This window comes from Melanerpes formicivorus, unplaced genomic scaffold, assembly GCF_026170545.1.
Source record: "Melanerpes formicivorus ecotype bairdi unplaced genomic scaffold, bMelFor1.0.p_v2 SCAF_464, whole genome shotgun sequence".
In the NCBI taxonomy this organism is placed as follows: Eukaryota; Metazoa; Chordata; class Aves; order Piciformes; family Picidae; genus Melanerpes; species Melanerpes formicivorus.
This window is the reverse complement of record NW_027142816.1, coordinates 1-66455: the sequence shown is the minus strand read 5'-3', so window position 1 is coordinate 66455 and position 66455 is coordinate 1. Positions and strand designations below refer to the sequence as shown.

The 66455-nt window shown below is 50.1% G+C and overlaps 1 protein-coding gene across 1 annotated transcript; it reads left to right on the top strand.

The window, feature by feature from the left end:
• The first annotated feature begins 19037 nt into the window (after window positions 1-19037).
• LOC137459940 (beta-2 adrenergic receptor-like) lies at window positions 19038-59839 on the top strand. Its single transcript, XM_068170610.1, has 2 exons — window positions 19038-20490; window positions 56331-59839. The coding sequence occupies exons 1-2, from the start codon at window positions 19314-19316 to the stop codon at window positions 56363-56365; spliced, it is 1212 nt and encodes a 403-aa protein (XP_068026711.1). The 5' UTR covers window positions 19038-19313; the 3' UTR covers window positions 56366-59839.
• The last annotated feature ends 6616 nt before the right edge of the window (window positions 59840-66455 follow it).

The window sequence follows — 66455 nt, the reverse complement described above, 5'->3', positions numbered from 1 at the left end:
AAAGGAAAGGAAAGGAAAGGAAAGGAAAGGAAAGGAAAGGAAAGGAAAGGAAAGGAAAGGAAAGGAAAGGAAAGGAAAGGAAAGGAAAGGAAAGGAAAGGAAAGGAAAGGAAAGGAAAGGAAAGGAAAGGAAAGGAAAGGAAAGGAAAGGAAAGGAAAGGAAAGGAAAGGAAAGGAAAGGAAAGGAAAGGAAAGGAAAGGAAAGGAAGGAAGGAAAGGAAAGGAAAGGAAAGGAAAGGAAAGGAAAGGAAAGGAAAGGAAAGGAAAGGAAAGGAAAGGTTTTTTTTTTTAATAAGAAACTAACAGAAAAATAAAAAAATAAAGAAGAAGAAAAAGAAAATTAGGAAACATTTCTTAGCAGAAAGAATATTCTCTGGAGTCACTTGAAGACGGATGCCAACAGACAGCATGAAAACTTGTTTCCTATGCACTGCATGCCTGAAACAGGTGGAAATAATATTGTTTCTGTGAGTTTTTCACAAAAGCCTGTTTCCATCTCCTTTAATATGGGCTTTGGACAGAAGGAGGTCAGCACTAAAAGTCTTCATCTACATAGTCAGATACAGTCTTATCATAACCAGTCATGAATATTCCTTTCTAATCTTGCCTTAACATGGAAAAGAAGCCTATGTTTGCCATATAGAACAGACCTTACCTTAGTGCTCCAGTTTTAGCCTTTCTCCAGTTTGTGTCTAAAGTAGGAAGTACCCAGTTTTCATGGGTTTTATGGGTTCAGACTATGAAATATTGCTTCTGGCACTAAGAAACTTGTTCAGGTTTGCCCTTTAAAAATGCTATTTATTTTCTGCAACAAGAAGTGACATTGTCCCTACTCTAACTCAGGGTTTGGGTTGGGGTTGTTTTTTTTTTTCTTTTAAGTACTTTGTCTTCTTAAGGAACAGTAGGGATGTAGCTGAAAGGTCCTTTCTTCCAATTTGCAGAACACAGCTGTCCTCATTACCTCTAAGAACAGTCCAGTTAGCATTTCCACAGGTTACTCCCATTTGTAATTTGGAGATGTTCTGAGATTTAAAATACAAGGATCAATTTCTCAGTACACTGCACAGCCACAAGCTCATTTCAGTGCTTGCAAAACACAAGTTACACTGGGGTGCAGAATATAGATTTCACGTTGTTTTCTTATTAAACCAGTTTTTGACTGAGGACTGTGGACCTTAATACCCTATATGGTCAGATATGAAGACAATTCACTACTAGGAGCACTGCCAGCTAATGTCCTAATCGTGTCTCTATTGCAGTGTATTCTGTCCCTTGAAGATGAAGTACAGTATTGAAGTCCAGAAGGATGAGCTGAATTTCAGTACCTCTGACTTGAGTGGTGCCAGGAATTCACATCCACTTTGAATTATAGCGACTGTAGAGCCAAGCTGAGCTCCACTGGGATGTGGGATACTATGAATACCTCTAGGACTCTGACTAGAAAGACATCTTTCCATACTGTGTGACAAGAAGCCTGTAATAGGATCCATCATGGATATTGTTTACTGAGGCAGAGAGAACACAGAGTTCACCTGTGTGAAATATAAAGACCTTGAGCTGTGGAACAGGCAAACAGAAGCTTGAATGGTTTGTAATCTTAGGTGTTGACTGGGCACCAAACAAATTAATCTAATTATTAGACTACTCTGGCTTGGCAACATTGCAAAAAATTCCTTCCAGTTGCACGTTGCTTTCTTCCTCTCATTCCACCTTTTCCTCCGGCTGCATCTGCTTTGGCTTCAAACATTAAAGAAGAATCATATCAAAGCTGAGATGGGGGCACAAGGAAAGGACCTGCTTGTTCCCATTGTGGAGGCCCTGCTGCCACTACATGTCCCACTGCAACTTGGACATGCCCTGACACGTGGGACTGCAGCCTGTCTGCATCAAGTAGCTTCTTCCAGAGAGGTCTGGCCAGCCACAGAGCATTAGGGAGCGACACAAACATAATTTGAAAAAGTCACCAAGCACAACTAGCTTTTCACACTGTGGCATCCAGAATATGCACAGGCACATGCCCCACCCCTCCAGTGAGTCCAGAGCCTGCCTGGTAAACACCGCTGTGTGATTTGTGAGCTCCTAGAGTTTTGGCATGCATCTATGCTGTGCTATATGTGTCCCACGTGGTGACGTGTTTTGGGTACATCGGGGTTCCTACTCTGTCTTGCTTGCATTTAGAGACAGAGACAAATGCTGGAACCTGTGACAGAGTGGAGGAAATTAAATGAACCTTCAATCAGAGAGGAAGAATCTGCCCCACACCTACACCTCCCACTCCCCCACCCCCAAACCCCAAAAGTGCTCCTATCTTGAAACTAGGTGGAAAGCATTTCTTCAGCAGCTATTGAGTTTCTTTCCTCTTTCTCTGTCTACCCTACTAGCATGTTTTAAAGTTAATTACAACATTCAATAGTCTGTTGACAGCATGCCAGCAAGACTCCAGGAAGGACTCAGCAGAGGGTCTCTGGTCCATGCTAAGGCCAATTTTGCAAGCACTTCCTTTCTCTCCTGAAGCACTGCAGGGGTAATACAAGATCTTTCCTCCCCTATGCTGCCACTAGAACATTAGAGTTCTGAGTCATCTCCACACACAGAGGCTTTCCTTATTGTACAGAGGAGGTTTATTAGCGTACACAGCAGCAGCTCCAGTCCAGCCACCCAGGCTGTGGTGTTTAACACCCTCAATCATTTGATTAGCCTCTTCAGATCAAATTACTGGAACTCCAGATTGATAAAACCAGTGTTCACCCTTGGCTGGATTCCTCATTTTCCTTCTTGTTGCCTTACCTTCCAGATCCTAGCTATTTTGAAATGCATTACTTCCAATCAAAGCCCTTTAGGACAACTGACAGTCCTGTCTATTTCTTCCCCTGCCATCCTGAACTATTAGAGCAAAAGAGGTTTTCATTAATATCTCCCAGCTACACTAAGCATGATGCAAAAAGAGGTTCAGGGAGCAGCAAGCAGACACGGAGGTGCTGCACATTAATTTGAGTGCAGGCAGGTGTGTGCTTGCTTACATTAAGGCACAGAGATATGAAGAAGTGGATGAGTGAACTCGGAGAGAGCCCCAGTTTTTGACCTGGCTTCTGTCCCTGCCACTCTTCCTTTTTTTTAATCAGGGTTTTTCCTTCATAATCTAACAATGAAACCTGATGAATTTGTGAGTGAGTGAGTGAGTGAGTGAGTGAGTGAGTGAGTGAGTGAGTGAGTGAGTGAGTGAGTGAGTGAGTGAGCGAGCGATTGAGTGAGTGAGTGAGTGAGCGGGTGGATAGCATCCCACCACACATTCCTACGAGGTGGCAGACAAGGAGCAGATGGAGGAGCACAGAAGACAACATTTTTTCTGAGCTAGGGGATAAGAATTCAGGAAATCCCTCCAGCAGCACTACATATTCATAGTAGTCTTCACCAAAACCATCTGGTTTTATCTCTTCCTGATCCAGACAACCCCCATGCTGAAGAGCCTTAGTAGTCTTCACCAAAACCATCTGGTTTTATCTCTTCCTGATCCAGACAAACCCCATGCTGAGGAGCCTTCAGCACAAGAACAAAACAACCATTACATCTGCATGTCTTTGCCCTTTGTCTCTGTCCTTTCTCTGCTGTACCAGATCTTAGTCCTAGCTCACGATGGCACATTTGTGAAGGACACTGACCTTCTCAATTCAACCCTTGAAAGATCTACAATGTTGTTGTGCCAAACCACAACTAAAGCAATCCTGGACAAAAACAGATTAAAAAACCCCTCCCTGATCTTTCTGTCTTGGCAAAACTTAAAAACATGATTTAATGCATGAGTAAATCCTTAGACATCTCTGTGCATTCTATTTTTCTCCTAGCCACCAGCATGATGATTAGAAACCTGTCTGTTTTGTACTATACAGCATGCTGAGACCTGAAATTCCACTTTGCCATGGTCTGCCTGGAGCCTGGGAATGATCTGTGGGTGCCACCTCTGCAAAGATGGTACCCTGCATAGTTGACATCTCCTCTCTCTGGGCTGTAAGCTGAGAAGCCCTGGTCACAGTGGTGCTAAACCAGCTTGAACTCCTGCTATGTCACCTGAAAGTGAGCTTGAGAGAGCTGTCCAAAGCTGAGGTGTCTTTGGGTGCTATCAGACTTTCTGCTGTGCAGAGATAAAGGATGATGCCAGTGTGACCTTCTCCTCATGACTGGCTCTCACTGAGTATCAGTTGAGTCTCACTGAAATTAAAGGCCATCTTGCCATGTGGAAGCAGACTTTGAGAGAGGCAAATCAGACTCCTTACTGTCAGCCAGCAGTAGCAATGCACTGCGCTATTGATGATTCAACTCTGCAGTTGCCAGTAGAACCTTGTCTTCTCTCGGTTTTCTCAGAAGAACCCTAATGGAGCAGAACAAGCAGCTACCCTTTGCTGAACAACTGCACAAACAGGAGCTGTCAGCAACATCTCAGACCGTTGGGGAGCACTAGCTGCTGATAAGCCTTTAAGAAAAACACGAGTTGTACTTTACAACAGAAGCTACGCACTCATCTTTTTCCCCATGGGTGAAGGATCCAAAGCAAACAGTGCCACGTCCTTATCAGCTGAAACATCTCTTGGGGAGTGGTCCAAAAGTGACTAAGGCAAGGCTCTCCCCTGTGAAGAGCTTTGTCCTATTTCCAGACAAAGATATTTGCATCTAGTTAAATCCTCTGGGCTTTATCAGTGGTTGTATGTGAGTAAGAAAATAGTCATGGACACAGTGCTAAAAAAAAGTACTGTAAGTCACATTCCTCATTCCAAATCAATCCATTATGTGGCATATAGCTACCCCTGTTTGTGCCCTGCTATTAACTGTACAACCATCTAAAGCATCAATTTCCCCAGCCACCACCCTGGAAGTAGGAGTGGGTTATTTACTATCAATTACCCACTAAAAACAGAGGTAGGAGGCTCCAGAGATGAACAAACCCTTTATGGATAAGAAACAGATTATTTGGTTCCACTGACAACCCAATTAGGAAATTCAGTAGCCCTTCTTCCAGCAGGATGGAGGGAACTGCATTAGATGTGTGTCATTTCTTTTCAGTCGTGGAGGGGAGTGGGTTTCTAAGCAAGATCACAGGTCCCAGTGCACTGCAGATCATGGCAGATGGTTGTTGGATTTTACAGCTGCTGAGAGCAATATGGAGTTGAGATTATTAAGCCTTGGCCTCAGTTACCAGCAGTAGCACCTTGATTGCGGAAGCCAGAGGTGGTTTTATTTTAAATGGATGCATGTGGCCTGTTGCAGGACAAACCTGTTGATTCTCAATCGAAGAGGAGGCTCAGAGGAGACCTTATTGCTCTCTACAACTACCTGAAGGGAGGTTGTAGACAGGCGGGGGCTGGTCTCTTCTCCCAGGCAACCAGCACCAGAACAAGAGGACACAGTCTCAAGCTGCGCCAGGGGAGGTTTAGGCTGGATGTTAGGAAGAAATTCTTCATAGAGAGAGTGATTGCCCATTGGAATGGGCTGCACTGGAGATGTTTAGGAGGAGACTTGATGGGGTGCTTGATGCCATGGTTTAGTTGATTAGATGGCATTGGGTGATAGGTTGGACACGATGATCTTGAAGGTCTTTTCCAACCTGGTTAATTCTGTGATCCTGTGATGATCTCGAAGGTCTTTTCCAACCTGATCTATTCTATTCTATTCTATTCTATTCTATTCTATTCTATTCTATTCTATTCTATTCTATTCTTTTTGACTGGCAGCCAGATGCTGTTATTCACATCCTCAAACCCTGCAGCTCCCCCGAATCCTGGAGCACCAGGGAATTTGGGGGCATAGGCAAATGGAACATAGGTGGGAAAGCACAAGGCCATATGCCTCCTGTTTTGCTTTCTTGGAATTCACTCAGAGACATCTGCTTCTTGACATGGGCTCCCATTTGAAAGATTTTGGCTTCAGAGAAGCAGCAACCAAACATGAAAGAGCCAAGAACTGGGTCTCATGGGGCTGGGCCAGATGCCTCCATTCCTTCCCCCACAGCAAAGCTCCTGTGAACTGGGGTCTCCCACATCTCTCACAAAAGCTGCTGGCTTCACTCATAATGATAATAATAACACAGACTGTGAGGGCTGTTTGGGTAATGAGCTTTACATTCTTGGGGGGAAAGAAAGGTTTGGTGACTTGGCTGGTGAAGTGAGTAACAGAGCCAGGACCCATGACCTCCTGGTCCCACACTCAATCTCAAGGAGAATGTTATTACTCTTGGCACCAGAGATCAGTGGAAAGCAGCTGCTCTGTGTGCTCTGGACTGTTTTACCTGCTTCAATAAAACCCTCCACATCCACCCTGGCTGGGAAACACAACTGCTGAAGTCAAGTTGCTAGCAGGTGAAGGATAGAGGTGCTGTTTATTTTAGTTTCATTTATTTAAAGCCTTATAATTACTTTTCACATGGCTATATTCATTAGTATTTATTTTGGACTTCAAGCAGGATTTTCCCTTTTAAAACTGCACCCACTCAGACTCTGCAGCTGCCTTAACTCATGCAGGAGGAATGGACTGAGATTTACAAGGAAAGGGAATGTGTATCTTCCTGTAAAGTGTTTTTGTCTTGTTAGGTCTGTCAACCACAGCCACCTAAAACTCTAAATCTGGACAGAGAGGAGGCTTTTTTTGCAGATGAAAGGTCTGGAATACACTGTGTGGGATAGTTACAGCTAGTGCAGCAGATGACAAACACAGCAAACCACCAGGTCTTCTCCATACCTGTAAAATCACCCACGGTCTTTTAGCTTTAGACAGTCTCTTTGGAAGCCATTGAAGTTGTTATGGAAACTGTGTAAAGGAGCGAGTTACTCTCACAAGGAAGGCTTCACCTCAAACACCAAAGCCATCTGTGCCCACAGTCCTAGTGGGAAATGGTGCTTGGGCTGCTGAGATGTCCTCATTCTCTTTCAGCTGTGCAAGAGTAGTTTAGGAGGTGAAACCAAGGATGCATTGCAAATATCTGGTGAGAAACAAGGGTTTTTTTAAACAGGTGACAGGCAAAAGTTCCCATTTCTGGACCAATGTGCCTCTACCTTGATGTGCACAGACCTGTGTTGTCATCTCTGGGATGTGAATGCTCCTTCTGTACCACCAGCTCCTGTGCTGGTAAAGGAACAGCCACATTCCCTGTGTGCCCTACACAGGCAGGGGAGCAGATGTTGGTCATTTAGAGGGCAGAAGGGCTCTGCAGAGGGACCTCGATCGACTGGACAGATGGGCAGAGTCCAACGGGATGGCATTCAACAAGTCCAAGTGCCAAGTGCTGCACTGTGGCCACAGCAACCCCATGCAGAGCTACAGGCTGGGGTCAGAGTGGCTGGAGAGCTCCCAAGCAGAGAGGGACCTGGGGGTGCTGATTGACAGCTGGCTAAACATGAGCCAGCAGTGTGCCCAGGTGGTCAAAAAGGCCAATGGCATCCTGGCCTGCATTAGGAATAGTGTGGCCAGCAGGAGCAAGGAGGTCATTGTGCCCCTGTACTCTGCATTGGTTAGGCCACACCTTGAGTACTGTGTCCAGTTCTGGGCCCCTCAGTTTGAGTAGGACATCGAGACGCTTGAACGTGTCCAGAGAAGGGCAACAAGCCTGGGGAGAGGCCTTGAGCACAAGGCCTATGAGGAGAGGCTGAGGGAGCTGGGATTGTTTAGCCTGGAGAAGAGGAGGCTCAGGGGTGACCTCATTGCTCTCTACAACTACCTGAAGGGTGGTTGTAGCCAGGAAGGGGTTGGTCTCTTCTCCCAGGCAACCAGCACCAGAACAAGAGGACACAGTCTCAAGCTATGCCAGGGGAAGTTTAGGCTGGAGGTGAGGAGAAAGTTCTTCATGGACAGAGTGATTCGTCATTGGAATGTGCTGCCCAGGGAGGTGGTGGAGTCCCCATCCCTGGAGGTGTTCAAGAGGAGATGGGACGTGGCACTTGGTGCCATGGTTTAGTCATGGGGTCTGTGGTGACAGGTTGGACTCGATGATCTTTGAGATCTCTTCCAACCTTAGTGATAATGTGATACTGGATGACATAGTGATAGAGCTGGGAAGTCTGTGTCGTCCTGTCCAGTCACCATTCTGACTGATAATCTGCAGAGGGAGCTACTGACAGTGCCAGGGATGACAGAGGTCCCTCCTTGTGAGTATTTACCCACCATGCACATGCGTCCAGCTGGTTGCTGGTGGTTACACTACAAATGAAAGAGGGATGACTACTGAGCTCATCAATGACAGGGACAGGGACAGGGACAATACACGGGCTCTTCCTGTGCAAAGGAGGTGGGGTGAGGACAACATGGCACACCAGCTGTCTGCTAGTGTTGGCATATGCTGAAGGAAAGTGCAGAGGCTCTTCTAGCTGGCAGACCCCCAGACTGTTTTACTTTAAGGGTGAAGTTGATTAGTTTGACTGCATCTGCATTTATAGCATCCCCCAAAGATCATAGAATCATAGAATCAATAAGGTTGGAAAAGACCCCAGAGATCACCAAGTCCAACCCATTACCTAATACCTAACACCTCATGACTAACTAAACCATGGCTTCAAGAGCCATGTCCAATCCTCGTTTGAACGCCTGCAGGTACAACCCCAGGAGCTTCAGGTATTGTGCTCCTGTTTGCACAGCAGAGCTGCCAGGCACAGGCATGACTTTCAGCAAAAGCCTTCAAACCCTGACTCAGAGGGATGTGGCAGTAGTGGGGACAAGAGCTCAGCAGAAGCGACTCGGCAGAGGAGCTAGGTGGGCTGCTAGGAAAGCCATGGATAAAACCATGGTGACCTGGAGGAGGACTTCTGCCTCATGAGAGGCCAATGTAATTTCTACCTCCTCTCCTCCCTAACCCTCAGCCCATATCTACATGTACATCTAGTTCTGTATTTTGGAAATTCAGGATCTCCATCATTGCATCACCTGCTCCTCCAGGTTTCTGGAACACCTCTCCCTGCTTTCCACTTCCATCAGAGAGTTACACAAGTGATTATGAAACCAAATGGCTTTGACCTTTGAAGTGGGAAATCAATGGCTGGGCAGGGCTCAATTTACTGCAGAAATATTTACAGGCACATCAGGTACATTGCATTAATCTCTTTCATTCTGGGGAGAAGGCAAGGAGCCAGCATGTGTTATACTTCATTCATACATTAGGATCTTCATTATCACTGTTGGTTTACCAGCCCTGGCCTTCTGCCGTGCCCAGGGGACCATCCCAGCTGTGGTGCAGAAGTCAGAGACATGGGGAAAAATCTTCCTAGAACTGAAAAAGTAAGTGCAGAAAACTCCTCCTGAGGGCATCTAAAAGCACAGAGGTCCCCAGAGACTCAAAAGCCTGGATGTGGGTGACTGCATGATGGAGCACAGGCATGGAGGTTAGGTTCCTAGAGCACTAATCTTGCTCTCTGTGCTGACTGCCAGGGCTGGCCAGCACTGCAGCATCATCCCCAGGGATGCAGTCAAATAAGTCCTCACAAGCATCACAGAATAGAATAGAATAGAATAGAATAGAATAGAATAGAATAGAATAGAATAGAATAGAATAGAATAGAATAGAATAGAATAGAATAGAATAGAATAGAATAGAATAGAGTAAAGTAGAGTAGAATAGAATAGAATAGAATAGAATAGAATAGAATAGAATAGAATAGAATAGAATAGAATAGAATAGAATAAACCAGGTTGGAAGAGACCTTTGAGATCATCGTGTCCAACCTATCATCCAACACCACCTAATCAACTAAACCATGAAACCAAGCACCCCATCAAGGCTCCACCTAAACACCTCTAGTGTTGGCGACTCCACCACCTCCCCAGGCAGCCCATTCCAATGTCCAATCACTCTCTCTGTGTAGAATTTCTTCCTAACCTCCAGCCTAAACCTCTCCTGGTGCAGCTTGAGACTGTGTCCTCTTGTTCTGGTGCTGGTTGCCTGGGAGAAGAGACCAACATCCACCTGGCTACAACCTCACTTCAGGTGGTTGTAGAGAGCAAGAAGGTCTCCCCTGAGCCTCCTCTTCTCCAGGCTAAGCAACCCCAGCTCCCTCAGCCTCTCCTCATAGGGCTGTGCTCCAGACTCCTCACCATCTTTGTTGCTCTTCTCTGGACACCTTCCAGCAAGTCAACATCTTTCCTAAACTGAGGAGCCCAGAACTGGACACAGGACTCAAGGTGTGGCCTAACCAGTGCAGTGTACAGGGGCAGAATGACCTCCCTGCTCCTGCTGGCCCCACTGTTCCTGATGCAGGCCAGGATGCCATTGGCCCTCTTGGCCACCTGGGCAAACTGCAGGCTCATGTTCAGCCTAACATCGACCATTACCCCCAGGTCCCTCTCTGCCTGGCTGCTCTCCAGCCACTCTGACCCCAGCCTGCAGCACTGCCTGGAGTTGCTGTGGCCACCTTTTCTTTTTTGAGCCTTTGGTACTTTCCTGGGGAGCTGAGGGAGAGCATGCCTGTTCTCTGGGGAATGGGCAGGAATTCTGGAGGATACATCCAAGGTTCTCAAAACATTGAGTCTGTGCCTCCACCGAAGAGGTTAACAGCCTGAGTAGCAGTAAAAACCCAGGCTTGCAGGTTCTCTATTTATCCAACTGGATGGACTTGCAGCCATTTTTTACCCCAAGCATTCTGCTGTGAGCTGGCTGAAGGGGCGAATTGGAGTTTGCCAAGGTTAATTTTAGTAAGAGACAGCCTTACACCACTTCCCTCAGGGCTAGCTACATTAAAAGGAAGAAAAAAAATCAACCACAGATTAAAATCACCCAATTATCATACTACAGCAAATAAAAACATTAGCCAAAGATGTAATCTCACGTGCTATTAAAATGCACTAGCACAAAATACCATTCCCAGATAGCATCTCCGAGGTGAATGCCACACACAATAGCCCATCTAAAAGTGATTACTTACATTGTTTAAGGAGTTAGAGTGTTTGTTCTGACATTCCAGAGTGGGCTGGGGTGGGTAAAGAGTCTGAGTGGCCGTAAGACACGGTGCCTTTCATTTTCACATGCTGCTCTGATCTTAGAGTTCATGAATGAGCTAAGAAAATGAGGACTGGATGAAGTATAAAAGGTGGGACATGGTGCCTTTCATTTTCACACACTGTTCTGAACTTAGAGTTCATGAATGAGCTAAGAAAATGAGGACTGGATGAAGTATAGAAGGTGGGATACATGATGTGAGCTGGAAGTCTGCTGCAAAGTTCTCCCATGGTTAGGCAAGAAGATGAACTGACTTCACATCAGATGCCAGGCTGAGAGTGGGCAAGCAATATTCAAGCTGCCTACTTCCTGATGTTCACATCCTCTTCATATCTTAGTGCCTACCACACTTCTTGCTACTAGACATGGTCTCCAGTTAAGTAGATTTGCTGATGGTAACCAGCAAAATGAGTATCTTTGGATGTTTCTGAGATGCTTGTGAACAAGCCTCATTTTCCCCAAAGCATTCACATCTGAAGTCTTCTCCTGTCCCTCAAATCATGCATAACACAACTATTGCCTGTCATTTAGGGGTCAGTTAACTCCCATGCTAAGAGTCAGATCTCCATAACCATTCCCACTGCAAATGTACAGTTTCTGTGTAAACCAAGAAGGCTGATGGCTACAGGCATTACAAAGAAATGAGACAAGCCTAGGCTCACTCTAAGACCCTTCTGAATTGAGATTTCCTTGTTCCAGCAAGGTGATCAGGGAAAATATTGGACCATGAATGTTGTAACCGCTGAGAAAAAAACAACAAACGTTTTTAGCACCACCTTGTAGTGTCTGCTCTAAAAGACCTGACAGACATTAGTGAATGTCCTCTTGGAGGAATAAGGATTGACTTATTCTGCTTCACTGAGGGAAAACAGGTTAAGTGCAGAGTGACTGAGAAAGTCTGTGTGCTCTAGGAACCAAGGATTATAGTCTTCTCTTTGCCATTATAGGTGTGGAGCACTTGGCCAAGGATTTAGACATTGTAGCTCCTTGGGGACTCCATGGCTTTTGAAAGATGTCCACAGGATGGTCAGGCATCTGCTGGCAGTGTGGGCATGACAGACTTGCATACCCATACTCTAACTAGCCAGAGCACCAGAATCTCCATCATGGGCTGTCCAAATCTGCCTGAGATCTTGGCATTGTGGAAGCTCTTCTTCCTGCACCCTTACTGCTGCTGTCAGTCCTCCTGGACATGCACACAGTGCAGAGCTATGGTTAGAGCTCAGCTCCATCTTAACCTGGCCATCTTCTCCTCTTGCATATCTCAGCTCCCCAGCTGTCTCTGTCCTGCCAGGTGCAGATCACCCAGGTACCAGCTGTTGGCTTGGCTCCAGTACCTGTCAGTGTAACTGCTTTCAGACCATGCCTAGAGCCTTGCCCACAGTGGAAAGGGTAATTAAATGAAATTTAAACCTCTCAGATTTGTACCAGATGAAGAACACACACAAAGCACCCACCATGGCCATGCCACTCTTCTAGTTCTTGAATCATCCCTCAGAGCTGATGGAAAGTTTGGTCTGACCAGCAGCTATATAAGCTATTTTGGGTTTGATGTGCAGCAGATTTGATAAGAAAGCTCTCAGGAAAAAACAAATTTCCTCTTGGACTCAGCAGAACTGGGCACATATTCCGGCACACACAGTTCCCTTTCCTATAAGCTCATGAAGTAGCCTTCTAAAATTAGGAATGAGAGGTGAAGCTCTGGCCTTGCTGCAAGCAAGGACTTCTATCTCCAGGACCAAGATGTCTTTAGAGGGTCCCTTCCAATCCAATGCAATCTGTGAACCTGGTGATCTGTGACCAGGATTCACTTCAGGGGTACAGTAGACTCTAAGTGATGGTAGAGAAGGGGGGAGGGCAGAGGGCCCTGTGTTTCCTGCATTTCTTCTCTGGTGTGTCTCCTATATACATGCCTATTGTCTGAGTCAGAGGTTTACACTGAGTCAGTGCAGGTACCATGTAAAGTGCTTCCTGCCTAATGGTGCTGAGCATTGTCTGAGGAGTTCAGACCACCTCACATGACCAAGGGAGGATAGAGGCTGGAAGTAAAGGACCTCAGTTTGGCCACAACTTGGTGCATGTGTGTTTGAATCAGACTTGTTTGACTCACACTATGAGTGTGTCATTCAGTGTGGCTCCAGCCCAAGCTCACATGAAATATGGGTACATGTATGTATTCTTATCATGTCTGTGGCCCCAGGTGCCTGTGGCACCCGGTTACCTGGTTAGTGTCTCCTGTGGGGGGGTACTGGAGCCAAAGCCATCTGGGTGATGACGGTGCCTGGAGGATGGGCTACAACTACCTGAAGGGAGGTTGTAGCCAGGTAGGGGTTGGTCTCTTCTCCCAGGCAGCCACCAACAGAACAAGAGGACACAGTCTCAAGCTATGCCAGGGGAGGTTCAGGCTGGATGTTAAGAAGAAGTTCTTCACAGAAAGAGTGATTGGCCATTGGAATGAGATGCCCAGGGAGGTGGTGGAGACACCATCACTGGAGGTGTTTAAGAAGAGACTGGATGAGGCACTTAGTGCCATGGTTTAGTTGATTAGATGGTGTTGGGTGATAGGTTGGGCTTGATGATCTCGAAGGTCTTTTCCAACCTATTCTATTCTATTCTATTCTATTCTATTCTATTCTATTCTATTCTATTCTATTCTGCACTCCAAAAATCTCCATTGTTTGGCAAATTCCCCTGCTGCAGCCTCATGCTTTGCACCATGCAGGGAAACAAGATACTGGGGAGTGGGCAAGAAAAGCCTGCTGGCAGCATGAGTTCAGAGGTCATTGCCAGGGACAAGTCAAAAGGGAGGCTTGGTTTAGAGACCTGCTTTTGAAAACAATGTTCAGTTATGGGAAAAAAAGATTAACAATAAGAAAAAATGCCTTGATAACCATCTTTTATCTCTAGCTGTTATTCTGATGCTTTCTTCTGTTTCCTCTGCTGCCCTCATCTTGTGTCATTTTGTAACCTGTATTCACCATCAATATTGATTTACAGGCAAGCAGTTCAGTATTTGACCCAGAGACAATGAATCTCTGATGCTCAGCTGTGCTTCAGCCAGTGTCATGTTCCATATAAAGCTTCTCAGTTTTCACTAGGGTCATTGCTCATATACAGCAGTTTCCTTTTTACCTTAGTCTAGTCTAAAACCAAAAATAAAACAAAACAAAACAAAAGACAATAACTGAGTTGCTAAAAATGCCAGAAGGTAATAGGCATCATCTCCCACACTCAGCAGAGGCACAGAGATGGGAGATGCACAGAGAGGACCAGAGGAGGATCCTGCCCACCTTGGTGCAAGGTGACTGATTTCCCCCCATTGCTCCTTTTCCCTTCACACCTCCATGGCACCCTCACATGGGAGGATGTGGGCAAATGCTCTCTTTAACATCACTGGCACCTTTCCAAGTGTTGGGGATGGTCCTGTGTCAGATAGCTGCTATCTCAGGCCCTTCATGCCACCTGCAGCCCCTGTAATGGAGAAGAGCCCCTCTGTAGCTCTACCCCCCTGCAGAGGCATGTGAAGTGGGCATGGTTCTTGGGGGTTGGGGGCCTGAGGACAGCTGTCTGAGTATGAAGATAGCAGCATCAACCCTGCTGAAAAGAAACAGGAGTGTTTCTGTCCCCTCTGCTGTCCTCCCTGTTGCAGGTGGGTGCCAAAGAGGGCCCTGAGCGTCTCCTTACTGCTGCAGGCTCCTGGAGCAAGGAGCAAGCTCCTACCAGATTGTGCAAGAAGCTCCAAAAGAGAAAACAGCAAACAAAACCTGCACTTTATCACTTGACCCCGAATTTCTAATTGCACTGCTGCTCCAAAGAAGCATGAACCAGAGGTGAACAGGGAGCTGAGTCAGGGGTGGCTCCCCCTCATGGCTTTGAAAACCAGAGAGGAAGAGAAGAGCCAAAAGGTTGCACTGCTGCTACCAAAGAGGACCTGACAAAAGCTTCCAGATTCTTGCCAAGCTGCTGTGAAGCAGGCTAATAAGGAAGGCAAAAGCGCCCGGAGGGAAGTAGAGGTGACCTAGAGAAATTGTCCCTGTCCCTCTTCCCTTGGGCTGGTGAGCTGCTCCAGCACAGTACTCTGCTACAGCACTGTCAGGTGCCTAAAGCTGACCCTGAAAGCCAGGCACAAGCAAACAAATGCAGCACAAAAGAGGTGAAAGGCAGAATGAAACCCCCCTGAGCAGGCACTGCCAGAGCATCCAAAGGGTGCCCAGCAAGGCACAGGCCCAAGCGGGCTGCTCAGCAGGGGCCAGTCTTAACCAGGAGCCACAGAAAGAGGAATCCTTCCATCTCCGCCCTCTGCATGCTGCTTCTGCTGCTCTGTGCCCTCCCTGCAGAGACGAGTCAGATACTGTTACTGATCAGTTCTCTGCAAGAAGAGAATTTTAGAGATTCCTCTCCTGCCACTGTTGAGCAGTGTCGCTTCTGAGTGCTTGCCGAGGGCCTGATCTGGCCAGCTGCTTCATATCAGAGTGCTTTGTGCTTTCCAGCTTGTGATAAGCATCTGGACAGGCAGAGTTAGGGCCAGCATCCCAGCTAGTCACAGTCCTGGGGAAGGTCTTGCACGACCAAAACCCTGGCTGTTTTTTCCAATCATGTCAGCTGAGCTAATAAAAGTGATTACCTCTTCCTACCAACCCTTTCTCATTGATCCCACAGGCTGTTCTTCAAATGTCACCCAGCAAGGAGGGAGCACACATCCAATTATAAAAAGAGAAAAGATTAGCTTGATGACAAAGCAGCGGGGTCAGTGGTGCTGATACGCTGCAAGAAACAAATTAGATGTGACTGGGTTTGACACCTGCCAAGCCACAGGAACACAGAAGGAGGCATTTTGGCCTGGGCTGAGGTATTTCCCAGCACTATAGGCAGCATACGAAGGGCAAACTCTCTTCCTAACCTCTCCTCTGGGGTTTGGTGTTATATTTGTCTAAATAAGAAGCTTTGACTAGGCTGGAAAGCTAACAACTACTCAAAACCCGATAAAGGCAGGAAAATCTCCAATGCAGCTCAGACCTTGTGTGGTGAAACTTCCTTTTATGTGGGGCAAATTCCTGCCTTTCTTTGGAGCCTGTGGTCAATAGTCCCATTTGGTGTGGGTCACTGCATAGCTAAAGGCAGAAATCAGCTCAAGGCACACATCCCACCCCAATACACCTCACACAGTTGAATGAAGATTGCCAACAAGAGCTGCAGAATCAAGGGAGAAAAATCAGCCTTTCTCTGCTTCCTCCACCACATTCTGTTAACCAAAGCGGAGGGTCAGGCTTCTTTGAATATAGTACTACAAAGACAAAATATTTAGGTGAAAGCTGGGTTAGCTGATTTTTGTACTGTGGGCCACAGAGAATTCCAGACTACTGAAGCAGGCCTTGAAGAGTGACACAGGACCATTACTCTGGACATGCAGGGTATGCTGGCTGGTGCCTCTCACAAAGCACTTGTTAGGAAGCCGAGAACTTAGCTCTTCCAGAGCTGGCATTTCCCACCAATTCCACAAGCCTGCTTCTCCTCTTTTCAAGACTCAGGGCTTCATGAAAAGATGAACATTTTTGAGATAACCTTAATGGCTTTTTGAACACTTGGAATCGGTACCAGAGTATTCCCAGATGTTAGCCTAACCCACAGGAAACAGCACAGCAAACTCACCAGGTTACCATCCGAGATTTACACTGAGCGCTTTCTTGAACTCCGTGATCAGCTCTTAAATAAGAAGGGGGAACAGATCTGAGGATGACATGCAGTTCCTACACCTTCTGCTTTTCCTTTCCTGTTCTGCTCTGCTCTTCCACTATTTCATCTCGTCTGTACCTCTGCTCTTCCAGCAGCTTCTTGCTGCGCCTCCACTGCTGGCCCCTGGGGGTGTGGGGGCCTGTGTGCATGGGAGCTGGGGAATAGAGGCTGCCAGCAAGCCCTCACTGTGCCTGTGTCTGCAGACAGGCCAGACCCTCAGCTGGTGTGAGGGCTGTGAAAGCCACTGGAGTGCCACAGCTTCACAACAGCTGGTTACAGTTGTACCTGTTGGCATGTGTGGGAAATGTATGGCCCCATTTATATCGGTGGTGGAAAAAGGGACACTCCTGACAATTAGCTGAGGTTGTTAGTACTGCACATGTGGCTTCTCCAAATGGCCCTGCTTCCCAAAGGCTGCACACCTGCAGCAGGATGGGGTGCCCTGCGGGACACCTTGTCACTTCTAAAACCTCTGAAGAGTGAGGATGAAGAAGTGGAGCATGGAAATAGAGCAGAGAAGCAGAGAAGCCACTGGTTGAGGAAGTCCTGCCTAGACAGAAACCTCATGCTGCTGAAACTCTTTCACCTCATTTCCTGATTCCAGCACCTCATCCTTCCCCCTCTCCAAACTGTGAAGCTTCCTCTCCATACACCGGGCTCCTCCATAAACAGCCAGGTGCAGCTGGGCTGTAACACACACCTAGGTGGACATGGTGCTGTGCTGGATAGGACTCTGCACCACAACCCAGCACCTGCAGCTGGCACCTGACCCTCAGCACCATGGCATGGCCTTGCCACCCAGGAAAAATGAGGCAGAATCGCAAAGTCCCACCAGATTCCAGCAGCAGATGCATTTCAAACTAGATTTCACGCTAATTCTAGCTGAGGAAGGCAGGAGTCCTCCACTGCTTCTGCCATGGGAGGGCCACAATGCAACACCCAGTCAAACACTGACCTGCAGCTTTTTCTGGTGCAGGCACTGGGGTGGATGTAAACCTGGGCAAGAGCAACGCTTTCTATTCCCCCTTTCGGTGGCACTGGGCAATTTCACAATCACAGCCTTCAGGCTTCACTGTCACACACACACCACCACCACCCCACCCCCCACCCCCCAGCACCCTGGGGTCTGCAGACAGCGTGATGTGTCTGTCGAAGCTGTCAGGGCAGAGCAATGGGCAGAAATGAAACTCCTGTGGTGTTACCTCCCCACAGGCCAAAAGGAAGTTCACAGGATTCCTTAGTCCTTACTTAGCAAAGCTGTTTGCTTTGGAGGGAGGTACTGGTGATAGTGTCTGGGGCTGACCACATGCCTGGCTGCAGCATGGCAGCATGCAAGAGTTGTGCAGCATCCTACCTGGCCAGTGCTCCTGGGTCACTTGAGGGGTCACTGCGCCTCTGATCACCTCCAGGATTTCTGACCAGCTCCAGCACATGGATCCACCCCTTGCCCTGGCTGCCTTGGGTGCCAGCTGGGTGCTGGGTTGGAGGTGAAGCTGAAGCAACAGTGCGAGGATGGGAGATGGGAGGGACCATCCTGGTACAAAATGTCTCCAGTGAGGATGGGGACTCTTGAGAAAGACAAAGTCCAGTGCCCAGCCAGGGACAAAGTCTCTGAGCACCAGTGTCTTCAGGATTTTCTGGGCACCACAAGTCCTGGTGCAGGGAGCATAGAGGGTGCATGGGTGGGATGTGAGGTATGGGGACAACCCAGGGCAGGGAGTGCCTGTGCGGTGTGGGGGTACCTGTGGGATAAAGGAGTGCAGGGACATCCCTGAGGCAAGGAATACGTGTGATGCTCTTAGGTGGAAGACATGGGGACATTGCAGAGCAGGCAGTGTGTAGGGGTGCAGAGACAGTGCAAAGTCCAGGGACATCCTGGAATGGCAAGGACGCATGGGCAGGAGGGGTGTGGGGGCAGTACAGGTGGGGAACGCTTGGAGCACAGGGACACTGCGGTGGGAAGGGAGCACGCATGTAGCGTGCGAATGCTGTGAGGAGTAGCACAGGTGGGCAGGGGGAGTGTAGAGTTACGGCAGGGGGCGAGCACGAGTGAAGCACAGGGACACCGCCTTGGGGCAGGAGGAGGCGAGTGGCGTGGGGACATCATCGGGACGGAGCCTGCATGGGCAGAGGGAGCGTGGGGACACCACGGGGACGTGGGAGCACGCGCGCAGCACAGGGACCCCCCCGTGGGGCAGGAGCGGGCGAGCGGCGCGGGGACACGGCGGGGCCTGAGCCCGCGCGGTCGGGGGTCGCAAGCGGGGCGGCGACGCGCGTGGGACAGGCGGGGGGGTGCGCGGCGCGGACTGCCATTGGCTGCGGCGGGCTGATGTCACGGAGGGTGTCGCTATAAGCTCCGCGGCGCCTAACGGGCGGCACGAGTCGCGCGGGTGCGCGGCGGAACGGGACAGGAGCGGTGCAGTGCGGTTGTTGAGTCCAGCGGATCCGGTGCGGTGCTGCCCGGTCCCGGGCAGGCACAGCGGGAGCGTCCCCGCGCCCAGCCCGCTCCGCACCTGCCGTCCCATATGCGCGGTTCGCGGAGCAGCGCTGCCGCGGAGGAGCTCTAGGCAAAGCCAAGCCCCCGCCGCCTGCCCCGGGGAGCTGCTGGAGGGGCCATGGCGGGGGTGGCGGGCACCGAGCTGCCCGCCGGCAACGTCAGCGGCAATGAAAGCGCCGCTGACTCCACAGTGTCTCGGGACGTGTGGATGGTGGGCATGGGGATCCTCATGTCGGTGATTGTCCTGGCCATCGTCTTCGGCAACGTGCTGGTGATCACTGCCATCGCCCGGTTCCAGCGCCTGCAGACTGTCACCAACTATTTCATCACCTCGCTGGCCTGTGCTGACCTGGTGATGGGGCTGACTGTGGTGCCCTTTGGTGCCAGCCACATCATCATGGAGATGTGGACGTTTGGGAACTTCTGGTGTGAGTTCTGGACGTCCTTGGATGTGCTCTGCGTCACGGCCAGCATTGAGACTCTCTGTGTCATTGCTGTGGATCGGTACTTTGCCATCACCTCTCCTTTCAAGTACCAGAGCTTGCTGACCAAGAGCAAGGCACGTGTGGTCATCCTTGTGGTGTGGGTGGTCTCAGTCCTCACCTCCTTCTTGCCTATCCAAATGCACTGGTACCGGGCAGACAGCATTGAGGCTATCCAGTGCTACGAGAAGGACACATGCTGTGACTTTTTCACCAACCAAGCCTATGCCATTGCCTCCTCCATCATCTCTTTCTACTTGCCACTTGTGGTCATGGTATTTGTGTACGCCAGGGTCTTCCAGGTGGCCAAGAAGCAGTTGCAGAAGATAGACAGGAGTGAGGGGAGGTTTCACACCCAGAACAAGGAGCAGGATCAGAAAGGGGGAGCTGGGAATCGTCGTTCCTCCAAGTTCTTCTTGAAGGAGCACAAGGCCCTCAAGACCTTGGGCATCATCATGGGCACCTTCACACTGTGCTGGCTGCCCTTCTTTATCGTCAATATTGTGCATGTCATCCAGGACGACATCATACCCAAGTATGTGTACATCCTCTTGAACTGGTTAGGATATGTCAACTCTGCCTTCAACCCTTTGATCTACTGCCGGAGCCCGGATTTTCGGTATGCCTTCCAGGAGCTCCTGTGCCTCCGCAGGTCCGCCCTGAAGATGTATGCCAATGGCTACTCAAACAGCAACGGCAAGAGTGACTACAACGAGGAGGACAACGGCTACCCCCTGGCAGCGGATAAAACCTGCGAGCTGCTCTGCGAAGAGGGTTCCTTCCCTCACCCCGAGGGCTTTTTGCACTGCAAAGGTATTGTGCCAAGCGCGTAGCGTGAGATATGGGGGGCTCTAGTGTGGCACACAGCGGTTGTAAAGAGGAGCCAGTCGTCTAAGGAGTAACAATCTTTCCCCCCCCCCCCTCCCCGCCCCGCTCCCGATAATAATAACGAGTCTCTTCTAGATCGCACCTAAAATCTAATGGCTGCGAGAAACCCCAAGCTCGTCAAACCTCCCGCAGACAGGCAAGGGGATGCCCCGGGCAGGCTTGGGTGGCTTCTCGCACACTGCCCGTTCGGGGGCATGACCGTGGGTCCCTGAGCAGGAGGGGGATGTGGGATTTAAGGCTGTGCGCGTCCCCGGAGGAACTTCCTGGCCGTGGCCGGCGTTGAACTACTTCATGACACCCCCGTTAGCGGCCGCGGCTGCTGCGGAAGAGGGGCTGGAGCTGGGTCAGCACCGCCCGTCTCGGAGGCAGCACTGAAGCCCCGCAGGACCCTTCTCGGCTCCCTCCTCGTAAGCGAGCCGGTGGCCGTTGGACCCCACTGTAGTCCGGCACGGGGAGCTATGCGGAGGTGGCTCCTTGCGGCACAACCCCGGGGGAGGGGATGCTGGAGTGGGGCTGAAGGCGGCTCGGTGGTGCTGTGTCCGACCCGCGGCTGTTGCCGTCAGTGGGTCCGTTTGAACGCCCAGAAACGGGGAAAGCTTATTTTGACAAGTGCTGTAGGACTTTCTGCTAAAATAATAATAGAAATGAATGGAACTGTTTTCTCAGAATGTCAGGCTGTGACTGGGGGTCTCGGGAATGAATGTAGTGCTGGGCAGTCGGGTGAAACGCTGCTACAACCACAGACCATCCCCTGGTTGAGGCTCCAGCCAGGGCCTTCCTACTGCCCCGTTTGCTCGGCTGGAGTCATGGATGACAGCGAGCCGGAGGAGGTGGACTGAGATGGGTTTTCCCTTTCTGTGGCGGACTGAAGGCACGACTCTGGCCGCGGGGCGGCCGTAGGTCTGTTCGTTTGGTGGGCGAGAGGTTTTCCTCTCTTTGCTCTGCCTCCCGTCCCCGGGTTGCAGGAGCTGGCGGTGGCAGCGCAGGCGGCGGTGTGGACTGTGGGACGGGGACAGGGACAGGGACACGGGGGACACTGCTGCCGAAGGCTTGCTCTCTGCAAGTCCCTAGCTGCAGGAAAGCTGCAGCCGGGGTGGGAAATGGAGCTCCCTCCACCATTGCCTTCACCCGCGGCTGCTGGGTGAAAGGCTGGACCCGAGCGCCGGGAGGATGTGTAAGTGCAGGGTCTTTCCAGAAACATTCGTTTGGGTGGAAAGGTTGCTCATGGCACCTGTCGGTGCTCGGTGGAGGCTCTCGGGTGGATGCTTAGACACCACGTGTGTGCAGGCTTTTCTCCTCCCTGCACAGTTCCATGCACCTGCTCTGCACTTCGAGGATTTTGCTTGCATTGATGCTCGAGATATGATGTAGCCAGTCTGGGGATCGGTGGGTCCCCAGCAGAGTTGGGTTTTGGACATCAGAGGGCTGACCTGGAGCTGAGTGCCCTAGGGCCAATATGTCCCACCGCAGGACAGAGGGGATTTGGGGCAGTGTGGCAAGGCAGCTGGGGAGGTTGGAGGCTGGGAGGGAGAATGGAACAGGTTTTCTGGTTGCCAGCACCCATTTGTAGTCTCTGTGTGGCTCTGGCTTTCTTGCCTGGTTTCAGTTAGACTTGCCTAAAATGTTGGTACCAAAAGGGGCAGCCCCAGGAAGCACTGGAGGGGCATTTGCCCCAGGATCCAGCAGTGTGGGTTGGGGACTGGGGATTGCTGCTGATCTCTGCTGTGGCAGCTGCGAGGTTCAGGGTAGTGACAAACTCCTCCTCGAGCCCTGACCCACCCCCCCATGGTAAAGCCCCACCTGGCTTTTGTGGGGCAGAGATCTGGAAACTCCTAGTGCTCCCTCCTTTCTTTCCCAAAGAAGTCCTGATCCTGCTTGGAAATGGTGCTGGGAAGGAGGAACAGCTGTAAGAGACTTCTCCTCCTCTAGCCCTGTGACAGGTGCTGGCTCAGCTTCACTTGCAACCTTTCCAGCTCAGCATTACAGCAGAAGCAGTCAATGTGCCGAGAGCCCTTTCTTCCCACCCCTTGCTGCCTGCTTTGGTGTCTGTGCTGGTCAGTGCCCTCACCTGCTCTCTGGGTGGTGTTGTCAGCAGTCACCAAAGGCCTCTGAGTGTAAGCCATTGGGCAGATTAGAGGTGAGAGGGCATGAAGAGGTGTGGTGGCATGGAGTGGTGTGCAAGGCCCCAGGCCATCAAAACCATTTGTTCCTCAGATAAACATTAACAGGCTGTGTGAGCAGGGGGAGACCCAGCACAGGACCAGGGCTGGCAGTCAGGTGCTGTTTGCTTCAGACTGGACATGGATGGAAAAGTGAGAAGCTGGCGTGCTGTGGAGCTGGTGTAGGTTCACACACCCAGATGCACTTCTGCTTGGTGCAAGCCATGACCATTATGTAGTGCTCAAGAGGAAGTGAAAATTACCCTCTTGATTGTAGAGATTGATACATTCAGTGTTGCTACATCTGCTGTGTTTTCAGCCTTGCCGTATTTTGCAATGCCCAGGGATCATGTAGGTAGCAGGTAGCAAGGGCACAGAGGGAGGTGTCCCACAGTGATAACCAGCTCCTGACTGGGGGCCAGGCCAGCCTCCAGCAGGCTCAGCAGCCAAATTCCCCCTGGCTTTGGGGCAGGAGCCTCTGGCACAAAGAAATACAGTGTCCACATTTCAGCTGCTGTCTGTACGTTTACTGTTATTAACCATTAGCATTTCAGTAGCACATGCTGTGGACCAGGACTTTGCTGTCCAAATAATTGCTCTATTTGTTTGGCTGGCTATGTTCATACTTCAGATGTTGTGGCTGTTATGTAGCCAAGTGGCTTATTGCAGAACCACCACAATATCCAGAGTACATGGATGTGGAGGGGACAGAGGGCGTTGGGCTGTTTGCACTGGGCAGCTGAACTTAGTGCTGCAATGCTCACCTGAGCTGTTAGGAAATGTCAGGCTTACACTGAAGTCTGGCTGGTGAAGAGCAGATTTCTTTCCTCTAAGGCAACATGAGTGAAACTGGTGAAATATGAACTGTGGAGTTCTGAGGGGGTGGGGGGCAGCTGTAGTTGAAGCAGAAACATTGGAGGAGAAAACACTGTGGCATGACCAAAGGAAGCTGACAGACTTCCCTGTCTCATGGTTGAAAAGGGAAAGCTGTGTACAGAAATCCTTTGGCCCTATATAAAGTATTTTATAATAAAGTGATGGTTTTAGAAATACATGCTGGGCATTAAAACATGGAGCACTGAAGTTGGGATGTTGGCTGCTCAAATTAGCCACTTTGGCCAAGCAGATTGCTACTGGTTTTGAGGTCTTAGTCAAAATGAACATCACAAACACAGCTTTTGTGTTGTTACAAAACACTCTCCTCTCCCTAGGTCCTGCTTGTGGGTCAGGCAGCTGTAGTTTCCACATCAGGGGCTGCCTTTGCTTTGTCCTCCAAAGCAGGCAGAGTATCAAGAACTGCTCAGTTACGTCAGTCCTCAGCCTTTTGGGAGCGTTCTTGGAGAGCCTTTACCTTCTGGGAAGCCAGGCCTTGAAATACAACCTGCTGCTTGCCCTGGCTCTGGGGAGGTGTGGAAGTGCAAGGGGTGCATGGGGTCTAGGTGCAAATCCCTACCTGGGAGTGCAACACAAGCATCTCCTGAGGGCTGGCTGTTCCCAGAGCACCTCATATCCCAGACTCTTCAGCAGTTCCTAGCACACAGCATCACCTGTCAGTGGCTGTCACACTGCTGTAGGGTGTCAGAGTGGGCACAAGTGGAGCCTGGCCGTGTATACCTATCGAGTTAGGTCCACACCTTGCAGCCTCCACCTGTGGATCAGGTGAAGGTGACACCTCTGCCTAAGGACACTGCTAGAGACTTAAGTTACCAAGTACACCCAAATGTTTGAGAGCAGGCCAGGGATTAGTAGTAGTAGGAAGGAAAGCCTGGCTTCTCCGAAGTGAGCACAGCATACTCTTCAGCTCTCCCACGTCACAGCCCCTGGGCTTTTCAAAGGGCTTATTTATGTATGTATTTACCATAAGGGGCAGGTTTTTGCCATAGAGGGGAGGGTATTGGCAGCACTGGCTACAAATAAACAGCTGGCTGCAATCTATCTCCCAGCATCTCTTGCCCTTCTGGCATTACAACGCTCCTGCTGCCAAATGCCCGCTCTGGCTGAGGGAAGGGCTTTTGTCTCCATTCCTTTGCCCACAAATGTTTGTTTTCACTGGTGTGATGAATCCATTTCCCAAGGAGATGGGTTTATGAGCATGTTCATTCCTCTGGCAGGAGGGAGGATGGCCTGTCTTGCGTGGTCCCTCCTCTGCTTTCTGTCAGCAGATAGAAAGTGCCATCCTTGTAAAAGCAGCAAGGAAGCAAAGGGTCCCTGGCCGACTGCAGCACCTCCTGGCTGTGTAGCTGGACAGTGAGGATGGAAAAGGGAGGCAGGGATGGTGTCTGCTGGTCACCAACATCATCCCAGTCCCTCCTCCCAAGCTGCCTCTGCAGAAGCATCCAGCCCTGGTGGAGCACCTTGTATCTCATCTGACCCACATATTTTGCTGACCTGCGAGAGCAGGGTCGGTGTCTGTGCTTCAGGTTTGCAGTGTGCACAGTGCCCAGTGTGGCTCTCAAAGTTCAAATGAGCAAGAGCTATTTAGAAAAGCCACTCTGGCCTTGGATGTTGTCCACAGCAGAGAGGTGATGTGACCTCAGGCTCCCTGAGACCAGTGTTTTGCAAAGATTAAGGTTTCTTTCATCACTGTTTTTACACATGTGCTTGGTTTCTCAGTTCCACAAGCGGGACTGCAGCCACTCTTTTGCATGTCCTCCCTGTGCAACAAAGTCTCTTTCAATGTGAAAGCTTGGCTCTTTCTGAGACTTGAACCCAGCAGCCCAAGAATTTCTTTCCCTTGTTATTCTTCACTGGAGCTGTTTAGAGAGCAAGCATTAGTCCTAACCTTTCTTCCTAGGGGCAAAGGGAATGTTTTGCAAGGAACACCCATCCCAGGTTGTGAGGACACTGTCATTTGACAGCAGGGGTAGCTACACCCTTTTCAAAGACATTCTTGCAGGGTGCTCTGTTGCACCATGGAAACCTGGAGGTGCTTTTTTGGTCATATTACAGAGTGAGGCAGCAGCATTCTCCCCAGCACTGCCTCTTGGGAAATGCACTGCAGCTGTTCCTCAAGGGCCCAAGCTGCAGCTTGGTGGCATGGGCAGACCCGGTGGCACAACTGCTCCCTCTTGCACCCTTGGCCAAAGGACTGAGGCTCGTGTTTGCCCACCACTGAACAAAGTACAGCCAGCTTGGTCAGGAGCACAGATATTTCCCTGGGGTCTTAGTGGCACGGCTTGGGCCTCGACAGAGCAGCACACGCTGGAAACTAGAGTTACACAGAACTTGGAAGGAGGTTATCTCTCCTGTTAAGTGTTGTAAGAGCAGAACATAGCCCTGATTCCCTGGGATTTGGCAGTGAGTATCTGCTGGAATTGCTGTGTGTAAGGGTGCTGAATCAAGCAGAGTGTATTGGGGAGGCATTAAAAAAGAGTGGATTTTCTGCTTCCCCATGGATGCAATGTCAGTTTTCCTCCTGTTTTCTCACTCTCCAACATCACTAGTGCCAGTGAATTGGGAAATATTTACTTGTTTACTGTCCTTGGTGAGGTCATTTTGGCACAAGTGCATGTATGTTTAGATGGAGGTATGTGTATCTCTTTCCATTACCTATGTACAATGCTCTAGAATGTACATAAATAAGGGAATGTAAAGGTGTTTTGTTGTGATAGATAGATGGATGGATAAATAGATGGATGGATGAAGATCTCTGTTTTAAAGCTTGAGTACTTATTGCAGGTCCTATTGATTGGCATTGTGTTTAAAAAGAGAATCTTTATGGTATGCCTGCAGTCAAGTGTCCTTGCTTAAAGCTGCTTTGCTGGCTGTATTTCCCCCCCCTACTCTGCCAGACTCTTCTAAGGAATCTCTCAGGACTCACCACCACCTGAACAGCCTGGTGCTTGCAGGGAGGCACACACAGCCTCCTTGAGTGGGCAAAAATTGATCCAGCACTTTGAGCCCTAGAAATGATGAGGAAGTGTGGGTGCTCAGCATCTTGCTGTAAAATGGCTTCTCTGCTTTTCACCTCTGATGTCAGGGTTTGCAGAGAAAGTGTTTTTAAGAAGTGCACCTGCTCTTCTGCCTGTTTGGACTTGAAACAGTGGCAGTCTTGCATGCTTCAGCACTCCCCATCAGGGCAGGGCTGCAGAAGCATGGGCTAGTACAGTGGAGGGCTTAATACTCTGTTGCTGGTCACCAGTGCCAGCATTCCTTGCTGGGAGGCAACACAGATGTCCAGTGCAGAGACTGTGAGGATGGGAAATGGGGAACAGTGCAAAATATGTGCAGGGCTTGTCTGTAAAACCTGGTGCTGTTTCTGCTCTACTCCAGCCCAGAAGCAAGCCCTTGCATTGCAGCTTCCTCTCAGCTGTCTTACCTTGCCTGGGATGCACAACACACACCTCAGCAGGGCTCCTTTATTTCCTGGCTCAGCACGGTGCAAATGCTGTGCTGCAGCTTCTCCAGCTGTACTGGTTTGGACCTTACTCTGGAATTAGGAGTCACTGGGTGAATTGCCCTGCAAGAATGGGACTGACCTGGACAGAGTGTGGTAGGTCACCACTGCCTCTCCCAGGTTGCTTTATCTCCTAATTAGGACTGGAAAAGCTTCTAGGAGGTCATCTTGGGAAACGTATCCTAGTCCCCTAGCCTGTTCTCTGTTACCTGTTGCCCAGCCCTGTTGTCCTGGTGCTCTTGCAGCTTCAGGTGGGGGTGAAGAAAGGGCATGGTTAATGTAAAGTAGGATCCCAGCCCAGCATGTTGCAATGATAAGTATTTTGCATTCTTTATGCCACTTAAGAGCCTGATGCTTTCATCACCGTTCTCTTGGCAGCAGAGGCCACTGTGTGCTCTGCACATTTTGAGGCTTCCTTCCAGAAAGCAGTGAAGAGTTGCTGTGCAGCTTGGACAGGGAGGATTACACCACCAGGCACTTCCAAAATACAGCAGATGCCCCAATTACAATAATGTATGGGTTTGTAACTGTGTGCCTTCAAGAGGTAGAGAGCCCTAGCTAGAAATGCAAGCTGTTGATAACTGCAGGGCTTGTGAAGAAGGAATCAGTCATAGTATCATAGTAGTATCAGTCAGGGTTGGAAGGGACCACAAGGATCATCTAGTTCCAACCCCCTGCCATGGGCAGGGACACCCCACACTAGATCAGGCTGGACAGAGCCTCGTCCAGCCTGCTCTTAAACACCTCCAGGGATGGCACCCCAACCACCTCCCTGGACAACCCATTCCAGGGCTTCACCACTCTCACGGTGAAGAACTTCCTCCTCACCTCCAGCCTGAATCTCCCCACCTCCAGCTTCATTCCATTCCCCCTAGTCCTATCACTACCTGAGATCCTGAGCAGTCCTTCCCCAGCCTTCTTGTAGGCCCCCTTCAGATACTGGAAGGCCACAATTAGGTCACCTCGGAGCCTTCTCTTCTCCAGACTCAACAGCCCCAACTCCTTCAGTCTGTCCTCACAGGAGAGGTGCTCCAGCCCTCTGATCATCCTTGTGGCCCTTCTCTGGACACCTTCCAGCACCCCCAGATCCCTCTTGTAATAGGGGCTCCAGAACTGGATGCAGTACTCCAGGTGGGGTCTCCCCAGAGCTGAGTAGAGGGGGAGAATCACCTCCCTTGACCTGCTGGCCACACTTCTCCTGATGCAGCCCAGGATCTGCATCAGTCAGATCTTCAGCATCTGTGGAGAGATCCTCAGCTGCTATCCAGCTACCAATAACTCCATTAAAACAGGACATTCAGACCAGAGGGACATTTCCCATCCCATCATGGAAAGGTGATTGGTCCAAAGAGACAATTAGAGCCCAGCCCCTGCTTCCCAGCACAGTCTGGGGATTGTCCTGATGCTCCCAGCATCAATGCCACAGGGAAGGCACAGCCACCCATGTCAGGGCTAGCTGCAGTCTCGCAGACATCTCTTCCTTGCAGATGTAGGCAACAGGAGGAGCTGTGAGAGGATCTCTCACCAACCCTAGAGACAGTCTGAACTCATCTCCCCACTCTAACCACCTCCTGAGCTCCCAGCCCAGTCCCAAGAAATGCATAAACAGCAAATGGCCTCTGGGAGGATCCTGCCAAGTCCTTTCTCCTTCATGTAAATATTTTTTTCCTCTTAAGTGTGTGTGTGTGTGTGTGTGTGAAAAATCCCTCCTGAATCGTTTTGCAGGGTCCTTCCTCCAAAGCCTGGAAGCCCCATCCTGCTGTACTGGGCTTCTGTCTGGAAATGTATGGCAGTTTTTCCCGAGAAAAACTGGAGCAGAAGCCCTGGATAAGTATCTTGATGTGTTGCCCTGGAAGCAAACAGCTCAGTGGGAGACACACACTTGGTAGAGAGAGGAAGAGTGTCTCATGCAGCAGAGATGGTGGAAGCCCTGATTTAGGGCAGGGAAGCAGTGTGAGGGATCTGCCTAAGTACCCATTCACTGAGGAATCTCTTCTCATTGTTCATTGTCCATTCACCTCACCGTGCTGTCCTGCTTGGTAATGGGTGGGAATAGGCATAGGCTGTTGCCCCTGCCTGCCAGCCCTCTGCCTGAGACCCCAGGTAAGGTCTGTGGCTCATGAAAATAAGAAGACATTGCTGGTGGTGGTTTCAGAGAGGAAGCGTGTCGACATCGTGATCAGCCTTGCACAAGAGAATGATGCTGAGATAAACCTGTAGGTCTTTTGTAACATCTCATTGTAACCCAGACAGTACTGTGTTGGTCTGGCTCAGCATGGGACAAGCTAGACTCAAAAGCTGGAGTACAGGGCTGCCGAGTGTGAAGGGCTGCACAAACAGCTTTGTAGCTTAAGAAGAGAAGAAAGAAGCAATTCCCTCATGCTCTAAATGAAAACCACCCCTCCAGCAGCCCAACAGTTTGAAATGGAGAGATGTTGACTTTCTAGGCTGGGTTTTAGGATGGTCTTCCAGGGAAATTTGTTGTACTGGGCCCTGTGATGCCTTTGCCTTTGCACCTTCCCAGGTGCCTTGCTAGGCTCTGTTGCTCGGTTCAGGCAGGATGTCTTTCCACTCGGCTTGCCATGTGTGAAAGCTGTCTGTCCTCTGTACAGCCCACCAGGGCACAGGTTTTCCACTGGGATGTGTGCTGCTCTCTTCCTGTCTGAGTTCTGAGCTGGCTGCAGTGCACTGGTGTGAGCTGGAGGGTAACTTGTGAACTCAGTCGTGAGGAGGAGTCAGTTAACACTGCACGCTCTTGAAAGCCTGCTTGTGGCAGGGTCGGTGTCTGCTTGCAGATCTGTGGCATGTAAGGTGAGGAGGGAAGAGGGACACTTATGGCTGGCCTGGAGGGGTAGGTGTTCCCCAGCCTAACCATTTTTTTCTAGCACAGAGGAAGGGTCTTGCCCTACACGCCATTTTGCTTTGCATTGCAATGAGTGCAGGTAGGGACCTGCCTTCCACCAGGACCAGCCCTTTGAAGTGCTGTGGCTCAAAGACACTCCTTCCTTTGCCTTCTCCTGGCAAGCACAGGTTGTCCTCCTCTTCTTTTCAGCTTCATGAAAGTGGAGTAATTATGAACCTGCCAGGGTTTCACACAGCAGAGATGTTGGCACGCTCCCTGCTGTGGAAGATGGAGCCCTGAGCAATGTCAGTGGTGGTGGCAGTGGGGAGGCAATGATGGCAAGTCCCATCCAAACCTGGAGGTCCTGCCATCTCCAGCTGAGATACAAATATGAAACTGGGGAAGGCACTAAGCTGGGGGCACAATCCACAGGTATTGTAGCACAGCAGCTGAGCAAGAGGAAGCTGCAAGGGGGAGACCCATGGGAGGAAAAAGGGAGAGAAGAGCCACAGAAAAACCTTTTGTGAGTCTGAACAAGAAGGTTGCTCCTTGTACTGCACAAAGGTGGTTTGTCCAGCTTGTTTCAAAGCTGGCAGTGTGGCTCCCTGTCCCTCTGGGGATCCCTGCTGCAGAGAAAGGCCCTTCTTAAAAGGGCATCCACAGGGTACCTATTTATAGCATGGAAATCCCTCCAGGAGAGACATGCAGCCCTGAATTGACATCTCCCTGTCCCCAGGAGCAGAGCAACGTACAGGCTGTTCCTCCTGCAACCCCCAGCCCCTCCTTCACAGGGCCCCAGCTGACATTTGCTAGCAGACTGTAAGGGACAGTTGTGGGCATCTCTGCCTGCTGCAGGAGGTGATGACACTCTGGCTGCCACCACACCAGGCTGGTGCAGCAGGAGGAGGTAAGGAGAGGGACATGACTTCAGCTGGGCTGCCCCTTGCTGGCCAGGGGGTGGGGGAGGGAGAGTCCAGCATGGGAGGTGGGGGCTGAGTGCTGTTCCCAGAAAGGAAAGGTCAGGGTGCAGAGCTGTGGTGTGACTAGCTTCTGAGCCAGAGCTGGTGGTAGCCAGGCTGGGGCCAAGTGGGCTGTTATTTCTAAGCATGACTTGTGGATGTTGTCCAGGAGAAACAGAAATGGATTGGAGATGGGGGGGGGGGGGGGGAAGGATTGTTGGTGTGAAGTGAAGCATGAGGTTCTGCAGAAGTGTGGTCTAAGAGCACAATGAGCTATCCCTGCCAGTACACAATAGCCCCCAGGACCTCAGAGGGACCCCCCCATGATGGAGTGTCAGCATTGTATCTGCTCAAGTTTGATCTCAGGCTGGGTTCAGTCCAAACCTCCACACTGGGGGCAAGCTGCTGCTGAGGAGCACAGCTGGGCTCACTTGCTGGGCTGCAGGATAGGATCTCATTTCACTAGTTAGATGGCAGAGCTTTGGGGATTTCCCCTCCTGATCTCATTAACAAGCCAAAGCCTTTTAACACAGTGATTCCAGAGATACCATCTTTCTCTGCCTAAGAATTCCCTTTAACACACAAAACTTGAAAGGGGAAAAATGATGATAAAACTGTTTGGACAGGACCAACTTTTTTAGCCTAGGTTTGGACAATGCTTGCCAAACAGCTGTGTCTGTAAGGAGGCTTCCATCAGTTCTGACAATAAAGTCATAAATCCATTATGGACTGGTGATGAAAAATGGAAAGACCAAGACTTGAAGGAGATTGGTTGAAGGGACAAACAGAGTCACTGAAATGTAGCCCCAGGAGAATGTAAAACGATGATGAACAAACAAATGGAGATGAGAAAAGGGCCCTAGGAAGGACCAATGTCTTAACTGCCAGCAGGAAGATCAAGTTGCAAAGCAAAAGGCTGGATCCTGTGTGGAAAAGGAGAGACTAGAAAGAGATTGAAAAGGGAGAAGAAACACGGCTGGAGAGTGCTGTGGCAGCAGGATCTGCATTTCAGTGCAGGCAGCTTGACTGGTGCCTCTTCTCTTTCAGCCAGTGTGAGTTTGATTTAGCAGATCTGGCGTGAGGAAGGTGGCAGGATGAAGGAGAGGGGACAGTTTCTCAATGATACAGAAATGCTGGTGAAGCACAGCTGAAAGACCATGGCCATTTCCACCCCACCCACCTCATTTTCACCCTTTGTCCCTCCCAATCCCAGAGCACCTGGACCTTGTTGGAGTCTCCTCCCACCCCAGGTGTGAACACTTTCCCTCCCCACCCACTCCCCTTTTTAATTCCCCCCAGGAGAGGCAGAAGCCCCAAGCTGAGCCCATCTGGGCTGAGGGATCCTCCTCTCATCTCTGGTGAGTCCCCATGGTGCACACTGGGTGATGGTGGTGGTGACAAAAGGCCGGGGGGCCTGGTGGCCCCCCGGTTAGGTAGGAAGAGCATTGATGGTCACTCAAATATCATCCACGGGTGCTAGCTGGGCTTTCTTACTGGGACTGACTCCTCTGTGTGGTATTTTGGCTGGTTGAGGGTCTTGCCCTGGGCTTTGGGATGGGTGCAATAATGGTATTGGTAGACAGGAGCTGTTTAGGCAGGGTGGAGGATGGAGAGGGGGGAGCGGGAGCTGCTGGGGGAAGAGGAAGGCCAGTGGTGGAGGAGAAGCAGGAGCTGCTGGGGGGAGAGGAAGGCTGGTGGTGGAGGAGAAGCAGGAGCTGCTGGGGAGAGAGGAAGGCCGGTGGTGGAGGAGAAGCAGGAGCTGCTGGGGGAAGAGGAAGGCCGGTGGTGGAGGAGAAGCAGGAGCTGCTGGGGGAAGAGGAAGGCCGGTGGTGGAGGAGAAGCAGGAGCTGCTGGGGGAAGAGGAAGGCTGGTGGTGGAGGAGAAGCAGGAGCTGCTGGGGGGAGAGGAAGGCCGGTGGTGGAGGAGAAGCAGGAGCTGCTGGGGGGAGAGGAAGGCCGGTGGTGGAGGAGAAGCAGGAGCTGCTGGGGGAAGAGGAAGGCCGGTGGTGGAGGAGAAGCAGGAGCTGCTGGGGGAAGAGGAAGGCCGGTGGTGGAGGAGAAGCAGGAGCTGCTGGGGGAAGAGGAAGGCCGGTGGTGGAGGAGAAGCAGGAGCTGCTGGGGGAAGAGGAAGGCCGGTGGTGGAGGAGAAGCAGGAGCTGCTGGGGGAAGAGGAAGGCCGGTGGTGGAGGAGAAGCAGGAGCTGCTGGGGGAAGAGGAAGGCCGGTGGTGGAGGAGAAGCAGGAGCTGCTGGGGGAAGAGGAAGGCCGGTGGTGGAGGAGAAGCAGGAGCTGCTGGGGGAAGAGGAAGGCTGGTGGTGGAGGAGAAGCAGGAGCTGCTGGGGAGAGAGGAAGGCCGGTGGTGGAGGAGAAGCAGGAGCTGCTGGGGCAAGAGGAAGGCTGGGGAGGGGGAAGCAGGAGCTGCTGTGGAGATTTGCTCATGAGGAATAAATAGCATAATTATGGCTCCACTAGATTCCTGTATTGTTGGTATATCAAAGCAATCCACACTTAAGGACAAAGGACTTCTCAGATACTTTTAATTAGATTATTTTTTTCATTTACTTGCCCTCTGGAACTTAGGAGTTGTATCAAGTCAAATGACTTTTATCCAATGCTTGTTAGAAGAATGGAAAACGCTTTGCTGGTTTTAAGAGGGGTGACAAAATAAGCTCAGCGAGGAACTTATGGTCATGAAAGCTGCCCTGGGAAGGGTAAACCTTCTGTGGATTAAGTGTTTTGTGAAGTTGATCCTCTAAGCTAAACCACTTGCTTTTAGTACCAGAAATGCATCTTGTAAGCTTAGCCTGTCTACATTCAAAAGGTAAGTCTCTGGGGAGACCTAATGGCAGCCTTCCAGTACTTGAAGGGGGTCTAGGAGAGGGATAGGGAGAAACTGCTTACAGGGGCCTGTGGGGATGGGGTGGGGGGTCATGGCTTTGAACTGTAGAGGAGAAGACTTGGATTGGAGGTTGGGAAAAGGCTCTTTGCCATAAGGGTAGGGGAGCACTGGAACAGATTGCCCAGAGAGGTGGTTGAGGCCCTGTTCCTGGAGATGCTCAAGGTGAGGCTTAACAAGGGCTCAGAGCAACCTGATCTAGTTGAGGATGCCTCTGTTGGCTGCAGAGGAGGTTGGGCTGGGTGACCTTTTGAGGTCTCTTCCAACCCAGACAATTCTATGATTAGAGGAGCAATGCACACACAGCTTGTTCCCAGCGTCAGGGGGTTGTCCAAGCCCAGCAGCCAGCCTAATTGATGCTCCCAGAGCAAGGAAGGTGAGTGTTCTTTTATTTTTAAAGATGGGCTCCTCTGCCTTGTGCCATGCCACCCCCTGCAGTGGGACCCCAGTCCAGGAAGAGCAGGGGAAAACCAATCAAGCAAATAAAAGCATTCTGCTTTTACCTGTAGATGGCATCAAATATTTTTGTCTCAAATCATTACTCTTTCCTCTTGACTGACAAAGGCAGTGCTGGGAGCCCTGGCCTTGCAAGCCAGGGCCTCAGAAAGATACCTGGGGCAGGGAGCAGGCAGGTGATGGGGCAGGTCTTGGCACAGGGCAGTGGGACTATGTTTAAACTCAAATCACCCAAGCAGTGAGCATAGTGAGAGCACACCATGCCAGGTACCTTCAGGCCTCCGTGGGCTGAGCCAAGGGGTCATGCAGGGGGACCATGATGAAGAACCACTCACAAACTGTAACTTTTCTACCTGAGATAGAACAAGCACCCAATTCACTGAGAGGGCTACTGAGAGATGAAGCAAAATGTTTGAGTGCTGCCTGAGCTGAGTGCTTCAGAGGGAGGGCAGGCAGCTCAGTGGATTCTCCTTTCCCTTATTCTCCATGCCTTGTGCAGCCTTTGGCTTCTCCCAAGGATGGGAGGTGCTGATGAAGAGCTGGCTCATTACAAGCAACTGGTGTGCAAGGAAAAGTTCTCTACAGCTGCAAACTGCAAGCAAGGACTTAAGTAGCCCAGGTCAGGTGTTCAAAGTTTGCTAGTGGGCAGAGCCCTGTCCCTACTGATGACTGAGTGAATCAGCTGAGATAAGGACTCCAGACCCCATGAAAAGGCTGTGGAGATCCACTAGAGATGACTAACAGACAACTGATCCTCCTGTCCAGTAACAACCCAACAAAATGCTAGCCCTGGGTGTTCATCCTGGGTGTTACCTTTTCACTTTGCCAGTCTTAGGGCCAGGGGTTGCAAGACAGCATTATCAAGCTGGTCCCTAATCATGCCCCATCCTAGTGTGACACTGGAGAAGGCACAGAGCATATCACACCAGTGCTGTGCTCCTCAGGTATTCTTTCCTGCCAGCCAAAAGTTTCAGCAGGCTCACCGCAGCAACTTTATGGCTCCTTCATACCACTGGAGTGGGAAGAAAAGCCAGGGATTGTGTCATGGGAGGAAACTCCTACTGCAAACCTGAGATGCTCCCTAAACAGCTGGATTGTTTGTCTTCAGTGTTTCTTTTCCCTTCACTGTGGGAAAAGTGCTGCTGCATCTTGACTGCTCCAACCTGGCTGCCAAGCAGCCCCATACCATGGAGGTCCCTTCACAGTGGGAGCAGCGCAGGAGGAGGGATATTCCTGGTGGTGTGCTCCTGGCTACAGCATTGCCCACAGGATCAGACTATCCTGTGCCTTGGGTTTAGATGATGTCCCTCCTCAGAAATACTGCTGTGAAGGCTCTCATCAGTCTCCCCTTCCAGCCAGTGCTAATACAATGACAGTCATGAGGTGACCCACAGCTGACCTTGGGTTACCTAACCCTGCTCGAGCACTGGCACAAGCTGTGTAGATTGGTGCAGGTGTGTGTGAGGGAGAGAGGAGAACTGCTCTCTAAGCCAAACAGCTGCAGAGGTGTGCAGGACCTCACTGTCATTTTAACAAAATTCTGTGGCTTTAAACAAGCAAGCAAACAAAGCAAGCTGATAGGAAATCATCCTCTGTAGGCATTGCCGTGCCTTGTGGCTCCTTGAGAGTGCTGGTGAGGTGCAAATAGAGGGGCTGTGCCTCTGCCCTGCAGCCCACAGGATTTTCCTCCATCCCCAAAGCTAAACCATGATACTGGTGCCCAGCATCATCCCTGAGACCATGGCTGCTCCCAGCTGTTTCCTACTGTTTATGCACTTTACCCTCCTAATACACAGGACTTGCACCTCTAGCATCCCTGTCTGGCCCCTCCAACAAGTCCACCAGTCCTTCTTATCCTGTCATTGCAGCTCAGAAAGGGGAAACTTTTCATCCTCTCCTCTGTCCTAAGCTGTCTTTGGCCTTCACTAAGACTTTTCCTCCATTTTCTTGGGGCAGCTCAGGACCTGAGCTGGCAGAATTGTCAAAATTCTCCTGACATGTCAGGAAGGTGTAGCTTCATTCCAAGCAGATGCTCTGATGGTAGAAATGGGACAGACCCAGTTTCAGCCATGCAGCCAGGGCAAAGAATCATTTCTATCAGCCTGCTGCAGTTCTTTACCAGAGTCTTTCAGAGTCAGGCACTCCTTTCAGGCACCCACACAGCTCTATACTCTATACACTGTATAGAAACAAAGGCAAGCTCACAGCGCTCCTTCCAACACCCAGGAGTCCAAAGCTGAGTTACTTCATGGCAAAATTAGTTTCCCAGTGGATTTCTGCTGGAGTCAAGTGAAAAATGTGGCAATCTCTCCTTGCATTTTTAAAAGAAAGAGCTCCTCTGGGTGGGATGATAACCTTGTGAGCATCCCCCAAAGCACCACCAGTCCGATGGCCAAGAAGAGTCCCTGCCAAATCCATTGCGTTTTGAATAAAAGGCATAGCTGGGGAGAGAAGCATCTTGATTCAGCAGCTGGGTCAGAATGCTTGGGTAGTGCCTGCTTGTCCTCTAGCTGGTGTTGGCTGAGGGTTTTAACTTCCAATGTCTGAGTGCTGGAAGAATTGGAAGGTGGGTTAAAAAACCCACAACGCTTTAAAATGTGTTTTCTGGTAGGAACCTCCACCTGTACGTAGAGGTGCCCAGCAAAAGCCAGTGATGGGCAACAGATGAAAACTGTCTGTTGTCCATGCAATAATAGAATAGAATAAACCAGGTTGGAAGAGACCTTCAAGATCATTGTGTCCAACCCATCAACCAATCCAAACCACCTAATTGACTAAACCATGGCACCAAGGCACCATCTTTATTTCCCCTGTTTTCCTTCCCTCCCTTCTGGAGGTGGGGTATTTGAGTCCTGCAACCACCTTCTTTCCTGAAGCATCTTTTTCTTCCTCTCCCTTGTAGAAGACACCAAGACAAGCCCATGCACTTGAAAAGTCCTCTCCCAAGCCTTGGCACAGGAAAGGATTACACAAAGCAATAACTTGTGATTTCCTCTGAGCCCCCAGGTTCCTTCCCAAGCTGTTGAAGCTTTGTGTGGAGCAGTGAGTTCCTCTAAAATGAAGCTCAAGCTTGCTTCCTTCTGCAAGGCAGCTCTGCTGCCTGCCAAGGCACGACTGGGGAGGGCGTGGAGCAGGAGTTTCTGCCATCCTGCAGGCGCCATGCCTTTGTGGTGAGCATGTCTGACAAGTATGGAGACAAATCAGCACAGCAGTCTCCTTGCCCTGGCCTTGGCGATAAGCAGGGGGTGCAGGTGCAAGTGGGAAGATGGAGCTTTCCCAGCAGCAGAGCCATGGCAAAGGGTTGGGTTCTTGGGTAGCACCAGGGATGGTGCCTGGGCTTTAATTATCAGCATCATAGAAGCAATAAGGTTGGAAAAGACCTCAGAGATCATCACTCTTAGTGTGCTTTCTATCTATTATCCTGAGGTGTCTCCACAAGGCAATATGTGCCAGCCAGCAGCTGTGGTTTGGAAGTGGCAGCCCAGTGCAGCTTGCCTCTTCTGGTATGTCTGTCCTGCACACTTGTTGGTGCAGCAAGTGAGCCTGCCTTGCTGTGGCCATGCTGCTCCCAGTGCCCTGCCATGTGGCTGCTGCCAGCACCACTTTGCTAAGATGGTTTTACCATGAGCAGTTCCAGAGGGCATCTGGAGGGACCCCAAGGGCAGTCAAATCTCTATCAGGGAGATGGGAGTCCCACAGGACTGGGACCTGGGCAGGACCCTGGACATATTGGGGGTGTAAACCTATCCCAGAGTCCAGATCCAGGCTGGAGTTGTCCCTCTCTGCAAGGCATCTTTGGAGAAACTTGGAGACACCCTCAGCCTCCAGTGTCTGTAGCCATCCCTTGAGAGCAGCCTGGGTTATATTGCTGCTGTTACTGGTAGTGCCAAAGTGTTTGTTCAGGCTTTGTACACAATTCCTCAAGACCTTAATTCTCTCTGAAGCACAAAGGCCTTTCTGTGAGGTGCTGGTTGAGTCGCAGGAAGAAACACAGCCCAAAAATATCCTCCTGCTCTGCAGTGACAAACATCTATGATACAAGAGCCAGATTAGAAACTGAGGTGGCTGAGGTCTGCGCTCTGCTGCCGTGACTCATCTCGCACCTCGGTGCCTCGGTTCACTTGCTGGCAAAATGGAGCCTGCCAGCAAGAGGTGCCGGGGAGGGCAGAGCCTCTATGAGCAGTGTCCAGGAGTTTGGAGAGAAGATGCTTTACAACTGCCAGCTATTGTCATTTCTTGGCTTCTGCAGCAGGAATCTGAGCCTTGGCCTGATCCAGCTTCATTTAACAACTGAACGGTTTTGTGCCTCTGCCAGAGTACTGTGAGGTTGTCTGTAAGGCCACTGCCGCTAGGTTGTGACGCCTCACCACGGAGGGTGGTGATCAGGGGCCAGCCAGATCATCAAAAGACAGCAGGAGCAGGGAGGTCATTGTGCCCCTGTACTCAGCACTGTTTAGGCCACACCTTGAGTACTGTGTCCAGTTCTGGGCTCCTCAGTTGAAGAAGGACATTGAGACACTTGAAGGTGTCCAGAGAAGGGCAACGAGGCTGGGGAGAGGCCTTGGGCACAGCCCTATGAGGAGAGGCTGAGGGAGCTGGGGTTGTTTAGCCTGGAGAAGAGGAGGCTCAGGGGAGACCTGATTGTTGTCTACAACCAACTGAAGGGAGGTTGTAGCCAGGAGGGGGTTGGTCTCTTCTCTCAGGCAACCAGCACCAGAACAAGAGGACACAGTCTCAAGCTGCACCAGGGGAAGTTTAGGCTGGAGGTGAGGAGAAAGTTCTTCAGAGAGAGAGTTGTTGGTCATTGGAATGTGCTGCCCAGGGAGGTGGTGGAGTCACCGTCCCTGGAGGTGTTCAAGAGAGGATTGGATGTGGCACTTGGTGCCATGATTTAGTAGTCATGGGGTGTTGGGTGCCAGGTTGGACTTGATGATCTTTGAGGTCTTTTCTGATGTTATTGATTCTATGAACTCTGCATGAAGAGGCCAGCCCTTGTCTAATAGCAGTAGACAGCCATTTTGTGTTATCAGTTAGTCTTGAGCCATTCTCCCTCATCAAAGTGTGACTGCAGCCCCTGCAAGTGCTTCCCTTTTTGTTAGCCCTAAGTACATGTTAAATTTCCTTCCTTTGGCTGATGATTTAAAAAAAGAGCTTTCTTCCTTCCTTCTGCTTCTTGTGTGATTCATTCAGGGATGCCACATTTCTCTGCTGGTGATAAAGGAAGCCAGGCTAAGGAGGCATTATGAGCATCAATGCAAATCAGGACAGAGAAGCTGGAGGATGCTGCTGAGTGATTAAAGGGCTGGCTGAACTGGTTTGTGAGGCATGAATAACAGAGCTGAGTGTATGTGCTCATCTCACCTGCTCCACCTTTTATCTTCCTTACATGGAAGTTGTTAACATTTGGCTTTCAGTAATGTATGAGAAGCTCAGCTAGGAATTCCCACAGGATGGATTTCCATGACACAGAAACTACTCTTTCATTGCACATCATGAGCTCTTTATTGGCCATTACTCCTTCAATCCTGGTTGCTGCTGTCCTCTTGCCCATCATAGGGAGTCATTGTATTGCAGGGTCAAACGTGGAGGAGTCAGACAATGTTATATTGCTGCTGCTCACTCTCCAATATGAAATCTGAAAGCCCCCAACTTCTGTGTTGTTATAATTATGCAACTGATTTAATGAACTTGAAAGCCCTTCCATGCCAGACTGTCAGAGGGCTCTAGATGAGCTGCTTGAACCTGCTGTAAATACCAGGACTGTCTTTCCTGCAGTGGGACCATCCATATTTAAATGGAGGTTCAGGTTACAGCTGGGCTTCACGGCACAGCCTGGGATCGCTTCAGGGTCATGCTGCTGTGAAGTATGGATTGGCCCTTCCTAAAGAGAAGGGGACATTACAGTAAATAAATCACTGAAGTGGGAACCCAGTGTCCCCTTAACATCTGCCCCTGACATTTCTGCATGTTCCTGGAGAGGTCTTGCTGGGATTTTTTCTCTTTGGTTAACTTCTGCAAGGGCTGCTTCACATCCAGCCACCTTTCTGGGCTCAGGAGGACAGGTCTTGCTGTTGTGTTTTGCTCAGCTGAGATTTGCACTGGAAAGGATGGCTGAACAATCTCAGACTTCCTGGCTGAGAACTTAGCTCAAAACAGAAGCAGCTGCTGATGAAGCAGGCAAGGGCAGGGTCACTGGGAGAAGAGAAGCATCCTTCAAGTGCTGCAGGTCACAGTGACTAAAACTGAGCTCCTCAGCAAACCGAGCTCCACCTTGCAGGGAAGTCTTTTTATATCTCTGTGGTAGATGCTAATCACTTGCTCACTCGCTGTAGAAGGTGTTTGCCAGAGAGTAAAGCAGAAAAACCCCTGAGGGCTGCTGTGGTGCAATCACCAGCTCAAAGTCAGGCCCTGGGAAAACAGGCCTTGTGTTTACCCAGGTGCAATGCCCACTCCACCCATGGATTCCTGGACACTGCTTTCATGCTGTTTGCAGTGCAGACCTGGGGTGCTGCATGCTGCGGGGCTGTGTTGTGTCTGCCTGTGATACCATCAGCTGCGTGCAGCACCTCAGCAAGCCAGCTGCTGCTTGGGCAGCTCTTGCTTTGCTTTGAAGGAAACCAAAGCATAGTGTGAACTCAGCTGTGGTGAGGCTGAGTGGTTTCAGCACAGGTTTAGCCCTGTAAACCCTGGGAGCATTTATGAGCCCGGGCAGAAACCTCTGTGCTCCACCCTTTGATGTGGGTGAGCAGGATAAGAGGAAAAGAATTGGACTGAAGCATCTACTGCTGAATGATCATCCAAGGCAATTTTGAAAATGACACTTAAGCTCCAGAGCTGCTTTTGAAAGTTACTGGAGATTTGGTGCACAAAAAAGAAGCAGAGGATGGCCAGGGCTCCATCTCTCTCCCTGCCCACACAGCTATGCCTTCCTAATAGGGTTGTCCCCAGTTTAATGAGCTGATAGAGTTGCAGGACATTCCAGGAGCAGTGTCCTTCCCATCATGGAACCATGACTATGGAAAATTGCCACTTAAGCTGTCCTTCAGGCTGTTTGTGCAGCTCCAGTACAGAGAGGGTGAAGTGAATGTGTTTGCTTTTGGGTTGCTCTGGTGTGAAGTGAAAGATAGGTCCATTCCTTCTTAGATTAAGTACTGTCAGGAGGGAAGAGGAAGGCGTGATGATAGATGTTCTGCACTGAGGCCATGCATGTGGACAGTTCAGAAATAGTCTACAAGGAGAATGTCTGAGGGGTATAACGTGCTGCTCAGTCTTCAAAATAAGACTTTCTGCTTGTTCTTAGGTGGGAGACAGCATCATGTGGGAAGCCACCCACCTCAGATCTGGTTTCAGTGCTGTGCTCTGCAGTTCTGCACAGCCCTGACACATTCATATCCCTTTCTAGCACCTCTTGACTCCTTGGCTGGTTGAGAGCAGGGCACTTGCATTGCTGCTCAGGAGGCTCCAGTCTTTCTTTAGTCTTCAGAAACAGAAGTGGGAAACTGCTGCTGTGATGGAAAAAGGCTTGAGAGCTCCTAGCATGAGGGAGAGCTGCTTTATGCTGTGCCCCCTGTGGGTTAGGGATACATCTAGGGAAGATGCCATCTCAGAGAGGGTTAATGTCACCTCCACTTTCCCCAGAGTATGTGTGTCCTGAGGGACAGTCACTGCACAGCGTGGCTATGGAGGATGGGCTGTGATGTACAGGACCATGCAGCTTGTACAGCTTCTGTTGTTTATGTACTCTGTTTGTCAGTCACTGCTGCCGCTGGAGGGGAAAGACTCAACATCTCCAGATGGTTTGTTTGTATTGAATCACTTACCTGCCTTTCCTAGGCATCAGCAAACCATATAGACCCCAGAGCTTGCCTTAAGAAAACCTCAAAAACCTGAGACTTTTCTTTCTTCTCCTTCTTCAGTTTGCTTTCCCCTTGCCTTTGCTCATTCCCTTCTGAGCTGTTGATACTGGTGCCAGTGTCAGGTTTTCAAGCTGCCATTGCCTATCCCAAGGATCACCATCACATCTCTTACTTCCCAGTGGCAGCAGCTATGCCTTGCCAGGTCAGGTGCTGTCAGAATTTAAGGCTCTGTAAAAGACACCCTGACCTTGTATGAGTCCTGTAACCACTCCTGAGAAGCGTGAGTGCTTCCTGCCCTGCTGCAGCATTAACATTTCACCACTTTGCTCGGTTTCCTTTCACCAGAGAAGTTTTCCCTCTTGCCTTGTGCACCTGTTGCAGTCTGGCTAAAGGGCAGCCTGAGAGCCCCTGAACAAACCTGATCTGCCCTGGGCAGCTTGGGAAATATCACAGAATCACCAAGGTTGGAAGAGACCTCAAAGATCATCAAGTCCAACCTGTCACCACAGACCTCATGACTAAACCATGGCACCAAGTGCCACGTCTCCACATCTCTGGGTGTGGTCCCTCTCTAGCAGAAGGACAGGAGAAGAACAGGAACTAGTAACTTCTTCCCCCTTTCTTCCCAAGTGGTGATGCTTAAAAATAGATCATCAAAGTCCTGTTTAGGCACAGCTGCTTTTGAGCTGTCTCATGGCCTGGGTCTTCTTGCCAGATATGAATTTGTGTAACACAACAGAGTGTTTTGGAATCACAAGAACAGAATTTCTCCCCAGATCACCTCTCATGGGCAGATGCTGCCCTGTCCTCTATTTTGTTTGTCACATCCCAATCCCAAGTAGTCAAGCAGGTGGATAACACACAGTTCTGGAGAATAAGTTGAGGGAAAGGATAGGGTTTACTGGAATGAAGAATTCTACTTTTGGGCAAAATGTCATCCACTTTGTCTTCAATTGGCCATTGGAATGTGCTGCTCAGGGAGGTAGTGGAGTCACCATCATTGGAGGTGTTTAGGAGGAGACTGGATGAGGCAGCTGGTGCCATGGCTTAGTTGATTAGATGGTGTTGGGTGATAGGTTGGACTCGATCTCAAAGGTCTTTTCCAACCTGGTTTATTCTGGTCCAGTCTAAACTGGTGCCCTCACTACCTCATCAGTCATGTTAGTCCTAAACCAGCATCAATCTTAGCTCACTCATTCATCAGGGGATGTCAGAGCTGCACAGAGTTGGTTGGAGAGTGGAGATTTGGAAACCAGCCTTATAACATTAGTGGCTCTGGCTTGCGTAGTGACCTTGGTCAGATCTTAAGTGCTTATCTGCTGGGGGGGTGTGCCTCTTTCCCACCCACTTTGGGATCAGGAGATGAAATGCACCACTCTGAAAATGAGGGAAATGTTATTGTGTGGATGTAAAGAGCCAGATGCTTTCCCTTCCTCCTGGCTGCTGCTGGAACTACAGCCAGTGGCCACACAACAAGGTGCTGGCAGGAGCATCTCCTTCATGCCTTGGGAGGGTCACAAGAGCAAATTCCTCCATCTGGCTGTGCTTTAGTTTTCTTCTCTTGGGGTCAGTGCCTGATGCATGTCACTTTCTGTGTTTGAGGAAGGAGAAGAGCAGCTTGGAGGTGGGCTGGGTGGCAGGAACATTGATCACCTTTGTCCTTCCCTGGTGAGGCTCTGCCAGACTCTGCTCCTTCCCATCAAAAAGAAAGGCCAGCAGCTGCCAGTTCCCAGTGTATGGAGTGGGCTGTGGTGGCTCAGCAGGGCACCAGCAGTTAGTGTGGTGGAAGTGTTTCCTTTGGCCTCCCTGCACTCTGCTGGGTCTCTGGAGCTAGTGTGGGGTATGTAGGCTGCCTGAGGATAAAGGACTTGGTTGTAAACCATTTCCCACATGTGAGGCCATTCCAACTCGTGCCCTTGGGATCAGAGATCTGCACTGGAGCTTTGCATGGGAACACTGCCTGCGAGAGAGGCAGCCACAGAGCTGCATGTGAGAGATGGAGTAAGGATATCCTCTGTGTCTTGTCCTCTCCTGCTGCCTTTTACCCCCAGGAACAGCCTTAAGGGAAACCCAGCAGCATCACAAACACTCCATGCATAGCACAATGAGGCATGTTACATCCCTGTGATTCCGAAGGGGGAGACGGTAATGCTCAGTTTCACCTAGCCTGAATTCCACCTGTGGAATTCCCATCCCTTGCTCAAGGCAGACAGCTGTCCTGGAAATGCTCAGTTCAAGGAGGCAGAATTTAGGTTAGAACAATCTAGGTAGCTGTGACTGTCAGTTATGGGTGTTCACATCTAGGAAATGCACCAAGTTCCTCTGAGAAGAGAGTTTCTGTTCTGAGCAGCCATGGGACAGTTGGTTTGGATGTTTGCCAGTGAATCAGAAGCAGAGATCTGGGCCTTCTTCCCCATTCCCTTACCTCCAGCCAGCTCACTGGTTGTGCATTGAGTCTCTGAATCTGGCTCAGTCCTTTATTAGCAAGAGTTGCTGAGCATAGGGAAAACTCTTAACACTTTCTTCAATAAAAAGAAAGCCTAGTACAGGGCAAAGGAGCAAATTTGCTTCTGCTTGCTACCTATTGGACACTTGCAATAGAGCCTTGTGGGTGACTGTGATGGAATCATGGTGGCTTCTGTTAAGCCATCTGGCCTTGACAGCTTTACTCCTGATTCTCTATGCTTGTCCTTGCATATCAGACCACAAAGAATATCTGGTGGCTGCTGCCAACTCGGGGAGTCCCTCAATAGTGCTGAGAAGGATCCTCCTGACTAAGTATCTCTCCAAGTGACAAGGCAGTATGGAGAGGATGTCCTGGCTTTTTGTAGTAGAAAACAACCCCCTGGCTGAACACTTGGTGCCTGCATCAGGAACAGTGTGGCCAGCAGGAGCAGGGAGGTCATTCTGCCCCTGTACACTGCACTGGTTAGGCTGCACCTTGAGTACTGTGTCCAGCTCTGGGCCTCTCAGTTTAGGAAGGATGTTGACTTGCTGAAGTGTGTCCAGAGAAGGGCAACAAAGTTGGTGAGGGGTTTGGAACACAAGCCCTATAAAGAGAGGCTGAGGGAGCTGGGGTTACTTAGCCTGGAGAAGAGGAGACTCAGAGGTGACCTTATCACTCTCTACAACTACCTGAAGGGAGGTTGTAGACAGGTGGATGTTGGTCTCTTCTCCCAGGCAGCCAGCAGCAGAACAAGAGGACACAGTCTCAGGCTGCGCCAGGGGAGGTTGAGGTTGGATGTTAGGAAGAAGTTCTACACAGAGAGAGTGATTGCCCATTGGAATGGGCTGCCTGGGGAGGTGGTGGAGTCACCATCATTGGAGGTGTTCAGGAGGAGACTTGATGGGGTGCTTGGTGCCATGGGTTGGTTAGTTTAGGTGGGTTGGATTGGTTGATGGGTTGGATACAATGATCTTGAAGGTCTCTTCCAACCTGGTTTACTCTAATCAGAAAGCTGCCCTGTGCCACTAGTGGACTTTCTAAAATAAAAGCTCTATTGCATTTTTCCCTGGCCCCAGGTTATTCTGCATGAAACAATGAAACAGGCCACCCAAAACTCATTCACAAGGTTTCCCAGACATCCTTGGAGCATTTGAAGCAGTTGAAGGAAATGAGAGCTCAGGCCTGAATTCCCCAAGCAGTGACGTTCAGTCTGGAGAAAGACATATGTTTTTTTTCATTACTTGAAGCCAAATGTCCTCAAACATTTCCTTCTTCAAACTTAGGACGTTTTTTAGTGTGAAGCCCCTCCAGGCATTCATGGGCAAGCACTGAAGGACCTTCTGTCCCATTTGTTTGTCAGATCCCTGGGCTCGCTCTTGTCCAGAGGACTGTTTGCTGTTCTCATATATGGATTCGACTTCAGAAAAGCTGGACAGGGAAGGCATCTGGGCTTCATCTCTGTCATAATGGCCCTAAATTTGATTCTCTTCATGATGGTCCCCCTCTGTCTGCTGAGGCTGGCAGCCTGTCACTTCAGATACTTCTGGGCCACAAGGAAACTTGTGAGGTCTTGAAGAACTTGACCCTACGTTGCACCTCTTCAAACCTGAGAAACAACCTTGCTGTCCTGTCTTGTCAGTGTCAGCTGCCTTCATCTTGGCACCTCCCATCAAAGGCTGGTTCTTTTGATTGTTTATTTACAGGTAGCCTTCACAGCATGGCAGGAAATTGCAGAACTTTGGAATGAACAGGGCAAACAACAGTTGCAGTCAGTGGTTGGCCTCTCCTTGAGCTGGTAGTTCTCACATTGCTGCCACCTTGCTACTCAAAAGTCAGTGACACTTAACTGAAGAGCCCTCATTGTTGGAGCTCACTGGGGAACCTCAAGAGTCCTTAGGGAAGCTGTCACTGGACTACCTTTTTGTGCCAGACTGGCAGCTAATGTATTTCCACAGCCCCCAAGCTCAGTGTGCTGCCCAGAGGGCAGAAACCTAATTTTCACAGGAAATTTAGGAAGTAGTCTTTGCTTCTTCACAGCTGGCTGGCAGGAAAGAAGAGATGGTGGTGTGCTCATGTATGTCCTTTTTCATGTTGCATGACCTTCTGAGCCTGGCACACAGCAGTGCTCCTACCTGCTGTATTTCACAGGACTGCAGAACAGCTGGGGCTGGCAGGCACCTCTGGAGATCATCCTGGCCCTTCAAGGGTCAGTGAGAGCAGCTTGCTCAGAAGTGTGTCCTTTGGTTATGGCAGTAGGAGAGCTGAAATCCCATCCCAGCAGCTTCTTTCAGCAGGGGGTAGACTATAGAGGCAAGCAGAGGAGTGAGGGTGCTGTTTGGTTTTCTCTTGTTCCTACAGGGAGAAAGATGTTCTGCTCATTGTTAACTTGTTTGGTTTGGGTTTAAGTCTGTATTAGTTGAAACAACAGCATAGGAAACTGGGTGTAAGCCCAGCTTAGGGACTATGCTGGCATCACACCAAGGAAAGGAAATTACAGCATGCCACAACCCAAGACAAAAGCACTGGCTGCTTTATCTGGCATGCAACGCTCTGGTTATAGCAGCAGGCTTATCTCTGCTGGCATTTCAGGTTGAGAGAGCATCAAAAGGGGCAGTTTTTTTCATGCAGTCAGGATGTCATGGTTTGTGCCTCGAGAGCAGAGTGAGATCCCACTTACCTCATGTGTACATGCAGTAGCTTGTGTCTCCGTTCTCCCATTGCCCTGAGAGTTGCAGATGCAACATTTGAATGGAGCCCTTCAACTGCAATGAGTTGAGCACACAGCAGCAGCACATGCTCCTGCACATGGCACTGTTGTCAGGAGAGCACTGTGTTGGGTTTTTGTGGCAAGGTTTTGGTAGCAGCAAGGTGCTACGGGGGTGGCTTCTGTGAGAAGCTGCTAGAAGCTTCCTCTACAGTTGATGGAGCCAATGCCAGATGGCTCCAAGATGGACCTACTGCTGGCCAAGGCCATCAGTGATAGTGGTAGTGCCTCTGTGCTGATGTATTTTTGAAGTGGGGGGGACCCCCAACCTGTACAATTGCAGCTGAAGAGACAAGTGGGAATATGCAAGAGAAAAAAATCAGCAGACATCAAAATCAGTGAAGGAGGAGAAGGAGGTGTCCCAGGAGCAGAGAATCCCCTGCAGCATGTGGTGAAGACCATGGTGAGGCAGTCTGCCCCTCTGCAGCCCATGGAGAGTAGTGGTGGAACAGATATTCACCTGCAGCCTGTGGAAGATCCCATGCTGGAGCAGGTGGAGTTTGGACCCCACAGGGGACCTAAGCTGGAGCAGTCTGCTCCTGAACGACTGCACCCCGTGGAAAGGACCCAGGCTGGAGCAGTTCATGAAGAACTGCAGCCCATGGGAAGAGCTCACATTGGAGGAATTAATGAAGAACTGTTGCCTGTGGGAGGCACCCCATGCTGGAAGAGGGGAAGAGTGTGAGGAGTCCTCCCTCTGAGGAGGAAGGAGCAGCAGAGAGATGTGATGAACTGACCACAACTCCCTCCTGGAAAGGAGGTAGAGAAATTGGGAGTGAAGTTAAGAGCATGAAGAAGGGAGAGGTGGGAGTAAGATGTTTTAAGATTTAGGATTTATTTCTCATTAGCTGACTCTGGTTTGATTACTAATACATTAAATTATTGTTCCCCAAACTGAGTATGTTTTGCCTGTGATGGTAGCTGCTGAGCAATCTCCCCGTCCTTATCTTGACCCTCAAGCCTTTGGCTACATTTTCCCTCCCCTGTCCAGATGAGAAGAGGAGGGATAGAGCAGTTTTTGGTGGGCACTTGGCACCCATCCAGGGTAAACCCACCACACACAGGGAGGAAAATCATCCTTTGCCAAAAACTAGAACACCTCACAAAAGCATTACACAAGGCTCCTAACTCTCCAGCAGTCCAGAGCTCCTGCTGGGAGACAGAGGGATTTTACGGGTTGATTTAACAGCTTCAAAAGGAATTGTTGCTCTTTGGGGAACCACCTTCAATCTGTTCAATAACAGAAAAGCAAAGCAAAGCAAACAATGTTCCTGCCCACTTCCCCAAAACTCAAAACAAGAAACACCCAACCCCCTCAGAAAAGCTGGGGCAAGCAAACAAAAGAGAAAGAAGATAACACAGCTTTTGAAAGCCTGTTGCTTCGCAGCTGTTCACATGCTGGCTGCTTTCCAGAGCTGCTTTGAGGATCTTCTGCTGGGAGGAGGGGGGGAACCGAAAACCAAACAAACAGAAAACCCAAATAAACAAACAAAAAAGAGAAGTCCTTTAAACCTGGAATCTGATGAGGACATTATTTCTCAGCAAAGCGAATGAAGATCCTGGTTTGAGGTTTAGTGATAGGATGGCCGTCTGCATCAATTTAAGAGCCAGGTAGATACAAGTGATTATCCTAGGGGTGGGAGATCTATCTTCAACTGGTGATAAAGAACAAAGAGGAAATGGTTATAAGCTGCAGCAGGGGAGCCTCAGGCTGGATGTTAAAAGAGGAGGCTCAGGGGAGACCTCATTGCTCTCTACAACTACCTGAAAGGTGGTTGTAGCCAGGAAGAGGTTGGTCTCTTCTCTCTAGCAACCAGCACCAGAACAAGAGGACAGAGTCTCAAGCTGCACCAGGGGAAGTTGGAATGGGCTGCCCGGGGAGGTGGTGGAGTCACCATCCCTGGAGGTGTTCAAGAGGGGATTGGACATGGCACTTAGTGCCATGGTCTAGTCATGAGGTCTGTGGTGACAGGTTGGACTTGATGATCTTTGAGGTCTCTTCTAACCTTGGTGATTCTGTGAAATACTCCTTCACAGAAAGGATTATCAAACATTGGAATGATCTGCTCAGGGCACTGGTGGAGTCCCCATGGCTGAAGGTGTTCAAGCAGCCTGTGGACCTGGTGCTTAGGGACATGGTTTAGTGTTGACCCTTCAGTACTGGGTCGAGGGTTGGACTGGATGGTCTTCTAACCAGATGTATTCTGTCTAGATCTTCAGAGAAGTTTGACAGCACAACCAATAAGTGGAGATGTGAAGCCAACTTGATGCCCACCTGGTGAGAAGCAAGCTGGGCACATGCTAAGAATTGAAGCTGTTTAGGAAGCTGTGTCAAAGTTCAGCTTTGGTTGCAGTGGCTGCAGGATCCCTGTCCCATAGGAGAGCTCACAGGGAGTATAAAATAAGCACAAAGTGGTGCAGAGGAGAATGTCAGGAAAGACACACAACCCCCTGAGCTGATGGAGGCACAGCCAGGCATTCTGGGGGCTGTGACTTGTAGCTAGGAGTCATCAATGAGCTCTGCAGAGGAAAAATGCTGTGTCAGAGCCCTGCAACAAAACAAGCAGCATCACCATGTGTCATCTGGAACATCACCTCATACAGCCAAGTACAAAGATGCCCTGAAGCACAGGTTTGGATTACAGCTCACTGGAGGGGTTGAGATGCAATTTTTTCCTTTCTTAAGTAAGTGTTGTCATAAAGTAGAGTAACTCTGGGATGGGCACACTCTGGGGTTCCTCGTGCCCTTATGTTACACCTTGTCTTTTTTAGCATGCTTTAACTGGTTCTACTTTTGCCTTGATCTGTGAAGAAAGCTCAGATGGTTCCTTTCATGTTGTTGTACCCTGGGATACTTGCACCCTGCACTTTCAACATATGCTATTTAAAGGTTACAGGAAGAAGTGTTGGCAAATGGTAGGTGACAGGTTGCAGAAACATGGGAAAATAGCAGGGGTTTCCAGTGAGAGATTGGAGAGGCAGGAAAAGAAAGAGGGGAGAATCTGCAGGCAATCTGTGCCAGCCTTTAGTAGGTTGCGAGACCCCCATTTAGATGCAGAGAGTGTGCAATGCAAAGCTGAAGACTGTCCTGTGTGCCTGGAGTGCAGGAAGGCTGCAGAGTGAAATCCAGGTTTCCTCTGCCCTCATTCCACCCTAGATCCATCTGATGCTTGGGGGAAGATCTACTCAGCTGCCTTGTGGATAGCTACGGCAGTCTGAGGGCTGGGCTCCCAAGGAGCCCATTTCTCTGGTCAGGTAGCTTAGATGGAGATTTCCACAGTGTATATAGAATCATAGAATCAATAAGGCTGGAAAAGACCTCAAGGATCATCAAGTCCAGCCTGCCACCCAAGACCTTATGACTACTAAACCATGGCACCGAGTGCCAATCCCCTCTTAAACACCTCTAGGGACTCAAAGATTTGCAAACCACTTTAGGAAATGACCAGGACAATGTCCTGTCAATCTCCAGCCTAGGGCCATGGAAGGATTTTTTTCCTTCTTCATTCTTGCCTTGACCCCTTAAGAAATGTCCCTTGGGGGCATTTCAAAGTCCCACTGTGGCTATGTGGGCATCAATTGATTCCCATTGATTGAGGGGCTCATTTTTCATTTCCCAGCAGGTCTTCACCCTACAGAATGGCTGCCCTTGAGCCTGGGATGTGTTATGGCTAATGAGCAAATGTCACTAATGGCCATTAATCACTAATTATTTTATCATTAGTCTTCCGCCTCTTCTAGAGCCGTACTGAAACAAAATAAGGGAATCTAAATCAGTGCTATCCAGCTGCCTATGTAGTTAGCAAGATGAATGCACATGGCCTGTCGCCACACAGGCCTTGCTTGGTGGGGGGTGGGTGGTCCACCCCTCCCATCATGTCTAGACAGCTGGTGAGCAGATCCAACCTTCCCACAGGTGAACAGGCACCAGTCAGAAAGAGAGGCTGCAAGGTTTCTTCTACTGGCTTCTGTTTTGAATGTTATGTTCTGGCCTGTGAACCCTGAGGAATTCAGGCCTCAGGGCGGAGGAAATGTTGGAAGAGGTCAGGCGAGCTGCGCTCCCTCTGTGCTGCTCAGAGCAGCACATAGCACACGTTCCAGGGCAACATCTGATTTTCTGCTTTTACAAGGCAGATGTTTAGGATAAGTGAGGTTCTGTTTACTTTCATTGCCATCTTCCAACCCTCCTTCCTACGTGCGTGCACACATTCGGAGACCATAAATAAGGAGCCTTCAGATTCTGTCATTTTCTGGGTAGCCAGCCCTGCCTTCCATCAGTGCCTGGCCTGGGTTGTGTACTGTAAACCCAGTTCCCCTCCTTGCACATCAGTTTTACAGGGGTGTAAATCAATTAGGTCTAATTCCTTTCTCAATGACAGCAGCATAAATCCGAGATCACTCCGCTGACGTCAGCGCTCCAATGGCAGTGTATAGGAAAGTTGGGCTCCCTGGACTTCAGAATGTCACTGTTGATTTACACGTGAACAAGAGGGAAAGTAGTTGGGCTCAGCATGCCCTAGCACTGTGTTACTGACCAGCAGGCCAGGGTTTGCTCTGGGATACTGTGGTGGTGATGGAGAGCACCTCCATGGATTTCGCTGGCATTGAGTTGATGGAAAGGAGTTGTGCCTTCAGCACAGCGTGGCTCTCAAAGAGCTCCATGTTGGAGGTCTCTAATGAATGTGCCCCTGTATAAAGTGATTAGTCCCATTGCCTCTCACTGACACTATTCCATGAGAGTCAGATAGAGATGAATTGGACCATTTGGCTTGTGTTCTGATGATGATGAGAGTGGTGAAGCCCTGGAATGGGTTGTCCAGGGAGGTGGTTGAGGCCCCATCCCTGGAAGTGTTTAAGCCCAGGCTGGATGAGGCTCTGGCCAGTCTGATCTAGTGTGTGGTGTCCCTGCCCATGGCAGGGGGGTTGGAACTAGATGATCCTTGTGGTCCCTTCCAACCCTGACTGATACTATGATGATGATGGAGAGCAAGGCAGCAGTACCCTCATGTCTTGATGGACATCAGGCACATGTCAATGGAGAGGCTGCTGGTTGTAGCTGGAGACAGGGGTATGTGGAGGAGCTGCCCTTGCAGCTGGTGTTAAGAGCTAGGCTGGAGGGGTGGGAAAGCCGGCTGCACTTTTCTCCTCTGAGAGGACACAACCAGTTGTAGGCATTCTGTGCTGGCAGCATTCAGGGTGTTAATCCTTACTCACTCATTTCTCTAGATTTTCCCACCTTGTCTCTAAAGGGCTGGAAGTGAAAGCCTGGCTGTAAAAGGAGCTCTGACCCTCTCTCTTCTTTGTTGTGGCTTCAGCCTGTGGATTTAAGCAAAAGGAAACAAGAAGTGGGTATTTCCTTTTGAAGCTGTAGGGCATCCCAAACAACCTTGCTGTTTAAAGAGACTTTGGCAAAGAGGGTCTGGATTTCTGTGGCTGCTCTACAGGAAGTTAGGGAGCTCAGTGGTCACCTAAGAGTCTGTCAGCCTTGCTCCATTACAGCCAGTGGAGATAAGCTGATTTACACCCCTGTTCTGTTGGCATCTGGCCAATCTCTTAATTGTTCCTAAGTGACTTTCTTTGTTAATAGCACACATTTGCTGAGTGGTTCCATTTGCACACAGGGAAGTTCAGTCATGTGTGGCATCACTGCTTTAAAGCCAATGAGTCCTGGAGGTGTCACAGAACAGGAAGGGGCCATGAGTGTCCCGGGGACAAAGTCCTCACCTTCTATCTTAAGAAAAGCCAGGGATGCTTTATTTGTCTCTCAGCCTTGCCAGTGCTGCCAAAGGTGAGAGGCAGCAAGAGAACCTCAAAAAACAGATGAAAAACTGCAGTCCTCCCTTTTCCATTTCTTACCCAAGGGTCCAGCCATGCCTATTTCTGACAGACATAAGAAATGAAACCATTCTTTGTTCTCCTGACCCCAAAGAACTCCATCTGGATGCACAAAATGGTTCCTACATCCACACTGTTCAACCATGGGTACAGATAGCTTCTCTGAGCTCCAGACATGGCTTTTGGCAGCCCAAGCTGCCAAACCCACGACCAGCCACAGCTCGGAGGTACCTTGCTCACACTCACCTCCTTGTCAGCACATTCAGCAGAAATGTGGCCCCATGGAGATGAAGTGAAAGCTAAGGGAGCACGGCCCCAGTTTTCCCACCGTTTTGTTCTCACTGGTGGTGAATAGCTCAGCCGAGATGTTCGCTGGCAGGGAGCAGCAGAGTTTAGCAGGCATGAAGCAAAACTGTGATGATTGCCATAGAAACTGGAGCTTGAGATGCATCCAAGGGGGCAGCAGGAAGAGGGCACTGGACTTCTATCTCCTGTCAAAACTCATGTGCATGGCTTGGAGTTGATAGCATAGCAGAAAGTCACTGCAGTGTTAACCCTGTCATAAAATACCCAGCTATCCAGAAGCATCGACTACTTTTGAGTCCCTAGGAAGAGCTAAGCCAGGATGTCAAGGGCTGGCCTGTGAGGGATGAGGGTGGTTGGTAGCACCACTGCAAAGGGAAAGCTTTTTGCAACGAGGAAAGGAGGCAATGAAATCACAGCGGTTGCGGCATGCAGAGTCAGAAAGGTAGTGCCACTCTCCCTCATGGCTCTGTCTCCTGAAAGGTGGTTGTAGCTGGGAAGGGCTTGGTCTCTTCTCCCAGGCAGCCAGCACCAGAACAAGAGGACACAGTCTCAAGCTGTGCCAGGGGAGGTTTAGACTCGAGGTGAGGAGGAAGTTCTTCACCGAGCAAGTAATTCGTCATTGGAATGTGCTGCCCAGGGAGGTGGTGGAGTCGCCGTCTCTGGAGGTGTTTAAATGGGGATTGGACGTGGCACTTGGTGCCATGGTCTAGTCATGGAGTCTGTGTTGACAGGTTGGACTCGATGATCCTCGAGGTCATTTCCAACCTTAGTTATACCGTGATACTGTGATACTGTCTCCTGGATGCAGCTGTGCCGTTTGTCCAGAGCATTCCTTCTTCCTCCCACTTTGAGCTCTCTACAGCGGCGGCTTTGCCCCGGGAGCTCGCAGCACGATTCGAGTTCCCGTGTAAGCTTACAAGCTCCATCTATAGGACAGCCGAAGAAGAGCCCTTTGACTCCAAGCTGATGAAAAAGGGCAGAGAATCTTCACTCGGAGATTCCAGTTTTGTTCTGGAAAAACTCCAGCGTGCTTAACATGCCGCACTGCAGAAAGTCACTGCTTCTGTCGCCAGGACTTCATAGCTGGGTGCAGCTTTCCTCCCTGGTTAAACTGTCAGCCCCGGGTCCCATCCTGCATGATTGTGGGGCCCTTGCCTGTGGAAGTTGCTGTAGTTGTGGAGCTGCTCTTACTCCACGCTGGAACTATCAGAGATCTTCTAAAGAGCTCCTGATCTGCAAGATTTCTGGGCTACAGTTGTGACACCTTTAGGTGCTGACAACCCACAGTGCCCCAGGTACAGAACCAAACGTGCATAAATCATCTAAATCCAGATGATTTGGCAAATCAGCTTCTCCTCAGCTTGCCAGCCCCAGCCCACACTTCTCTGCAGAGGCTGCACCAGCAGCAATAAATTGCCATCCACAGAGATTTTTATTTGGAGGAGGGAACAGCAGAGGATAGACTTTTGTTCCTTCTTTAGTTTGAAGTAGAATCCTTCTGGGCAGCAAGGTGTGGTACAGACTGAGACTGTGTGGATTAGAATAGAATAGAATAGAATAGAATAGAATAGAATAGAATAGAATAGAATAGAATAGAATAGAATAGAATTAACCAGGTTGGAAAAGACCTTTGAGATCATTGAGTCCAACCTGTCACCCAACACCATCTAATGAACTAAACCATGGAACCAAGCACCCCATTCAGTCTCTTCCTAAACACCTCCAGTGATGGTGACTTCACCACCCCCCTGGGCAGCCCATTCAGGGAAGGAAGGAAGGAAGGGAGGGAAGGGAGGAAGGGAAGGAAGGAGGGAAGAAAGGAAGGAAGGAAAGACTGACTTTGTAAGGCAGCTGGAGTGTGAGCAGTCCTTTTAAAGTGATGCTGGCAACTGCCACTATTGTAAACCATTTCCCTCATGTTGGAACTTCATCTTTGATTTGTGCAAGAAATACAACTTCAGTTTGGGTCCTCAGAATTCTCCCCAGAGCCATTGTGTTCCCAAAGAACAGATTCCTTTTTTTCCCCCTCCCTTTCTGCAGATCCACTCTGGTTTTAACTGCTGCTTTGTCCCCACGCACACAGAGACAACAATCTTGGATATGTCCTTATTAAAATACCATTATCAATAAAAATAAGAGCCCAGGCATCTGCAGTACTTGTTCCTTTCTCTATCTCAAGATTAATTTCCCATTTTTTTCCATCTAATGTGGCTGTCATTTGGGTATCTCACAAAGCAGAAAAAGCCCTGTGTCTTCCCTTTTGTAGAGTCACAGATATTAAAAGCAGAAGGAAATGTGTCCTCATCTCCTGGGCAGCTGACCTGAGGGTGTATGTAGAGATGCATCTGTTTATTCCAATTATTTCATGCAAAAAAAAGCTTTGCTTTTTTTATAGCTCCTGCAGGAAAAGCATTGTTCTGGTACTGAAGCACCCAGCTGCCCAGGGGTACAGCAACCTCTGCCAAATGCTTGATCACCCCACTCACACAGCTCCGGAGTGCAAGGGCACTGCAGGAACATGACTGCAAAATGTGGGGGCAGAAGCTCACCTACCTGAGGACATGCAGCACTGGCATGGGGTGGCATGTATGGGCAGGTCACTACTGGTCACAGAGAGAGTGGTCTGCTCCGGGTGCTCTTTCATCCACTGGATCCTTCAAGAGGGTGTTCAGCTGGGGATAGTGCCTGAAAGCTAAGATGGAGCCAGAGGACATGGTGCACACCAGGCAGGACCAGTGAGTCCCAGGGAAGTGTAATATCTTTCTGGGCTTCAGCATCAGAATCTCTTCTACTTCAGCCTCTGTTTTGCTAAACTAATGTCATCTTTCTTTTTTCCTTTCTCTGTCCCACAGAGATCCCTGGATGTCCAGGAATGGTTGAGAGCTGAATGGGCTGACTACTCTTCCTCACCATCCTGAGCTCACGAGGGCTCTGAAGAGATTGAGTGGGAGCATGGCCTTACTTCTCTGAGCCTGGGGATGCTGTGGGAAGTGATTGCCTTGGCAAACATCTTCATCCCAACCCATAGCCCATTGTGCATCACCTGAAGGAGAAGCTGATGAAGGATAACCAGAGGACCAGGAAAGGCTCTCCTAGCCTGGGAGGACGCAGATGGGGGACCGACCGGCACTGAGAGAGGCACTTTGAAGGCGTGACTGCTCATGAGATAGGCTCTGAAAGGAAGCTACAGGAGCCCTGTGAACTGAAGGAGGTGAATGGCCAAGTCACCATGAAAGGTGCAGAAGGGTTTCCCTGGCACAGCATCCTTGGAAAGCACTTTCAAAAGGGAAGAGGGTACCAGGAGGCCATCTACAGTGACTGGTTTGGAAAAAGCAAGGTCACTGCCTTACAGTCAGGTCAGGAGACCAGCAGGATGTGCTCCAGCTGCCTGTGCACGTGCTGTCTGGGGCTCCAGATGAAGCAGGAATCTGACCAAGACTGAGAGAAGGAGAGTGGAAAATTGCTTTGGCTTATTCTGTGCTTGTTTCTCCTTCTGGTGTCTCCTGTCTACCTCTTTTTCTCTCTAGGCCCATGTGTACTACGTGTGTGGCCCAGACCCTCACAAACAAGCAGAAGTATTAGTACAGGGCAAATCCTGCCCAGTGCATGGCTGTGTTGCTCAGGGCAGTGCTGTTGCCAGATGGGACTGACATGGGACAGTGCAGACTTAGCATGGCCTTGGTTTGCTCCTTATGGCAACAGATCTGCAGCTGTAATGCCTGGACTTCAGACTTGAGAAAGGTTTGAACCTGGCAACCCATTTACTTGTGAGCAGTCACATGCTAGCACAGCCAGCCACATTTGGGAGCTGAGTTTTAGCACCTGAGTCCCAAAACATTAGAGAGCATCCATCCCTCTCCTGCAGGTGTGGAAATGAGCATGTCACAGGCTGCACACTTGGCTCCTGCATCTTGGACTGTAAAAAATTCACTAAGCAGAGAAAGATACAGAGATGAGGGAAATGACAGAGACTTGGGCAGAAAACAGTAGGCAAAACTGGTTGAAAACCATAGGAGAATGTGCCCCTCTTAATTGCCCATGGTGTCCCAGCACCAGACTGTCACACCCAGCTGGGTGGGTGCAGGTCTCTGTTCACCAAGCTGCTCCCAGAGGCCTGGGCAAAACCTACTGGTACTGAACTGTGCCGGGAGCCCCATCTCAGACCTTCTCCCTTGGGCTTCCAGCTGCAAACCTCTTCCCTTATGTGCAATCCTATTTATTTATTTATTTTCTTGCTGCATGATGCAAAGCTGCTAACAGAGCACCCTCCCCAGGGAGAAGGGAGCTGGGGAATGTGTGCTGTGTCCCTGACAGGAATGGGCCAAGGGGCAGGGTTGTGCTGGAGCCGGCTGCAGGCGTATGCCTGGGATGGGTTTGTGGGGCAGGGGAAAAGGGCTGCAGTTAAGGCAGAGATACTTCCCCTGGGGTGGGTGTGCACTCTTGACTTTTCAAGAATTAAGAACAGAATGGGTGAACCCTTGCTGGGAAGGACAGCAGGACAGCTGTAAGCTGGATGAGCTCTGCAGTGCCCCTCTAGCCAGGTTTTCTCTGTGCAGCTGTTGCAGGGGATGTGCCTCTGTAGAGTTGCTCGCCCTGATCCTGTCCCTGCAACGCTCCCAGCTGTGATGAAGCAAACTTACCATGTGTACCTCCTGGCTTTGGACACTCACAGGCAGCCCCATCCCCTGCCAGGGCAGGTTCCTGCCAGCATGCTCACAGAGGTTTAATACCTGGCAGCCTTTTCTGCTCTGTCCGAAGAGAGGATGCATGTGCAGACCGATTTAAGGCAGCCACTTTGAGAGCAGCAGACACGAGCCTCTGCAGGCACTGCTGTAGCTGTGCTGTAGTGGTTCATGCTCAGCCATGGCTTTTCCTACCCATTCTGCTAAAAAAACTGGCCCACCAGCATCACACATGGTCGGGTGTCTCATGCAGTGCAAAGCCTGCCCATGTGTCTCAGTGCAGAGGGGAACCCTTTCTCTGAGGGAGGCAGATTGTCCTGTGTCCTGCTGCTCTTCCATGAATCCCACACTCAGGAGCGGGGAGCTTGGGTGCCTGGGCATCCCTTGGCAGGCTCCTGGCTGCTCTAGGCCAAGCTGGCTTTTCCCATACCCTTCCCTAAGTGGTGCTGCACCAAGACTTTGTCCCAACCTGCATGGCTGCTGAATGGAAATATTTCCCAACCAAAACCTGTTCCTCAGATGATTCCTCTGCCTGGCTCTAGTCACTTCTTATGTTCTGGAAACACTGCCCTGGGGGTTAGTTTCCAGGTTAGAGGCACTCATGGGATTGTTGTAGTTCTTTTCTTACAAATCTCTCAAGCAAGAGCAGGTTGCAGTTAGTGAAATGGATACAAGTTGCTCTGATAGTCTGCCAGCATGGCCCAAAAGCAGTGACCTGCTGTTGCTGATTGCTTCCTTGCCAGGTTGTAAGTGTTGGAGATAGAGGAGATGTATTACAAATCCATCTGCCCATGACCCTTCAGGCTTGTTCCATGTATTGCATTTACCAGTGGTGTGCTGGGGCTATTTTTAAATGCTCTGACACCAGGGTTATGTTGTCCTTTGGGAGATTGCTCTGTAGTCCAAGTCAAGAGCTGCTATTAGTATTCCACCTGCATTTCCTCCTGAAAATTTCATTCCATTATTCCTAGTGCTGCTCTTCAAATACCTGCTGCTCATTATGTCCTGGTCAAGCTCTACCACTTGACCTGTGCTCTTCTTTCCTCCAAGAACCTCTCCAGCAGTCTGTCCTTCCCATGGTTCAGCACTGAATGAGCCTGTTTGTTACTTGAGCTGTACAGAGTCTGTTAGGGATCTGTACCCACCAGCAGAGCAGCCAGGACCTCTGGCAAGGCCTGGTCTCCCCAGCAGCTGAGGAGCTGCTCTCCCCCTCATTGCAAAGCATGTGGGATACAGGAAAGGGGCAGAGAGCTGTCTGAAAGTGGACCAGTGTTGGCAATGGGCACTCATGTCCTGTAAGGAGCTAACTCCTTCCTGCAAGGAGGGACAGGAAACAAAGTCTCCACTCAGCAGAGCACAGGCTGAGCAATGCAGGTGGGTGATGCTCCAGTATTGCCTCAGCTGTCCTGGGGAATCAGTGGGGAGGATGAAATCCATGCTGTGGCGGGGAACTGGGGTCTGTCCTGCCTGGAAATTGTATTCATGAGCTGGAGGCACAGCTCTGCATGGAGGGAGCCCTGTGTCCTATGGGCAACACGGGGGCTGGGCAGGCTCAGCACAGGAGGAGTGCTTGCCTGGGGAGCCTTTGTGAGCAGCGCTCGGCTGGAGCCCTGCTGTGATTGTAAGAGCTCTGTCCTTCTCACCGAACAAACCGTTCCACAAATAAAGAATGAAAACTCCTCCTCTTCCCACTCTCCTTTTGTTATGCTGCTCACTGAGTGGTGCCAGAGGAAGGGACTGCACCTGGATGGTGGGAGCAGGATGTCGCTGTGGTCCTGCAGCGGCCAGGGCAGCTCGTGGTGAGATGCTGGGGCTGGCTGGGGGAGAGGTGGAATGCAGGCAGAAGAGCCAGGGGAAACCAAAACACAAAATGCACCAAACCAGGATGCAGGGCCCTGCTACAAAGCTTGCTGGTGTTGATGGGTAATGGGGCGCAGGATCTCCAGGCACTGTGGGAAGGGGGCGGTTGGACAAGGTTAGAGAGAAGCTGAAAAACAGCAAAGCAGTCTGTGGAAGTACCAATCCTCCAGGTGCTGTGGAGCAGAGCAGGAGGACAGGTCAAAGCAACTGAAGAAGAGGAAATAAACAAATAAACAGGTGAAAGAGGGTGCTGAGTCCCCCATGGGTCACACAGGACGACAACACAGGAAACTGGAGTCTCCTGCATGGCAGTGTGTGGTACTGAGGGCTGGTTCTTTGTGCAAACTTCAGAGCAGTGATAAAGCAGAAGCTCCTCAATTCCTCCTCTCAGTCCCCAGCTGTTCTCCCTGGTGACATGGGGCAGGGTGGCAGTGACAACATTAAGGCTCTTCAGAAGCAATTGTCAGGGGAAGGACTTGGTCCCCAAACAACAGAAGAATCAAAATTACACATTTCCAACAGAATTCATGATTAGGCAATTAATCACCCCAATTTAAAACACTGGAGGGCCTGGAAGCCCTAATGCATAAAGATGTTCGAGGCAGTGTTTGTGCTCTATCTGCATCAGCAGCCTGTTGTCTGGCTGCCAGTGGGCTTTAGGCAGGATCCACGCTGCAGGTCCTCACAGCCTGGGGACCTGTCCTCTGGTGGGACCTGCATGCAGAGCTGCTAGGAGAATATATTAGCTCTTGCCAGAGAACAGAAATGGCCTCGAACTGCTTCATAACTGTATGCAGGTCTTCATTTAGTGTCACCAGGACCCACACAAATTCAGCAGCTCTCAGCCCTGCAGGACATTTTCAAGACACTTACAGCTCTGGCAATGTGTGCAATCCATGTGCATACCCGAGTGCCTACCCAGCTACATTGTCTAACCTCTGCAGGCCTCCAGCAAGCTAACAGGGTGGATTTTCTCTGTCTCCCAGACTTTATCTGGCTATACTGAGCTCTGGGGTCAGCCCTGGCCTTTGGGATTGGATAAACTGTGAGCCTTATTTGCCTGGAGCACAGACAACCCTGCTGCCTCCAGGCAGCTCAGGCTGTGTCCAAATACCTTTCTGAAGTTCCTAGAGCTTTAAAAGCAATCCAGGGTAAAGAGCTGCAAGGAGATTATTGCAGGACATAGCTGCAATAAACCTTTTCTTCATCCTTTCATGGGTAGAGGTATGGACATGAATTATGGTAACTTAAACCTTTTGAGAGTGGCACGTAAAAATTGCTTTTGTCAAAGGGCTGGTAAAGAGCCTCGTTAAGCTAAGATGTCAGCGCTTGCAAATGCTGCTGTCTGAATGGAGTGATTTTACGAGTCACTTTAATCCTCCCAGGAATCAAATGACCACTTTCCACTGGCTCTGAGCAGCCAATTCAGCCTTTGCCCCCTGTTTCCCGACCTGTTTGCTCGTTTGAGGCTCTGGCACCGTGGCTTCTTGCAGCAGATGGGATGCCTCAGAACCTGCCAGTGTAAACAGATTGATAAAAATCTCCACATCTGGCCCGGCTTTCAGCTACCTGGCAAACACCACAGGTTGCAGAGAATTTAGAGGCTTTTCATATGCACTCTCAGCAAAACAAGAGGAAAGATAAGTTCATCTGCTCCAGTTGCAGCTTCCAGGGTTGTTTTGATAGCAAGCAGGGCTCCCAGCCCCCGGGAGCCCAGGGGCAGGATGAGTTCCTGCAGTGCCCTGTTTTTTCTGGGCACAGATTTTCCTGGAGGATAAAGATCAGAGGGACAAGGCCCTGAAGGATGTCTTAGTTCCCACACAGACCTGCAAGTCATGGTCCTTGCTGGCTGCAGCCACATGCCCTCATTCAATGGTCATACAGTACCACAGTATCGCCAAGGCTGGAAGAGACCTCGAGGATCATCGAGCCCAACCTGTCACCACAGACCTCATGACTAGACCATGGCACCAAGTGCCACGTCCCATCTCCTCTTGAACACCTCCAGGGATGGTGAGTCCACCACCTCCCTGGGCAGCACATTCCAATGATGAATGACTCTGTCCATGAAGACCTTTCTCCTCACCTCCAGCTTAAACTTCCTCTGGTGCAGCTTGAGACTGTGTCCTCTTGTTCTGGTGCTGGTTGCCTGGGAGAAGAGACCAACCCCTTCCTGGCTACACCCACCTTTCAGGTAGTTGTAGAGGGCAATGAGGTCACCCCTGAGCCTCCTCTTCTCCAGGCTAAACAATCCCAGCTCCCCCAGCCTCTCCTCACAGGGCTGTGCTCAAGGCCTCTCCCCAGCCTTGTTGCCCCTCTCTGGACACGTTCAAGTGTTTCGATGTCTTTCTTAAACTGAGGGGCCCAGAACTGGACACAGTACTCAAGGTGTGGCCTAACCAATGCAGAGTACAGGGGCAGAATGACTTCCCTGCTCCTGCTGGCCACACTATTCCTAATGCAGGCCAGGATGCCATTGGCCTTCTTGGCCACCTGGGCACACTGCTGGCTCATGTTTAGCCAGCTGTCAATCAGCACCCCCAGGTCCCTCTCTGTTTGGCAGCTCTCCAGCCACTCCGACCCCAGCCTGTAGCTCTGCATGGGGTTGTTGTGGCCAAAGTGCAGCACTCGGCACTTGGACTTGTTGAATGCCATCCCATTGGACTCTGCCCATCTGTCCAGTCTGTCGAGGTCCCTGTGTAGAGCCCTTCTTCCCTCTAACTGACCAACATCTGCTCCTAACTTGGTGTCACCTGCAAATTTGCTGATGACTGACTCAAGCCCCTCATCCAGATCATCAATGAAGATCCTCCAGTTCTTAGCATCCTCTTAAAATTCCCACAGCTGGGCATAAGCAGCAGGTACTGTCCCAGCTTTCTGTGCCTCCTGGAGGATGGGTCCCTTTACCCAGTCACACTTCCTGGCCTGCACCAATGTTATTCCTGAGCCCCTTTGGATGGCCCAACCCACTAACATTTTGCCTTCCTGAGGCAGGAGCTGACTTCCAGGTCTCCCAGACACCTTTCCTTTCAACTCTATAAGCATAAGCCCCATTAAATGTTGGATTAAATAATTTTGTGCTGACAATTTACCATCATTTCAGCTATTGTGGGAGACCACTTAAATCCCAGATGCTCTGTTTTGGTCTCCATGGAAATTGATGGGGGGGGGAGGGGTGTCACCTTCTGATTGCAGAATCCTGATGCTGAGGAGAATGATTTTGCTCCTCAGTGGGGGAAGTGATGGGGGCTGGGCTGTTTGTCAGCTTTTGGGTTTTGTGCATGTCTGTCAGCTACATTCATCATGAAAATGTGAACTTAACCCAGACCAAGCTGTCATCTGACAGCAGCAAATGGAAAACAGGGAAGAAGGAGCATTACAGAAATGAAAATGATGGTAATTAAAACACCAGGAAAATGACAGCAAAATGCACGTGGGCATTGCAAACACAAAGCTGCTTTATCACTGCTGCTTCTCTAAAGACTGTTGTGACTGGGAACCTAAAGAGTAGAGAAATATCTCATGCTGTAGGTAACCATTAAGTATTTTGTTGCTTGTCCTGACTGCAGCCTGCATGGGGAGCCCACGTTGCAAGAGTTAATCCCCATTCATAGCCTCCCAACCAACTGAAAGGCTGTAGGGGCATCTAGGGGTGCAGATGACTATTAAGGTGTTGCAGCCAGGCAACCAGCGCAGGGAGCTCCACGGGTCTGGGTGTTGCAGCAGCCACCTGGGAAAGGATCTAGTCCTGCAAAGCCCAAGTGGGGGCAAGTAGAGGAGTGAAAAACTGCCAGAGGAGATATCCTCAGGATAGCAAAGAGCATCAAAGCATACAGCTTGGTTAAGCAGAGGTCAGCTACAGAGAGGAAAGGATGAGTGCCCTGTGCTAGGATAAACTGCCCCTCTGTGTGGGCTATTTCTCTCCAAGATTACAAAAGCACTCCAGAGTAGCTCAGCTGGAAACATCTGCATTTGCTCAGACAAACCCTGGCCACTCACTCTGTTCTCTACAGCCTTTTCAATGGCTCTGCACTGGTACAGGAATGGGAGGCTGGCTCTATGGCAAGGGTGCATTTTGCCCCTAGTGCCAGACTACCAAGGGCAGGGAACACAGCAGTGCCCTGCTCGGGGGCACCATGCATTCCTGTTTGCACCCCTGCATGTGTCTGACTGCTGTGCAAGCCCAGGGGGAGCTTCAGCTGCTGCTTCTTGCAAGAAATGTGCAGAAATGTCATTTACCTGGACCTGAGCAAAGCCTTCGACCCTGTCCCGCACCACATCCTGGTCTCCAAACTGGTGACACATGGGTTTGATGGGTGGACCACTAGATGGATAAGGAACTGGCTTGATGGCCGCACCCAAAGAGTGGCTGTCAATGGCTCCATGTCCCAGTGGAGGCCAGGGACAAGCGGAGTCCCTCAGGGATCAGTCCTGGGACCTGTCTTATTCAACATCTTTGTGGGTGCCATGGACAGTGGCATTGAGTGCACCCTCAGCAAGTTTGCTGATGACACCAAGCTGTGTGGTGCAGCAGACACGCTGGAGGGAAGGGAGGCCATCCAGAGGGACCTTGACAGGCTGGAGAGGTGGGCACAAGCCAACCTCATGAAGTTCAATAAGAGCAAGCGCAGGGTCCTGCATCTGGGTCGAGGCAATCCCAGGCACAAATACAGGCTGGGCAGTGACTGGCTGGAAAGCAGCCCTGAGGAGAGAGACTTGGGGGTGCTGGTGGACAAAAAGCTCAACATGAGCTCTCAGTGTGCATTTGCAGCCCACAAAGCCAATCAGATCCTGGGCTGCATCAGGAGAAGTGTGGCCAGCAGGTCGAGGGAGGTGATCCTCCCCCTCTACTCAGCCCTGGTGAGACCCCACCTGGAGTACTGCATCCAGTTCTGGAGCCCCTATTACAAGAGGGATGTGGAGGTGCTGGAACGTGTCCAGAGAAGGGCCAGGAGGATGATCAGAGGGCTGGAGCACCTCTGCTATGAGGGCAGACTGAAGGAGTTGGGGCTGTTCAGTCTGCACAAAAGAAGGCTCCGAGGTGACCTAATTGTGGCCTTCCAGTATCTGAAGGGGGCTACAGGAAGGCTGGGGAAGGACTTCTCAGGATCTCAGGTAGTGATAGGACTAGGGGGAATGGAATGAAGCTAGAGGTGGGGAGATTCAGGCTAGATGTGAGGAGGAGGTTCTTCACCATGAGAGTGGTGAAACCCTGGAATGTGTTGTCCAGGGAGGTGGTCGAGGCCACGTCCCTGGAGGTGTTTAAGAGCAGGCTGGATGAGGCTCTGGCCAGCCGGATCTAGTGTGGGGTGTCCCTGCCCATGGCAGGGGGGTTGGAACTAGATGATCCGTGTGGTCCCCTTCCAACCCTGAATGAAACTATGAAACTATGAAAGAATGGAATGGAATGGAATGGAATGGAATGGAATGGAATGGAATGGAATGGAATGGAATGGAATGGAATAGAATAGAATAGAATAGAATAGAATAGAATAGAATAGAATAGAATAGAATAGAATAGAATAGAATAGACCAGACCAGGTTGGAAGAGACCTTTGAGACCACCGAGTCCAACCTATCATCCAACACTATCCAATCAACTAACCCATGGCACCAAGCACCCCATCCAGTCTCTAATGGAACCAGAGAGGGGGCTGCACAGCGAGCACCAAGCTTGCAAGGGCAGATTTTGGGGAAGGTTCTGGTTTGGTTTGTTGTTTGGTTTGGTTTTAAAGGGCGTATTTGTCATCTTTGAAAAGTCATCTCAGATGTTTCTTTTTAGAAAACAAGTCAGTCACATCTTCCTTGCCACGTTCTTCCCCTGGCCATCTCTAATGCCAGGTGGAGTGCACTGACCCATGGACTATTCCACTCTTCCTTACACTCCTTCAGCTGGTGGAGTTTTGTGATTTTTCTTTTCTTCTTCTTCTTTTCAACAACAAAGGAGGGGGGGGAAGAGAAAAATGAGCACACCCTCAGCATCATCTAGACAAGAGCATCCAGGGACAAAGCAAATGAAGAGGAAATTAAATTGTGTTCAGTTTTCTTTTATCATCAAAAACCAGGGCAGAATGAATGTGTCAATCCAAAATCAAGTTTGCCATCTTTGAGAGATCTCTTTATGAAAAGTGTAGTTAGAAAGCACTTTTTATTTCTTTCTCTTTCTTTCTTTCTCTTTCTTTCTTTCTTTCTTTCTTTCTTTCTTTCTTTCTTTCTTTCTTTCTTTCTTTCTTTCTTTCTTTCTTTCTTTCTTTCTTTCTTTCTTTCTTTCTTTCTTTCTTTCTTTCTTTCCTTCTTCCTTCTTTCCTTCTTCTTTCTTTCTTTCCTTCTTTCTTTCTTTCTTTCCTTCTTTCTTTCTTTCTTTCTTTCTCTTTCTTTCTCTTTCTTCCTTTCTTCCTTCCTTCCTTCCTTCCTTCCTTTCTTTCTTTCTTTCTT

Excerpts from the sequence above, each read along its gene's own strand:
- LOC137459940 (XM_068170610.1), top strand. The coding sequence starts at position 19,314 with ATGGCGGGGGTGGCGGGCACCGAGCTGCCCGCCGGCAACGTCAGCGGC. Across the intron at positions 20,491-56,330 it reads GGGCTTTTTGCACTGCAAAG|AGATCCCTGGATGTCCAGGA; the intron begins GTATTGTGCCAA and ends TCTGTCCCACAG.